Source organism: Oncorhynchus mykiss, chromosome 19, assembly GCF_013265735.2.
Source record: "Oncorhynchus mykiss isolate Arlee chromosome 19, USDA_OmykA_1.1, whole genome shotgun sequence".
Classification (NCBI taxonomy): domain Eukaryota; kingdom Metazoa; phylum Chordata; class Actinopteri; order Salmoniformes; family Salmonidae; genus Oncorhynchus; species Oncorhynchus mykiss.
In genome coordinates this window covers 43,091,218-43,159,397 of record NC_048583.1, presented here as the reverse complement: position 1 = coordinate 43,159,397, position 68,180 = coordinate 43,091,218, and the positions used below count along the sequence as shown (strand labels likewise).

Here is a 68,180-nt window from a genome sequence, read left to right as displayed (position 1 = left end):
GAACCAATTAAGTACAATTATTAACTTATAAAACATGGAATCACACCATGGGAAAATCAAGTACAGTTTGAACAAACATTTCTAAATGCTTGACCTCGGTCCTCCTGATTATCAATTGATCACAAACAGCCCAAATTACACAGGGTTTCGGTCCAGCTGGAACCTGGCCAGGAGACTGAGATGGTCCGAATGGAACAATTAATTGGGTAAACCTTTCATTGACCAGAGATCCTCCTCTAATTGGGGGAAGAGACGACCAAGCAGCTTCAAACCTACGCTCTGCCGTTGACCTCCACCTGAAACAACTTTTTGCAAAGCTATAGCTCAATTCTTCTTTCTCTATATACTAACTAGACTAAAAGGTCAATATCAAAGGCTATTTATGTAATTATTTTGGATATATGCCCCTTACCTTTCTGATCAGCACCAGAATTGCCAAGCCTTGGAGTAGAAGACGTCGTCGACCGTAGCTCCAGCCTCAGAGTGCATGGTGGTCACCTCAGTCTGTTGCAGGGGTGAATTAGCCGTAGGCTGATCGCAGGTTTAGGTAGTGGGAGATTGTCCAGGTCCTTTCTCATGTTCAGACAGACTATGTTATTACATTTAGCATGTATTCAGCACCGTGAGAGAGGCACAAATATAAACTAAGCAAGGGGCAAAAATGTGTCCCTTTGAAAAGAAACAAAAGCTAACCTTGATGCAGAAGGATGTTTGTCCTCAGGATCTATTGGAAATAAGTGAAAGTGTAACATACAGAAGTCGTTATGAAAGTGGAACTGACAGCATTTTAGCAACATCAAATCCTATTAAAATCTGTTCATATACTGTATATCCATCCCCAAGAATAATATGACACCTTTTTTTTTATCTGACAAGTGGAGGACTTAGATATGGCCATTTTCAAGTTTTCATAAATTCATAGAATGTTTGGGAAGGATGCATAGTAAGGCATTTTTTTTCAATTCTTCAGTAATATAGAGTGGGAACGTGGCTGTGCGTTTGGACAATTAATAGACACTGGAGTAAATAAAAGCGTCTGTCTTGTCCAAGACCACCAGAATCTATGCAGATCGGTGCGCTATAGCCAATCAGAGCTACAGTAGGCCTATAATAAGCCAATTGCAGGCCACACCAGCCTGCAATCATTCACTTTGAATTGGACTGTGTTTGCAGGCGACTTTAGAACGCATTCACCAAAAGCTGCATGGATGGATTTCTGCAATTATGTAAATACCACGGGAACTTCACGGCCCTATTGATCACATAACCATGGAAAGATAGGCTCTCTCTCCCTTGTTTGCCATTTCACATCAACTAATTCTAGCCATAACAAGGTGAGCTAAAATCTAATAAGGGAACATTAGATAAACCCTCTCAAACCTTTTCAGCTAGTTTTCAAAATTGCACTGAATAGTAGCCTGGTATTCCTTCTGCAGTTTACCTGACAATGCATGTTTGTCCAAACCCACGTCTTGACAACTGAATGTGAACTTGCCTTCCAGCCTGCCCATTTGATCGATGCCAAATACATAACTGTGGATAACAGTCGTTCAGCATAATTAGCTAGCAAAGCGATTCACATTTCTTGTTAGCAAGCCAAAAGGACACCTGCATCTCTCACTGTAGCTACCGACAAAACAATGAGGTGAAGTCAGTCACTCACCCACTCCCCCAATGACAACCGAGGTAAAGACAGTTTCAAGTTGGATATTCGCGCTTTCAAACCACTTGAGCCACAGACTCCAAATAAGTGTCATGATGTTGGAAAAAAAATGTGCACAACATTGCAAAGATTTTATTTTCACGATTTGGACATTAATTCGCTTTCCAAAGCTAATAAACGTGGAAATGTGAGCAACATTTTGTATTCCTAAATTGAATTAGTTAGGGAACATAAACAAAGTACAAACTTTTTAAAAAACATTTTACATTCAGAATGTCCACTGACTACCCTTCTATATTGCACACCCTTTAGTTTGTCAATTTTCATCTCACATGGTTTTACATGAATTTTTCAAAATGTAGAATTTCAATAGCTCCTTGGTCATGTGACCTACTGACCTCAAACAAGGTTCAGAATGTCCACTGACTATACCTTCATATTGCACACTCTGATGTTTGTCTACTTTCATCTCATGCTATTAGACTTAAATCTGTAAGCTTCATTTTACATGGGTGTTAACTCTTTTTTTTTTTTTTTTTTTTTAAGTCAACAAATAGTTATTGCGAGGATGGAACATCTTTCACATGGACACTGAAAAGATCCGCAAATGGCTGTATGTGGTATGGATCAAGGACAGGAGAGTTCGAACAGAGGTGCTTAAAGGAAGGTGCACAGGTAGGCCTCATGAAAAACACTGTTTCATGTGTTCTTTTTATTCACAGTAATAGGCAGGGATTTGTCAGTCACGGTGAGCTTGATAACGTGAAAGAATCCTTTTCATAGCATCACTTTCATATACTGTACATTAAGACAAATCCTTCTACGTTGAGTATTAGAACGCAGTTTCCATAACCTGATAATGACTTGATATTTGAGTGTATTCACAACAAGCCACCTGCAGACAACTTACAAAATGCAATATTGCATTTGAGGATTAGTTTTTCTGATGAAAATAGTTATTTGATGCATGGCCTACTACTTCTAACTACTTCTAATAAATTCCTATGTCTTTTGTGAGTAAAATCCTTTTTCCAAAATTGATTTAGGTACATTTTTGTGAAGGGGTATGAGGGTTGTGATATGGGTCATTTAATAGTAAAATCATTTAAGGGATCAATACATTTCTATATTGCTTCCATAGTAATTTGCATGAACTAATACATATTAGCATTTTAAATACATTCATAAGTGTAATACTTTTTTATGACATACTGTGATAAACTCTCTTGGCTGCTGGCTCTGTCACTTTCAGACATGCGCAGAACAGACTTGAACCACAAGGGGTTCTCTGTAAAGAGAGAGTAATCCAAAAGACACAGACACACCCTTGACTTTCAATTGGCACCATTGACCTATATGTATTCTCTCCTGATTGGCTCTGTGGTGCACAGTCTGTCAGTCTGACTAAAGTGCCAGAGGTATGAGGAGAGACATCCACCTTTGTATTTATGGGAACAAATATTTCCTAACACTTTGGATCCTATTCTTGGACAGTTAGACACAATGCATCAATGCAAAATGTATTACTAATTACTGTCCCTGAGTAACCTCAACCTTGTGGGTCTATGGGTGTTTGGGCCAATAAAGTGCCAACTCAATTCTACCACTGACTAGTCTCTCATGCCCCTATGAACGGGGACACGGGGCAATAGTTTTTAATTTAAACAAGCCCTTTTTTTACTGGAGTACACTAACCCCTAATTGGAGCTATTTTCTTGACACATAGTAGCAGTTTACCAGATAAGAAGTCAAGAAGATCAAAAAGTAGATTGTTGTGAGTGTGTTATACATCCTGTGCTGGCCCCATTGTCATATCCATTCTGGATTCTAAGTGGTAAAATCATAGCTGAAAAATGCCTCTGTATGTGTATACATTTCTGCCAAGACAGAACTGCCAAAGGGGGTGGAGTTGCAATCTACTGCAGAGACAGCCTGCAGAGTTCTGTCATGCTATTCAGGTTTGTGCCCAAACAGTTTGAGCTTCTACTTTTAAAAATCCACCTTTCCAGAAATAAGTCTCTCACTGTTGCCGCTTGTTACAGACCCCCCTCAGCCCCAGCTGCGCCCTGGGCACCATATGTGAATTAATTGCCCCCCATTTATCTTCAGAGTTTGTACTGTTAGGTGACCTAAACTGGGATATGCTTAACACCCCGGCCGTCCTACAATGTAAGCTAGGTGCCCTCAATCTCCCAAATTATCATGGAACCTACCAGGTACAACCCCAAATCTGTAAACTCAGGCACCCTCATAGATATCATCCTGACCAACCTGTCCTCTAAATACACCTCTGCTGTCTTCAATCAGGATCTCAGCGATCACTCCCTCATTGCCTGCGTCCGTAATGGGTCTGCGGTCAAACGACCACCCCTCATCACAGTCAAACGCTCCGTAAAACACTTCAGCGAGCAGGCCTTTCTAATCGACCTGGCCCGGGTGTCCTGGAAAGATATTGACCTCATTCCGTCAGTAGAGGATGCCTGGTTATTCTTTAAAAGTGCTTTCCTCACCATCTTAAATAAGCATGCCCCATTCAAAAAAATTAGAACCAGGAACAGATATAGCCCTTGGTTCACTCCAGACCTGACTGCCCTTGACCAGCACAAAAACATCCTGTGGCATACTGCATTAGCATAGAATAGCCCCCGCGATATGCAACTTTTCAGGTAAGTTAGGAACCAATATACACAGGCAGTTAGGAAAGCTAAGGCTATATTTTTAAAACAGAAATTTGCATCCTGTAGCATAAACTCCAAAAAGTTCTGGGACACTAAAGTCCATGGAGAATAAGAGCACTTCCTCCCAGCTGCCCACTGCACTGAGGCTAGGAAACACTGTCACCACCGATAAATCTACGATTATCGAGAATTTCAATAAGCATTTTTCTATGGCTGGCCTTGCTTTCCACCTGGCTACCCCTACCCCTGTCAACAGCTCTGCACACCCCACAGCAACGTGCCCAAGCCTCCCCTATTTCTCCTTCACACAAATCCAGATAGCTGATGTTCTGAAAGAGCTGCAAAATCTGGACCCCTACAAATCAGCTGGGCTAGACAATCTGGAACCTCTCTTTCTAAAATTATCCGCCGCAATTGTTGCAACCCCGATTACTAGCCTGTTCAACTTCTCTTTCGTATCGTTTGAGATCCCCAAAGATCGGAAAGCTGCCGCGGTCATCCCCCTCTTCAAAGGGGGAGACACTAGACCCAAACTGTTACAGACCTACATCTATCCTACCCTGCCTTTCTAAGGTCTTCGAAAGCCAAGTTAACAAACAGATCACTGACCATTTAGAATCCCACCGTACCTTCTCCACTATGCAATCTGGTTTCTGAGCTGGTCATGGGTGCACCTCAGCCACACTCAAGGTTCTAAACGATATCATGATCGCCATCGGCAAAAGACAATACTGTGCAGCCGTATCCATCGACCTGGCCAAGGCTTTTGACTCTGTCAATCACCGCATTCTTATCGGCAGACTCAACAGCCTTGGTTTCTCAAATGACTGCCTCGCCTGGTTCACCAACTACTTCTCAGATAGAGTTCAGTGTGTCAAATTGGAGGGCCTGTTGTCCGGACCTCTGGTAGTCTCTATGGGGGTGCCACAGGGTTCAATTCTCGGGCCAACTCTTTTCTCTGTATACATCAATGATGTCGCTCTTGCGGCTGGTGATTCTCTGATCCACCTCTACGCAGACGACACCATTCTGTATACTTCTGGCCCTTTGGACACTGTGTTAACTAACCGCCAGACGAGCTTTAATGCCATACAACTCTCCTTCCTTGGCCTCCAACTGCTCTTAAATGCAAGTAAAACTAAATGCATGCTCTTCAACCGATCGCTGCCCGCATCTGCCCACCCGCCTAGCATCACTACTCTGGACGGTTCTGACTTAGAATATGTGGACTACAAATAGCTAGGTGTCTGGTTAGACTGTAAACTCTCCTTCCAGACTCCATATTAAGCATCTCCAATCCAAAATTAAATCTAGAATCGGCTTCCTATTTCGCAACAAAACATTTTTCACTCATGCTGCCAAACATACCCTCGTAAAACTGACTATCCTACTGATCTTTGACTTCGACGATGTCATTTACAAAATAGCCTCCAACACTCTACTCAGCAAATTGGATGCAGTCTATCACAGTGCCATCCGTTTAGTCACCAAAGCCCCATATACTACCCACCACTGCGACTTGTATGCTCTTGTTGGCTGGCCCTCGCTTCATATTCATCGCCAAACCCACTGGCTCCAGGTCATCTATAAGTTCTTGCTAGGTAAAGCCTCGCCTTATCTCAGCTCACTGGTCACCATAGCAGCACCCACCCGTAGCACGTGCTCCAGCAGGGGTATATTTCACTGGTCACCCCCAAAGCCAATTCCTCCTTTGGCCGCCTTTCCTTCCAGTTCTCTGCTGCCAATGACTGGAAGGAATTTAAAAATTACTGAAGCTGGAGACCCATATCTCCCTCACTATCTTTAAGCATCAGCTATCAGAGCAGCTTACAGATCATTGCACCTGTACATAGCCCATCTGTAAATAGCCCATCAAACTACCTCATCCCCATATTTGTATTTATTTTATTTGTATTTTTCTTTGCTCCTTTGCACCAGAATATCTCTTCTTGCACATTCATCTTCTGCACATCTCACTACAGTGTTTACTTGCGAAATTGTAATTATTTCGCCACTACGGCCTATTTATTGCCTTACCTAACTAATCTTACTTCATTTGCACACACTGTATATAGACTTTTGTATTGTGTTATTGACTGTACGTTTGTTTATTCCATGTGTAACTCTGTGTTGTTGTTTGTGTCACACTGCTTTGCGTTTATCTTAGCCAGGTCGCAGTTATAATTGAGAACTTGTTCTCAACTGGCTTGAATAAAGGTGAAATGGAAAATACTGTATGTGAGTGTCCTACATGTAGTGATGGTACATGGAATATTCCTCAACTGCATATATCATAAATTGCTATTGCAAATAGAAGTATTATGTTCAACAACTGACATTTTCAGATATTATTTTGACAAACACACTTTAACACACTTTGGTGCTTACAATTCATTCTCTATTGTCATAGATTTGGTGGGCACTGTCATCTGTGATCTTTGTGATATGACTTTCTTTAAGCACGTACTGATGAAACTGTCACTTAATATTTTTTCATCAAAGTCTACAAACACTCTACATTTATTCACTCTGTGATAGGGTTGGATCCTATATTCTAGTTTTATTATTGTTCTGTAAATGGTTCAGTGCCTATAATTTAGGCTGTGTGTAGAATGGGTAATAAAGGAAATTACCTCTACTAATAAATTACTACTAGATTATAGTGATAAGGAAAACAGCATACACATTTGGTTTGCGTATTCATTTGCCTATAACTAATCAGAATTCCAATATTTTTATTTTTAAGTGTTCTGTTATGGAAAAGACGACTGGGCGGACATTTCTTATTTTTATTTTATTTATTTCAACTTTATTTAACCAGGTAGGCTAGTTGAGAACAAGTTCTCATTTGCAACTGCCCAGATAAAGCATAGCAGTGTGAACAGACAACATAGTTACATATGGAGTAAACAATTAACAAGTCAATAACACAGTAGAAAGAAGGGAAAAAAAGTCTATATACAATGTGTGCAAAAGGCATGAGGAGGTAGGCGAATAATTACAATTTTGCAGATTAACACTGGAGTGATAAATGATCAGATGGTCATGTACAGGTAGAGATACTGGTGTGCAAAAGAGCAGAAAAGTAAATAAAAATAAACAGTATGGGGATGAGGTAGGTAAAATTGGGTGGGCTATTTACCGATAGACTATGTACAGCTGCAGCAATCGGTTAGCTGCTCAGATAGCAGATGTTTGAAGTTGGTAAGGGAGATAAAATTGCTGAAGTTGTTGACTTTTTGCAATTCGTTCCAGTCACAGGTACCAGAGAACTGTAACGAAAGGCGGCCAAATGAGGTGTTGGCTTTAGGGATGATCAGTGAGATACACCTGCTGGAGCGCGTGCTACGGGTGGGTGTTGCCATCGTGAAATGGAAAGGAGGGGAAATAACTCCCACCATGCAGCAGGGCTCCTTCAGCTATGGGGTCTTTGTAATGCAGGTTTGATAGTTATATTTTCAATAATGAAAGGTTAGCTGTTATGTGACAATTAGGCCAAAAACTCAATTTTTTTTTTTTTTTATGTTTTTGGGTCCATGGCCAGGAAGCTCCCCAGACCTTAATCCCATTGAGAACTTGTGGTAAATCCTCAAGAGGCGGGTGGACAAACAAAAACCCACAAATTCTGACAAACTCCAAGCATTGATTATGCAAGAATGGGCTGCCATCAGTGTGTGGCCCAGAAGTGAATTGACAGCATCCCAGGGTGGATTGCAGAGGTCTTGAAAATATTGACTCTTTGCATCAACTTCATGTAATTGTCAATAAAAGCCTTTGACAATTATGAAATGCTTGTAATTATACTTCAGTATTCCATAGTAACATCTGACAAAAATATCTAAAGACACTGAAGCAGCAAACTTTGTGGAAATTAATATTTGTGTCATTCTCAAAACTTTTGGCCACGACTGTAGATGGCCAAGGAAGTTGCACAGAACTTCCCCAACATCCCCTCCCAAATTGATATGGAACCTTCAAAAACACATGGAGCAACTGCGAAAAGAAATGGCTGAGGATATACTAAAATGTCTGGTATGTAATGACATTTAATTCAAAGTAAATGTAAATTCTTTGTTTATGTAGTTGTGTGGGACAGCCATATGTTCAGTTCATGCCTATGATTTCAGAGTTCAACAAAGCCAACAACTGCTTCATGTGTGCCACTGATAAATAACCTGGATGTGGCCCAAAGACTGACTGGGTTAGTAACTTTATTTAACATGTTTATAATCTTTTGACAACACTGACGGCATGTAAGACAATTTATATAACACAATGGGATAGCTAATTTGTCATACTGCATTGATATTTGATATTAATTATAACGTGTTACACAGAGTAAAAAACACAAACTGGAAGTGCAGTCTGTTGTTGAAAATGTATGCTATACCCCATCCACACTGAAGAGGCTCTGACATGTACATCAACCAGGGATAAAGAGAATGTTAACACTGTGAAATGTTTCATACTTAATTGAAGTTAAGTGTCTGTTCACTTGTTGGAAAAGATTAGTCTACAATTTCTATTTAATTTGGCAATATTCAATTTTTATTAATTGATTTACTGGCCAGCATTACTGTGGTTACATGTTTAGTATATGTATTGACCAGCAAACCCACTGCAGCCCACCTCACTAGCTCACTCTCCATCCCTGTTCAGTATATGTATTGACCAGCAAACCCACTGCAGCCCACCTCACTAGCTCACTCTCCATCCCTGCTTTGGACAATTAATAACATGACTCTCGTACTTTGCCCTTTTCCTTTATGGTTGATATTAACGATGAAAGGGGATATGTCTCTCTCCTATTGTGTACCACTGTTAAATACTGTGGGGGGGGGGGGGGGGGGGAAATAAGTACTTAGAACTACCAATTATTGTAGATAAATATTAAAGAAAAGGGTAAACACAACACTGGACTGAACCCCCTAATTGTCAAACTAATAATAATGTACAACAATATAGAAGATACATGACTAGAGGTTATGCAATATGGGTGTATATCTACTGCATGCTTCTTAGTGTGTAATTGACATGACCAAGGAGCTATTGCAAATTTGAAATAATGAAAAATGTATGTTACACCGCGTGATTTTTACAGTACACAAACAAGAGTGTGCAATATAGAAGGGTAGTCAACAGGACATTAGGTCACATGACCAAGGAGTTATTGAAATTCTAAATGTTGAAAAATTCATGTAAAACCATGTGAGATGAAAATGGACAGACTAAAGGATGTGCAATGTGTAGGTCTACTGAGTGGACATTCTGAACCTTGTTTGAAGTCACTAGGTCACATGACCAAGGAGCTATTGAAATTCTACATTTGGAAAAATTATTTTAAAATCTTGTGATATAAAAATGGACAAACTAAAGGGTGTGCGATGTGTGTCTGTGCCATCGGGTTAGCTACAACCAGTTTTGAAAGTGTTTGGAGTAATGGTTAAAGAGCTATTGAAAAATGTATTTTGTCACTATGTTGACGGTCCCTAACTGCTGTTGGTGGACGTGAGGAAAACAACAGGCGAATATCCAACTCTGAAACGTACTTTACCTCGGTCGCTGTGCGCTGTAAACGGGACACAAGAAAGCAGAGCAACTGAAATTGAATTCAACGACGTGCGCGCATCAGGCTGTAATTTCATAAAGTAGATGACTCATTTATGCTCGCTTGTGACTTGTAGTGCAGCGCATCGCGGTGGTTTGACATTCCCAGCCTTAGTTACCTTGGTCGTCAATTTTTGTTCAAAATATTTATACATTGAAACTGAAATTGTGCATCCTGAATAGGTGGAGGCAGCAAACAACGTACCAGGCCAGCTGTGATTTAAAACCTGATAGCAATATTTTTTGGACTACCAAGAAATGTATTGGTGAATTATATTAATCATGCATTGAACTGCATCCATTTATTTTGCGAACAATGCCCTACTGTAGTTCATGTAACTTTGAGTAAAATATATCCTATTTTTAAACCTCTTATAATGTTGGTTTTCAAGCATAAACTGGGAGATGTGTGTGTGTGTGTGTGTATGTATATATATATATATATATATATATATAAATAAATAAAAGTTGAAGTCGGAAGTTTACATACATCTTAGCCAAATACATTTAAAAACAATTCCTGACATTTAATCCTAGTAAAAATTCCATGTCCTGTCCACTTAAGAATGTGAAATGTCAGAAATAATAGTTGAGAAAATTATTTATTTGAGCTTTTATTTCTTTCATCACATTCCCAGTGGGTCAGAAGTTTACATACACTCAATTAGTATTTGGTAGCATTGCCTTAAACAATTTAAACTTGGGTCAAATGTTTCGGGTAGCCTTCCACAAGCTTCGCACAATAAATTGGGTGAATTTTGGCCCATTCCTCCTGACAGAGCTGGTGTAACTACTCAAACACGCTTTTTCAGTTCTGCCCACAGATTTTCTATAGGATTGAGGTCAGGGCTTTGTGATGGCCACTCCAATACCTTGACTTTGTTGCCCTTAAGCCATTTTTAAACTTCTGACCCACTGGGAATGTGATGAAAGAAATAAAAGCTCAAATAAATAATTTTCTCACTATTATTCTGACATCTATTATTCCAATGTTGTCAACTGTATTCCAGAGTTCCGCTATTGGCTCCTTGATTTGTCGGTATATTACGTTTTTGCCGTTGCCGCGACGACGTCACAGCATCATTTTGCCTTGTTGCGGCACACATGCAGTCAGTCCCCTTTCCTAGCGTTTTGCCTCCTCTCCCGCCGAACATTCCTCCCCTTTTGTGCCTGTGTGTGGATTGTTGCTGTCACTTCTGTTTGCGGCAGAATAGAGTGGAAAAAGTCGCTAAATGATATCAAAATCATATAAACGCCAAAGACAGTCTGAAAAGTAGATGATTTTGTCGCTAGAATCATTTACCAATAAAAAGTCGATACCAATAGCGACAACGTCGCTAAATTATCTGGTCTGCTAGCTATGATTGTCTTTAAATTCCTTCAATAATCATACCTCAATGCAATGTCCTTGCTAAATGGAATCATTGCGACGTCCCAAATTGACATTTTTGAAATGGTTAGGTAAGGGTATGGTTTAGGATAAAAACATCCCAAGGATTCCAGGTAGAACTAACCGTGACTGCTGCAACCACCTCAGTGCCCGATTTGAACATTTTACTGTAGATTTAAAGATGACAGTGACAACAAATAAAATGAGTTCAACAACAAGAAAGCTGCTCATGTAGGAATATTTGTAGAAGATTGTCATGGTCTGGAACTAGGAATGCAGCATTTTGTTTGTGCGTTGTAGGTAAACACTCAATAGGCCTTCTCTTAGCCTTTCCCTGTGAGTGGTGAATTCTTTATGACACACCATGGTCACTTTAGGATTGAATTACAGTTTGGGACAACTCATGTGGGTATTTGATTTCACTGTTGCAACAACAGTTGCTCAGCCCTCACAGATACCAGTGCATAATGTGGGAAGAGCCAAAGTCATAACGGGAAGTAAAATACAAATTCAACAAACATGTTTTAGACCGGGAGTATGTGACTGTTAGGACAGAGAAGATGTCTGTCCTATCTCTCAAGTCCCTCTGCCTAGCAGATAATGACAGTCCATCCTCTGCAGAAGACCTAGACCTGGAGGATAAGTGGGATACAGACCTGGAGGTTGATGGTGAGTAGGCTATTATATTGACATTTTATGGATAATAACACATCAGCTCAGTGTTGTTATTACAATGTATCATTGTTTGTATTGTAAGTTGATTTGTTTGATGCATGTCTCACACTGATGGTTGTCATTGTTAGAGGTGAAAAAGACCAGAAAAGACACATCGACTGCTGAGATATACCTGCAGGCCTGCAAGCTGGTCGGGGTGGTTCCTGTCTCCTACTTCCTCCGGAACCTGGGCACCTCCACCATGAACCTCAACCACCATGGCCTGGGACCTCCAGGGGGCAAGGCACTAGCCATCGCCCTGGTGGTAAGTCTGGTGGACGTCTATTAACACAATATCCACTTCAAGGAACGCTCTATATGTTCAAGGAACGCTCTATATGTTCAAGGAACACTCTTTGTGTTCAAGGAACGCTCTTTGTGTTCAAGGAACGCTCTATATTTTCAAGGAACGCTCTATATGTTCAAGGAGCGCTCTATGTGTTCAAGGAGCGCTCTATGTGTTCAAGGAACGCTCTATATGTTCAAGGAGCGCTCTATGTGTTCAAGGAACGCTCTATGTGTTCAAGGAGCGCTCTATGTGTTCAAGGAACGCTCTATATGTTCAAGGAACGCTCTATATGTTCAAGGAACGCTCTATATGTTCAAGGAACACTCTATGTGTTCAAGGAACGCTCTATATGTTCAAGGAACGCTCTATATGTTCAAGGAACGCTCTATGTGTTCAAGGAACGCTCTATATGTTCAAGGAACGCTCTATATGTTCAAGGAACGCTCTATATGTTCAAGGAACACTCTATATGTTCAAGGAGCGCTCTATGTGTTCAAGGAACGCTCTATATGTTCAAGGAACGCTCTATATGTTCAAGGAACGCTCTATATGTTCAAGGAACGCTCTTTATGTTCCAATGTTTCTTCTCAGACTGACATGCACATCACCAATCTGGAGTTGGCAGACAACTACCTGCTGGCTGAGGGAGCCAGATACCTTCTAGAGATGTTAAAGGCAAATTTCACCATTCAGCATCTGGTAAGTTTGTATGAGATGGTCTTTAGGCAGCTCTTTGTAAGAAGGTAAAGTCATTGTATCTGGTATCTCTATAACATGTTTATTCAGAAGTGGGATATGTATGACATGATATGTCCCACAATCCTTGATTTGATTTGAATCTGCCACAAGAGGGCATAAGAGTCTTGCGGGTCATGCTTTCATGATGGAATTATAGCTCTGTGTTAACATGCCCACTGTTTGTCCCGTAGGATTTGTCCAACAATCACCTACAGTCTGAAGGGGCTGAGTGCATTACAAAAATGTTGCTCGATAACATTTCCATCAAATCCATCAAACTTTCAGGTAGTACACACAGATTTGAAAATGGAAACAAAAATAATGGTCTGTTAGATACTATATTTCTCTACTCTATTTCTGAATCTTTTTATATAAACAATTTCTTCACAGGGAATGGATTCATAGAGGACGATGCTAAAAGTTTTGCAGATGCCCTGGCAGTAAGTGAAAAGAAATTACATTCAAACATGCAGGTATATTGATGATATTACTGTCACTGTCAGTCTATAGCTACAGTGCCTTGCGAAAGTATTCGGCCCCCTTGAACTTTGCGACCTTTTGCCACATTTCAGGCTTCGAACATCAAGATATAAAACTGTATTTTTTTGTGAAGAGTAAACAACAAGTGGGACACAATCATGAAGTGGAACGACATTTATTGGATATTTCAAACTTTTTTAACAAATCAAAAACTGAAAAATTGGGCGTGCAAAATTATTCAGCCCCCTTAATACTTTGTAGCGCCACCTTTTGCTGCGATTACAGCTGTAAGTCGCTTGGGTTGTCTCTATCAGTTGTGCACATCGAGAGACTTTTTCCCATTCCTCCTTGCAAAACAGCTCGAGCTCAGTGAGGTTGGATGGAGAGCATTTGTGAACAGCAGTTTACAGTTCTTTCCACAGATTCTCGATTGGATTCAGGTCTGGACTTTGACTTGGCCATTCTAACACCTAGATATGTTTATTTTTGAACCATTCCATTGTAGATTTTGCTTTATGTTTTGGATCATTGTCTTGTTGGAAGACAAATCTCCGTCCCAGTCTCAGGTCTTTTGCAGACTCCATCAGGGTTTCTTCCAGAATGGTCCTGTATTTGGCTCCATCCAATTTCCCATCAATTTTAACCATCTTCCCTGTCCCTGCTGAAGAAAAGCAGGCCCAAACCATGATGCTGCCACCACCATGTTTGACAGTGGGGATGGTGTGTTCAGCTGTGTTGCTTTTACGCCAAACATAACGTTTTGCATTGTTGCCAAAAAGTTCAATTTTGGTTTCATCTGACCAGAGCACCTTCTTCCACATGTTTGGTGTGTCCCAGGTGGCTTGTGGCAAACTTTAAACAACACTTTTAATGGATATCTTTAAGAAATGGCTTTCTTCTTGCCACTCTTCCATAAAGGCCAGATTTGTGCAATATACGACTGATTGTTGTCCTATGGACAGAGTCTCCCACCTCAGCTGTAGATCTCTGCAGTTCATCCAGAGTGATCATGGGCCTCTTGGCTGCATCTCTGATCAGTCTTCTCCTTGTATGAGCTGAAAGTTTAGAGGGGCGGCCAGGTCTTGGTAGATTTGCAGTGGTCTGATACTCTTTCCATTTCAATATTATCGCTTGCACAGTGCTCCTTGGGATGTTTAAAGCTTGGGAAATCTTTTTGTATCCAAATCCGGCTTTAAACTTCTTCACAACAGTATCTCGGACCTGCCTGGTGTGTTCCTTGTTCTTCATGATGCTCTCTGCGCTTTTAACGGACCTCTGACTATCACAGTGCAGGTGCATTTATACGGAGACTTGATAACACACAGGTGGATTGTATTTATCATCATTAGATCGTTAAGGTCAACATTGGATCATTCAGAGATCCTCACTGAACTTCTGGAGAGAGTTTGCTGCACTGAAAGTAAAGGGGCTGAATAATTTTGCACGCCCAATTTTTCAGTTTTTGATTTGTTCAAAAAGTTTGAAATATCCAATAAATGTCGTTCCACTTCATGATTGTGTCCCACTTGTTGTTGATTCTTCACAAAAAAATACAGTTTTATATCTTGATGTTTGAAGCCTGAAATGTGGCAAAAGGTCACAAAGTTCAAGGGGGCCGAATACTTTCGCAAGGCACTGTAGCTACTTGCAATATCTCTCCCTTTAGAGCAACTACAGAGTGAAGGAGCTGGACTTGAGCCACAATCAGTTCTGTGGGAGAGGTGGGGAGCATCTGGGCCAGATGTTAGGTAGAGACCTTTTCACTTTGTATCTCACATCATTACGTCTGAGCAGTCTCATGGAGTATACAGGCAAATGGAGTCATTAGGGTTAGAATCATGCACAATGTGAGTGTTTTGCATCTGCTGTCACTGACGTAATCCTACAGCAAACAATGAAGCTCTGGAGGTACTAGACTTGAGCTGGAACCATCTGAGAATGAAAGGAGCTGTGGCTTTCTGTGCCGGCCTCAAGGTTTGGATAAACATACTCAACCCAATTCGCACATTTAAGGTGTAAGTTTGTATAAAAAAAAAAATAAGAAGTAAGAGTAAAACAGTATGTGATGAAAATACCTACAATTCACATAGGTGAATGTGACCCTGAAACACCTGGACCTGTCCTGGAATGGCTTTGGGAATGAGGGGGCCTTGGCTTTAGGAGAGGCTCTGAAATTCAACAACACTCTGGTGTACCTGGACCTCAACAACAACCGCATCACCAACGAGGGGGTGGGCATGCTGTGCAAGGGGCTGGAGGCCAACGACACTCTCAGAGCACTGATGGTAGGTGCTTGATGGACAGGGCACACACCCATTGACCTGTGTGGTATGAAACTAGGGTGACTTTCTATGTTTTGTGTCCCCGCAGCTGGCTTATAACTCTCTGACAGTGGAGGGGGCGCTGGCTCTTGTTACTGTGGTCAAGAACACCCCCAAAACTGCTCTAGAGGAGATCAACATATCCGTGAGCGTTGTTGTTCTCTTCTTGATGTACAGAAGTGTTTTGGTCCCTGCATTTGAACTGAATATTTTGTGTTTGTGTGTAGAATGTGTTGGTGAATGAGAACTTTGTGCAGCTGCTGGATCTGACATGCCAGGAGCATCCCTCTCTAGAGGTGCAGTATGCAGGGGTCGGGGGCTTTATTGCTAAGAAACCACCCAAACGCCTTGACCCAATGAAAGTAATCCAGGTACTGTGGTAGGATACTGTTACTCATAAAACAATTTTAGTCATGTAGAAAAGTGGTAATCACAAGTGATATCACTGCATACCAGAGCATTGTATTTTTTTTTGTTTACGGCTAATTCTACAAACTAGGACTTATTTTGTCTGTTTTTAAAGACAGTGCAAGATTTTAAATAGGGAGGAATTTTAAGACGAAAAACCCTGTCGCAACTGCTCTATTCTTTTCTTTGAAGGATTATCTGGATGAACGGAAGCTGCGTCTTTGGGACTTCTTTCGGAAAATCGATAAAGATGGGACAATGCGAGTGCCTGTGGCAGACTTCAGGAAGGCTGTGCAGGTCTCAAACTAATTGCTCATTCCATAGTCCCTGACATTTGCTAGGTCTGTTGCGCTAATGCATTTCCAATGCTCCAAGATGTACTTTATATTGAAGTTAGTGGCCAGCTAGCTCATAGTCTTTATTTGTTTACTCTTATGTCTTATGTAACCATTACAGCAATCCAACATCCCCTTGGATCGATACCAGATTGAGGAGTTGATTCAGAGACTGGATCGTGAAAGGACAGGGATGGTAGACTACAGGTGGGCTTTTATCATAAGAACAAACTGCCAGAGTGGGGAGACTATTATGGGTGTGTAAAGAAAACACCTAACATCAGCAATAACCTGAGAACTGAACAGAAACTAGTCATAAACTGTCTACACCTGTTTACCCTACAAACAAAACATGAGCAGATCTGTATGGTCAGAGTTTTGAAGTAGGGCAGTCTTATCTATGTGTAATTGCTTGTAGTGCCATGCCAATGTTTTCCCCATTCAAAAGCTGAGAAAGTCCAGTTTACATCTGACTTGAAATGAAATGAGTTTAAGTGAATCATCACATTAAATACATTCTTTGGTTTCTCCTCAGGGGCCTGGCCGACACCAGGAAGCAGATGATGCGGGACCACCGGCGGCAGCTGCGTAAGGTGGAGTCCCGTCAGAAGAAAGAGAAGCAGAAGAGCGAGCGCATCCTGAAGACCTTCCAGAGCGCCGTGGAGGCCAACACCCCCCGCAGCTCCATGGTTATGTCCCCAGGGGGCACCAAGGAGGACTCCAGTGGCCCCCAGCACTTCTCTGCCACCCCACTCAGCTCCTGGCACCACATTGTCATGTCCAACAGCAGCCGCTACTCTGTCACAAACCTGAGCAGTGAGCACATCCACCTCCCCATGCTAGGGGGCAGCACCCACCAACGGCCCACCAGTTCCCCCACCATGCGCTCCTACTCCCAGCCCAACCTGATAGATGACTCCCAACGATACCCCCAATCCAAACCCTCCTCGGCCCAGGGGATGCTCTCTGACTCCAACCCTGATGTTGACCACACCAAGCTGAGCCCCAATGCCAACCACCTGACCAGGTCCAGTCCAGCACTGAACTCCAAGCAGCCAGACACTAAAACCAAAACCACCAAAGTGAAGAAAAAAAAGAAACGCGTGGATAAAACTCCACATGAACAGAATCAAACACAATCATCAAAGTGACTGCTGCTGCTGTGTCTTACTATGCAGTAACCGCTCCACTGACCCATCGTTATACAGTGGGGCAAAAAAGTATTTAGTCAGCCACCAATTGTGCAAGTTCTCCCACTTAAAAAGATGAGAGAGGCCTGTAGTTTTCATCATAGGTACACTTCAACTATGACAGACAAAATGAGAAAGAATAATCCAGAAAATCACATTGTAAGATTTTTAATGAATTTATTTGCAAATTATGGTGGAAAATAAGTATTTGGTCACCTACAAACAAGCAAGATTTCTGGCTCTCACAGACATGTAACTACTTCTTTAAGAGGCTCCTCTGTCCTCCACTCGTTACCTGTATTAATGGCACCTGTTTGAACTTGTTATCAGTATAAAAGACACCTGTCCACAACCTCAAACAGTCACACTCCAAACTCCACTATGGCCAAGACCAAAGAGCTGTCAAAGGACACCAGAAACAAAATTGTAGACCTGCACCAGGCTGGGAAGACTGAATCTGCAATAGGTTAGCAGCTTGGTTTGAAGAAATCAACTGTGGGAGCAATTATTAGGAAATGGAAGACATACAAGACCACTGTTCATCTCCCTCGATCTGGGGCTACACGCAAGATCTCACCCCGTGGGGTCAAAATGATCACAAGAACGGTGAGCAAAAATCCCAGAACCACACTGGGGGACCTAGTGAATGACCTGCAGAGAGTTGGGACCAAAGTAACAAAGCCTAACATCAGTAACACACTACGCCGCCAGGGACTCAAATCCTGCAGTGCCAGGCGTGTCCGCCTGCTTAAGCCAGTACATGTCCAGGCCCGTCTGAAGTTTGCTAGAGAGCATTTGGATGATCCAGAAGAAGATTGGGAGAATGTCATATGGTCAGATGAAACCAAAAATAACTTTTTGGTAAAAACTGAACTCGTCGTGTTTGGAGGACAAAGAATGCAGAGTTGCATCCAAAGAATACCATACCTACTGTGAAGCATGGGGGTGGAAACATCATGCTTTGGGGCTGTTTTTCGGCAAAGGGACCAGGACGACTGATCCGTGTAAAGGAGAATGAATGGGGCCATGTATCGTGAGATTTTGAGTGAAAACCTCCTTCCATCATGCAGGGTCTTTCAGCATGACAATGATCCCAAACACACCGCCCGGGCAACGAAGGAGTGGCTTCGTAAGAAGCATTTCAAGGTCCTGGAGTGGCCTAACCAGTCTCCAAATCTCAACCCCATAGAAAATCTTTGGAGGGAGTTGAAAGTCCGTGTTGCCCAGCAACAGCCCCAAAACATCACTGCTCTAGAGGAGATCTGCATGGAGGAATGGGCCAAAATACCAGCAACAGTGTGTGAAAACCTTGTGAAGACTTACAGAAAACATTTGACCTCTGTCATTGTCAATACAGGGTATATAACAAAGTATTGAGATAAGCTTTTGTTATTGACCAAATACTTATTTTCCACCATCATTTGCAAATAAATTCATTAAAAATTCTACAATGTGATTTTCTGGATTTGTTTTTCTAATTTTGTCTGTCATAGTTGAAGTGTACCTATGATGAGAATTACAGGCCTCTCTCATCTTTTTAAGTGGGAGAACTTGCACAATTGGTGGCTGACTAAATACTTTTTTGCCCCACTGTATATTTTTATTGGAAATATTCATAATAGGTGTTAATAATAATAATTACATAGAGACCATGTATTACACAAAATAAATATTATTCCAGTATACATGGCCACGTTTCATGCAAACCTTATTCTTACCCAGCTAAATTCGATGGTATGATTATCTTTAAATGTATCGGGTTAGTTGAATTGATGTGCCTTAGCTCAATACTATGAACTCTTTGGTTTAAGATACCATTTAGTACCAGGACTCTACCCAAGACTGTTCCTAACAACTCATATGGTCATGATACAGCTATGGTCAATGACCATGTCGACTTTTCTCTTGAGATATTTCTCTTTTGTACGATTTAAAACTTTTGGTCTTGTGGTTGCTCATCTGTGTTCTCTGTCAGATCTCCTCCATGCTGGTGGTCCTGACCCAGCTGGAGTGGTACAATGAGAACCTGCTGCTGGTGACCCGTCGTGAGTACATCAAGATACCGCTCAAACTGAAGGAGTGTGATAGGCACCACAACCAGATCTTCATATAATGAGGTGTATTAGTACTTATATAATGATGTGTATCAGCCAAATGAAGGTCAGTTGTGGCTAATAAGCCTGACTATATCTTATATAAAATACTTTAAATGTTTTTTTCCATGCTGACAACAGTCCCTTATGCTGATAGCAAATTCAGTTCCAAACTTAAAGTTAGAGGAAATGTAGTTTTGGGCTGTAGACTTTGTTAATCTTCATGTACTGTAGGTATCAAACTGTGTCCCCAACATTATAGCGGGATATTGTGATACTGTATTAGGGGATAATCTCTCTCAATATGCAGCACGTTGTTAAGAATTAATTAACAATAACCCCCTTCATTCCTGAGTATACTTAGTCTGCTCATTATTGATATCTAACCACATAGAAAATAAAACGTGTTCAATTTAATTTGAAAGTTTACATGTGTAGACTACAGCAAAGTCTTGAAAAAACAAATGTTCCTTGTTCCCTTGTCTAAAAAATACTACGATAGACCCAATCCGCTTTGGCCATCATTTCCTGTAAATTAAAGAATCATTTACAAAAGCCATTTATTATATCAGCAATTTATTATTATTCAAACATGCATAACAGTATTGATCGGACTATGGAACTCTGCTTGAGTGAATTAACTACTAAAATGTGGTTCATGGAAAAACTAGGGAAGAATCAAACACTTAAACCAGTACTATACTTCTTACCAACATACAATCTAAGTCCCATGAGGGGAAATAAAGTAATATTTGTGTGCTGGAACTTGCTAGGCTATATAATTGGAATAGGGAGGAAAAGGTAGGGAGGACATATGCTTATGTCAACATATGATAGATATCCTGCCACATTGCTGATGACTGATAGTAAGGTTACGCGGTTGATAATATCAGGTACCATCTATAACATGACGTCATCATATGTCCATATGGCCTGTTTCTCATGAACTCTATGTCCACATCATCATTGTGATCAATAAAAGGATAAGAGACAGGTTTCAGAAAATTGTATTTGAGTATTTTAACAAACAAGGATGCCTGCATATATTGTGTCAAGAATTGAAGGGAGTCTATTACGCAACAGCAGTAACTTTGGGAAGAAGCAATATGTTTCTGATGACCTGATAGGAGGGTCTTTAAAAATACAGAGCGAACAGACAAGGAGACTCACCAGAACAACACTTGAGACAAGATGGCTCCATTTCTACTGCTCCTGACTTTCCTTTGCCTTGGCTGGTAAGGGACTTTCATTTTCTCCTTCCACTTAAACTTAACAGCTAGAGATACTTCCAAATAGACTGCCAGTTTACTACCATTGTGAAGTACCACTGTGAAGTTTACTCTGATCTTGTATTTTCCTCCAGCCAATAGAGGACTGGGACTCTGGCAATGTGACTGCATCTGTAGGGGAGTCGGGGAAATGCCTCTGTCATGCGTTTCTACCTAACACCACCTTCCCTGCCGACCGTGTGGAACACATGCAGCAAGTCACCAAGGATCTGATGCTGGAAGTGGGAATCCAGATAAATAAGGTACTGTACTGAACACCATGAGGTGTAAGCCCCCTGAACAGGATTACAATCATATTGCATTTACACACCAGGTTTTAAAGTGATGTTAAACGTTGCCTACTCCAGTAAATGGAACGTCTTGTAAACCTCGGAGGAGATGCATGTGTATATTTAACTGAGACCTCATTCACAGTATAGCCTACTAGATATCTTACACCAGGACTACTACCTGTGTCTCTCTTGCAGCTGGACAGTTCCAAGGGAAAGCTGGTGATCTTTTTGGCTGAGCTGAGGAACCTGACTATGAGAGTTGAGATTGTGGAGAGCGGCCCTGACCAGTACATCCGACTGGACTTCGAGCTTCTCAGGATCGAGCTGAGAGAGTTTGAATTGTTGGTGACACAGCTGAAGGATTCCCTCAACTCCTCCTCGCCTGTGTTCGACAGCCTGTACACAGAGGTAAATGTGTGATAGTCATTCCGATATATTTGTCTATCTATTAATGACTGACAGTGGCATAATAAATAAGTGACAGGCAATATGATGCAGGAGCAAGAGGAATGTTGCTGTGTGGAACTAAATACTTATTTGTCCTTAGTACACATGCATCCATAGATTCGCAACATGAGCCTGATTGTGAACCAGTTGGAGAGCTATGACAAGAGTAACCTGGAGGCGATCCATATTGAGTTTGGAAAACTGCAGAAGAAGCTGGAGGAGTGCCAGAAGAACCAAGAGGAGGGCATAAACCCAGATATTGGTAAGGAGCCTCTGTTATGGTAGCATTGTTGACATTGTATCATTACATCAAAGCAGTAGTTTGTGGATTTGTTTCTCATACATATTATTAATAGCCATTTATATTTCCCCCCAGGCTCCTGCAACCACAAAGGCATCGCCAGTGTTGGGAAGCCAGTGGTCAGCCAACTGAATGCAAACCTGAATGCAGGCTACAGATTTGGGGGGTGGGGGAAAGACTCAAAACCCAATCGTGGCTTTGAAACAATGTATTTGTATGGTGCCTATAGCAGTGCCTCAGTGAATACATTTTATCTTTATTCTAACTATCAAAATCTGGTTTTAAGGAATTCATTTAAACAACATACCTTACCAAATGGATGGCAGGGTACTGGCAACAATTACATTGTTCATGGTAACACCCTGTATTACCAGGAAAAACAGCCCATTCAGCATGGCTAAACTGAATTTGACCACATCCAAATATGACTACAGAGTAATTGAAAAGGCCAGTGCAACGTTCTCATACAGTTTCTCAGCCAATCAGAACATGGATTTCTCAGCCGTAAAATGGTCATTGCCAAAGTAAACGAGGATGAATTTGGTATAGAGGATGTATGGAGTACCGGTGTGTACAAATCATTGGTAGGTAATACCTTCATGGTGTGTGGTGTTCTCTATGCTACTAGACCAGTCGATGTTCACACCGAGGAGATATTCTACTCCTATGACACCAAAACAGAGCAGGAGAACTACCTCCGCATTCCATTTGAGAAGTTCCAGGATGCATATTTAAACCTGCACTACAACCCTATTGATCAGAAAATCTACATGTACAACAAGGGCTACTATGTGTCCTATAGTGTGAAGTTTATCAAAGACTAGATTCCCCCTCTGGTCTAATCGTATCTTGATTGATGCGACTGATATGACTTTCTGACAGCATGGGGCTTTGCTGAATAGATAGATATTCATTACTTTGCCTGATGCATTGACATGCATTCTAAAATCATGTCTCTTGAATTCCTTAAATAATATCAAACTGAAGCATTGAAATAACTGTATGTGTTCTATTTTGGTTCATTTGAAATTGGATTGAAAAATAAAATGTGCCTTATTATCATTACTAAAATTACCCAGCCACTGTGTCAGATTCCCTCCCATTACATAGGCAGTCCAATGAGAAAGAGTATTGGGGTGCAGTATCCCACCCCTTAATTTTCAGTCGAATTTGAGTCAATCCGTATAACTAGCACCTCAATATGACTCATCCCCAGTATGATATCAGACCCCTCCCACCCTAGCAAAGGGCTGATGGGCTGGGCCTCTCCTTTCCTCCCCTCCTTTGGCTCAGGCTGGAGCTTCCACCCGGCTGCTCTGTAAGCAAGCCCTCCCCTGGGTCTGTTCTTTGTGCTCCAGTGAGAAGCAGGCTCCCACTGGTACTGAGGACCAAGTCAGAGCTGATTAGACTAACCAGGCAGGGTGAGCCCACATAGCAGCCACCCACTGCATATACAACAATGAACCAGGCACATTATTTTATTCATACGGTTTCAGGTAATTGTTGTACAAATCCATTGACTCATCCACATTTTCATACAAAATTACACTATAGCATACTGTAACATATTGCAAAATCTATCTGAAATTGAAAAAGAGGTTTGGAGACACAGCACGACAAAAATAGCACTGTCTTTTTAAATCTTGCATCTGTCAGGATGAGAGGGGAAGTGAAGGCCTTATGGCTAATGGTACCCTTAGTGACATCATCGCAAGCCAATAGGCAGCCTCGCTGAGCTCTCTCCTCCTTTTCCTGAGGTCCGTGAAGGGAGGGAGGCTGCTGAGGACGCAGGCTGCTACTGGAGCGGTGGGTCCAGGGCATGCTCTGATCACATCAGGTAGGTAGAATATATGTAGTGGTGTTTGTGTGTGTGTAGCAGCACTGATTTCTAGATCTATCTAGCCTGCCTCCCCCTCTAAGGAGGGCCAGATCAGAGATGCTTAAATAGCAGTGTGAGGGAGGATCAAGAGAGACTGCAGATGGCTGTGTTTCATGACAGTGGCTTATTATATGCTATAGCATCCCTGTCTGTCGTGTGGCGACCATGATGTGTGTGATGCAAGCAATTATCCATTCGAGACAAACAAATGTGATTATTCCATTGTGAATCTTGTCTCTATTATCACATGATATGTTTGTCATTGGTATCAAGGATGTCGGTGCATGTATCATGGGAATACTGCAGGAGGCTGACTGCATGTTTTTGCTGTGTGGATTCTCAACGACAGACACACTAGGGTGCTGCAGTGCTACTTGGCTTGACTTCCCCTCCTCAGACTATGAGGGATGATAATGAGTGTATGTGTGTGTGTGTGTATACAACGCTAACCCCATGTCACAATGGTACTGTAGTAAGGCATCAGCACATTTTCATAGTGCACATTTGTGGTATTCTAAGAGCTTCTCTGATTGCAATACATTAGCATTTATACGTCCCCTGACAACAGGGATCTGCCCACAGCTTTCCTATATGTATTTAGTCTGACATGAGTGAGTGGACATCAGGCAGTTAAGCACTCTGAGTCATCGTCCGATCCTCGGCCATCCCGGCAGCACTGACAGTGTCTGTTCATTCATCACCAATAATACAGGAGCAGCACACTCAATCACTTCCTGTGCTCTGCTGAAGTTGAACCAAACTCTCTTGATTACCCAGGTTCGTATCGTCATGCTCGTCAACAAAGACTTTAACCTTCAAGTGGAGGAGGATAACCCCCCAGTGAGCCGACTGACTGCTGCCAGTGATGAGTCCCACTGCTGATAGGACCAGGGAGCAAATGTGAGACAACTTACTCCACAAGTTTATGATCTGACGCTAGCATGGAGAAGGGGAGAGAAACAGTCTGTTATTGATCACATTACTCTCTGTCTCGTGCTTTGCTGTCACGTTTTTCTCAGACAAGTGACTCTTGGTTTTCGGCAGTTACCACCTCTGGAGATTTGATCAATCATTCACTACCAGCATAGGGATTATTCTTAGCAACTTCCTTTAAAGAGAGTAAAGTCTTAGTGGTGGCTAGTCGTTAAATGATCCCTCCTAGAACATACAGATCAGTGTGATTTACATACAGTACACTCCTTTAACCGGGTCTGTTGTGCGGCTGCTAGGCCCATCTGGACCTCCACAGGGTCGAGCCAGGACAGCCATGGCCAAGAGAGACTACCTGGTGGAGGCAGCCAAGCAGATCCGCATGGCTCTGGACAGGGAGGTCAGTGAAGACTATGAGGCTGCCTTCAGCTACTACAAGAACGGGGTTGACCTGCTGCTCAATGGAGTTCAAGGTACAGCGGTAAATCTACTGTACTGTATTCTGTCAACATGCAGGGATCTGGTTAAGGTGATATTGAGTAGATCAGCTAGTCAACACAGTGAGAACAAGTCACATGGTATGAAACAGGAACATGTGGATTTGTCGGTCCATGATTCATCCATTGAAAAGCAGAATTAAACCATTGCTAGGAAAAACAGGAATTCAGAAAGCTTTCCATACTGGTAAAGCTTGCTGAATTTTACTCTGCTCTCTTTCCTCTGCTGTTTTAGAAGGTAGGTCAAACAGAAGCTTTTGAATTATATGAGTCAGGGATTGACATTAAAGTCTGAAAGGCACTTGCCCATACGGCAAGTCAGGAGTATTTTTTGGTTGCCCGCAGATTATGATCACTTGCAGGACTGGAATTCTTTGAATTCGGTAGTTCAGTAAAAAATACAATTAAGAGCAGGCTCAGCTTCTCTGACTGGCATAAATACCATAAATCCACTTAGGATAAACAATGTGGAGGAATGAGAAAGATCAGTTTTAGGCTACTGGAATTCTTTACAGTTTGGTTGTTTTACTTTTTATTTTTTTATCACCTGGCCAATAGGGCAACCTCAGAGCAGGCTCAAGTTGCGCAACTGCTCAGTTCACTTGCCCCGGGCAATAGGGCAACCCTTAATGTCAATCCCTGTGAGTTGATTTCAGTTTAGTGAAGTGAGGTTTCAGTCCCTCTCTGTGTGAGGGGGAGAGAAATCTGAGGTTGGTCTGTCTTCCAGTGGACCCTAACAAGGAGCGTCGGGAGGCAGTGAAGAGGAAGACTACTCAGTATCTAAAGAGGGCCGAGGAAATCTTTATCTCCCACCTGCAGGACAACCTGGGGAAGGGGAACTCTCACTTAGGGGTAAGAAGATTACTTTTTACAGTAAACCCTCCTTCGACACGATTAACATGCCATACTACTGTGCACATCTTATGAATGGTAATCAACCTGTTCTGACCATCTGTGTTACTCAATGATACTGGGCACTCATTTTCCAGCTTTTCAGTCCTGTATTGATTTATATGTCTAGCCTGTTTATTGAAGAGTTGGTTGACATGCTATTTATATGTCCACCTCTCTGAATCATTTCCTTCTGGGAAAGTCTGAGTCACATCATCAGAGCAACCAGTCTGTGCTGCTAACAGTCTCTGGAGGTTGGCTACAGAGCAGCACAACATCCCCTCTGTTACACGATCTGCCAGGGTGGCTCGCACTGGGCCGCTGGGCGCTCTCACTTCCCCTCTCTCTTATGTAACATTCTAATATATGTCCTAAGATTGTAACTAATCCCAGAGTAGAAGCACTTTCAGATGTGAATTCAACACAAACACGTGTCCACATTGCTGACATCTGTGCAGTAATCTATTTTTATCACCAGGGTTACAGTAGTCTGAGATTCCGGCCAATCAGACACCTGAGCTCCCCAGTGGAGGATCTGGAGATGTGTAAAGTGGTGGGGATCATCGATAAGGTAGGTACACTCACTGCTCTCAACCAGTATACATGAACTGTTTGTTCCAGCTGATGATAATCTCTTGAACAGACGTCCTGGCTGTAGTTAACCCTTTATTAACCATGTCTTATAGATCCAGTGAACCATGATGCTTACCTTTCCAAATATGAACTTGTCCCAAAACAGTCATAACCATCTACTAACATCCTACTCAATTTACTCTCAGCTCTATTTAAACTAACATAAAATGTATGTCTTCTCCCCAAGGTCTTGATTGTCCAAAGCCTGATTACCAAGGAGAACTTTGTTGTTAAAGTAAGTACTTATGCCTCAGCACTGCCAATACAGTATGTCAGGAGGGAGGGTGGCAGGGCAGAATGACAGAGTACACATGTAGTGCAGCTATCTAGCAGTGCAGGTAGCCTAGTGGTTGAGAGCATTTTGCCAGTAACTGAAAGGTTGCTGGTTTGAATCCCCAAGCCGACTTGGTGGAAAATCTGTCTTTGTGCCCTTGAGCAAGCACTAACCCCTAATTACTCCTACAAGTTGCTCTGGATAAGAGTGTCTGCTAAATGTAAAATGTCTATCTGTGTAGATGCATATCCAGTGCACAGATGGCTGTTGTACTGTCTGGATCCCTGCCAGCCAGCCAGGGCAGCCCAGTTGATAGGAATATTATCAGCCTTGTCTCCATGAGTATCCTTCTCCATTGATCTGGCTAAAAGCCCTCTACTTTGACCCTCTTAGTGCAAATGCACCTCCCATCTCTGTAACCAGAGAGTTGCTATTGGAACATACTGTTGCAGGGTTGGCTACGGTGTAGGTCTCAGAAAAAATGCTTTCTAGGCACTGGTAGGGCCAACTTTTGTAGAAAGATTCATTTTTCAATCAATTAACAATAGACTTATTAAGACTAGCCTGAAAATAATGTGTAGTACAGTAGTGATAAGTTGTATTTTGACAAAGGTAATAACAGCATAGTAATATGTGTGTTGATCTGTTGAGCTGTGTCGTCACAGAGCCTGCCCAAGTCGAGCTGGGAGAGCCGGGGCCAGCCCACTATCATCCCCCAGGGCGTCCCCTTCATGGTGAAGCTGCTGAGGTACTATGTCAGTGAGGATGCTGTGTACCTGCATCTGGAGCATGTTCAAGGTGAGCTGAACACAGGCTCTGCCTGCCAGCCCTGCAGTATGGGAGATTTAGCTGATGCTCTTATCTAGCCTATAGCCATGCAAAGGCAGTGGACCAACAGTTTTCATTTTTTGCTGATGTCTGCACTTTTCAGCCATTTTGGGTCAAGGATGCCATAGAGAGTAGAAAAGATAGCTGAATTCAAATGAAGAAAAACAACTATTGTCTGATGTGTTGACTTTTCTATGATCTATAGGTGGGAAGCTTTTCTCCAAACTGCACAAGGTCAGGAACGACCGAGCCAAAGAGCACCCAGAATGCTCCAGTCCCAGCCAGCACAGGATCAAACTGAAGAACAGCTACACCTCCCCTACCATCAGCTCAGACTACCAGCAGAATGACAGAGGGGGCACAGAGAAAACCTCTCTCCTGGAGACGGAGAACGAGGAGAGTTCAGACACCGACTCCCCGACATTCTGGCTTGAGGCTCAGCATCGTCTAGAAAGCTGTAGGACCCATTCCTACTGCGAGGAGACAGGCTGCCTGCAGAACAACTCCAGGTCTGCAGTGCCACACACTCCGGCGACACAGCCCTCCTTATCTAGGTCAGACACCAGGCCCCATATCCATCCAGCAGGCCTCAGTCAGTGTTTGCACTCTAAAACTCAGGACAAACCTGCTCTCTGTGGTCATCCGTGTATCGATCAGGCCCCTGATGTCACCTCTGAGCCCTCTAGGAAGGCCACTGGAACAGAAAAAATTGAATCCAGTTTGAATTTCAACATTGTGTGGAAGGCTGATCTGACTCGTAACTGTGAAAGTCCAGCCCCCTATGCAGGGACTCGTACTGACTCAGATATAGCTGCAGGTAAATCTGTACCTCAAACAACTCAGACCTCTTCTGGTGGTACAGGGTCAACAGTGAACTTCAAGAATCCTACTATCAGTTTATATTCACAGAAAAGTTACGTTCCCAATACATTGCAATTACCCCTCCATAATCAAAGTCAGGTTAGTGAGAGAGCAACTTTGACCTCCAATGGCTCTCACCGAGACAGTGTTTCAGGTAGAGAACTTGAGAACACTGTGAGCATGGTGACAGACACACACCAGGGTAGAGGGAAGGAGAAGGTAAACCATCACATTGAGGAGAGCATGGTGAATTCAGTAATCAGGGACACAGAGACTTCCCAGCCTGGCAGAGCTGCGTGTCCCTCTACAGTAGACAAGCTGAAGCTCATGAGGACATCCTCAGGGAACTCTCACCCCCCCTCAGTCCCTCACTGTCACAGTACTGGGACACAGCTGGGGACCCAGCCAGGCACTTCTCTGGCCCTCACAGGAGTGAAGTATCAGGTGGGGCCTCCTGGCAGAGAGCCAGGGGAGGAGGTGGAGGAGGGTTGGGAGCTGCTGAGCCCTGTGAGTAAGGACCTCCCCAGAGAGAAAGGATCACTATGTTACCCCAACACCTCTGACCCCACAGGGGCCTCCCCACAGTGCCGGAAGGGGGACATGGATGCTTTCCTAAAGTCAGAGGAATCGGATGGACAGGATGAGGATCAAATCATTGAGGTGGATGGCTGGTGCCACCTACCCAAGTTCCCAGCCAAGGCCTCCAGAGGGAGAGACAGGGCCAGGCAAAGTAGCTGGGGGCTGCCTGAGGCAGAGGTGCGTCTGTTGGGGGCTCAGATCCTTCTGGCCCTGGAAAGTCTTCACCAGCAAGGTGTGGTGTGCCGAGACCTCAACCCAAAGAATATCCTGCTCACGAGTAATGGTTAGTCACCTAAATCACTTTAACTTGGTAAGGGGTGTCATTGTTGGTCTGTTTTTGGCATGAGTCTTGAAAACTCAACTAACTTTGATTGTGACATAATTTCATGTTTCTCACTAGGAAAGGTCTGCCTGACATTCTTTGGCCAGTGGAGTGAAGTTCAGTCAGAAATCAACTCTAAAGCTATGGACCAGATGTACTGTGCCCCAGGTGAAAACACTGTTTATTCAATAAACTTCAGTCACATGTTACAACCGTTACACATAGGGTTCATACCTTAGATATAAAGTGTGATCTAGTGGTAAGAATCAGACATTTAGCTTGATCTAACAATAAATCTGTAAAGAACAAGTTCTGTTGTTGGCCAACAGAGATTGGAGGTGTGTCCAAAATCACAGAGGCTTGTGACTGGTGGAGTCTGGGGGCATTGCTGATTGAACTTCTTACTGGAATGGTAAACAACACTCTCTTTTCCATGGTCTCTGTTTCTTTCCCTGTGCTGTAGTAAATCCAAACCTGTATATATTGACACTGCTGCCCACTGGGCCTGTTGATAATGTATGTCCCATATGTTGTTGGTACCAGGGGCGCAACTTTCACTGGGGACATGTTCCCCTCCCAATATTCGGAAATTGCTTGTTTGTCCCCCCCGGTTTTTATAATTGGAAAGTTATACAAAGATAGGCAACGGTGTGCTTTAGGACCATGCGGACACCTCCGAGCGGTCGGGTAGGTTGTTTGTAGTGTTTATAATACGGGGGGGGGGGGAGTATAAATGATATACATTGCTCCAAAAAATTAAGGGAACACTTAAACAACACAATGTAACTCCAAGTCAATCACACTTCTGTGAAATCAAACTGTCCACTTAGGAAGCAACACTGATTGACAATAAATTTCACATGCTGTTGTGCAAATGGAATAGACAACAGGTGGAAATTATAGGCAATTAGCAAGACACCCCCAATAAAGGAGTGGTTCTGCAGGTGATAACAACAGACCACTTCTCAGTTCCTATGCTTCCTGGCTGATGTTTTGGTCACTTTTGAATGCTGGCGGTGCTTTCATTCTAGTGGTAGCATGAGACGGAGTCTACAACCAACACAAGTGGCTCAGGTAGTGCAGCTCATCCAGGATGGCACATCAATGCGAGCTGTGGCAAGAAGGTTTGCTGTGTCTGTCAGCGTAGTGTCCAGATCATGGAGGCGCTACCAGGAGACAGTCCAGTACATCAGGAGACGTAGAGGAGGCCGTAGGAGGGCAACAACCCAGCAGCAGGACCGCTACCTCCGCCTTTGTGCAAGGAGGAGCAGGAGGAGCACTGCCAGAGCCCTGCAAAAAGACCTCCAGCAGGCCACAAATGTGCAAGTGTCTGCTCAAACGGTCAGAAACAGACTCCATGAGGGTGGTATGAGGGCCCGACGTCCACAGGTGGGGGTTGTGCTTACAGCCCAACACCGTGCAGGACGTTTGGCATTTGCCAGAGAACACCAAGATTGGCAAATTCGCCACTGGCGCCCTGTGCTCTTCACAGATGAAAGCAGGTTCACACTGAGCACATGTGACAGACGTGACAGTCTGGAGACGCCGTGGAGAACGTTCAGCTGTCTGCAACATCCTCCAGCATGACCGGTTTGGTGGTGGGTCAGTCATGGTGTGGGGTGGCATTTATTTGGGGGGCCGCACAGCCCTCCATGTGCTCGCCAGAGGTAGCCTGACTGCCATTAGGTACCGAGATGAGATCCTCAGACCCCTTGTGAGACCATATGCTGGTGCGGTTGGCCCTGGGTTCCTCCTAATGCAAGACAATACTAGACCTCATGTGGCGGGAGTGTGTCAGCAGTTCGTGCAAGAGGAAGGCATTGATGCTATGGACTGGCCCGCCCGTTCCCCAGACCTGAATCCAATTGAGCACATCTGGGACATCATGTCTTGCTCCATCCACCAACGCCACGTTGCACCACAGACTGTCCAGGAGTTGGCGGATGCTTTAGTCCAGGTCTGGGAGGAGATCCCTCAGGAGACCATCCGCCACCTCATCAGGAGCATGCCCAGGCGTTGTAGGGAGGTCATACAGGCACGTGGAGGCCACACACATTACCAAGCCTCATTTTGACTTGTTTTAAGGACATTACATCAAAGTTGGATCAGCCTGTAGTGTGGTTTTCCACTTTAATTTTTAGTGTGACTCCAAATCCAGACCTCCATGGGTTGATAAATTTGATTTCCATTGATAATTTGTGTCATTTTGTTGTCAGCACATTCAACTATGTAAATAAAAAAGTATTTAATAAGAATATTTCATTAATTCAGATCTAGGATGTGTTATTTTAGTGTTCCCCTTATTTTTTTGAGCAGTGTATATGTGCCCCCCAGTTCTAAAACCAAAGTTTCTCCCATGGTTGGTACCATTATCAAGGCATGGTTGTTTTATGAAACTGTATGCCTGTGCCTCCAGCCCCTGTGGCAGTTCCACCCAGCCGGGGTGCATTCTCACACCCAGCTCCTGATCCCAGACCACCTGAGTACTGCAGCCGCCTCCCTGCTCACTGAGGTTAGAACTGCATCCCCCTTACACACCCATGTGGCCTGTACTTTAGCTACCGTAAACATATCAACTCTAGCATGCTACCACAGAAACACAGAGCCATAAACATTGTACAAACTCATGTATTTCTGAATGAGTGACAATTACATGTTCCACAGCTGCTGCAGTTTGATCCTGGTTATCGTTTGGGCTCTGGAGGCGGTGGTGTGAGTGACATCAAGTGTCACCCCTTCTTCAATGGTGTCTCCTGGAAGGCACTGTCAAGTTAACATGCCAACAGACTACCTGTGTGTCTCTGGCCTAAATGCAGCCTGAACTGTTCTGGGCAGCCACTGCCCCCTTGTGGCTAAAATAGTTGAAGCCCCGGCTCTGGTGCTACTTCCTGAGCATCTTACTTCCCAAAGAAAGATGACAGATTGATTAGAAGTATAATTCAGAGCAGCAGACACACAACCAACCTCCATGTTTGAATGATAGAGGCTAGTGTAAACCTCACCTGTCCTTTTGACATATGGTAGGGCAAGATGTTTTAAAGTTTAAAGTGTACTCTTTATCAGCTGACTTTTGGGGTACAATATTTCTGTTAATATACTGAACAAAAATATAAACGCAACAAAGTGTTGGTCCCATGTTTCATGAGCTGAAATAAGACCCCAGAAATGTTCCATACACACAAATGTATTTCTCTCAACTTTTGTTAATGTTTTTTTTACATTCCTGTTAGTGAGCATTTCTCCTTTGCCAAGATAATCCATCCACCTGACAGGTGTGACATATCAAGAAGCTGATTAAACAGCATGATCATTACACAGGTGCACCTTGTGCTGGGGACAATAAAAGGCTACTCTAAAATGTGTTGCCACAGATGTCACAAGTTTTGAGGGAGCGTGCAATTGCCATGCTGACTGCAGGAATGTCCACGAGAGCTGTTGCTAGAGTATGTAATGTTAATTTCGCCTCCGTCATTTTAGAGAACTTTGCTGTGCAACCAGCCAGCCTCACAACCACGTGTAACCACACCAGTTCAGGACCTACACATTCTTCTTCACCTGCGGGATTGTCTGAGAGTAGCCACATGAGGAAACTGTGGGTTTGCAGAATCGAGAGCTCTGTGTGAAGGAGATGTGTTGTGCTGCATGAGGCAAATGGTGGACACACCAGATGCTGAATTTATTTCCTTATATCAAATCAAATGTTATTTGTCACATGCGCTGAATACAACAGGTGTAGGTAGACCTTACAGTGAAATACTTACTTACAAGCCCTTAACCAACAATGCAGTTCAAGAAGTAAGAAATGTAATAAAAAGTAACAATAACGAGGCTATATACAGGGGGTACCGAGTCAACGTGCGGGGATACAGGTTAGTCGAGGTAATTTGTACATGTAGGTGGTAGGGGTAAAGAATGAACTGTAACTCTGTAAATTCTTGCATGTTGCGTTTATATTTTTGTTCAGTGAATCCATGAATATCCTTACAAACCAAGCATGAAACATTTTTTCATTGTCAAATACTTTGAGGTTAATAAAAAAGAAGCAAAGCCTCGTATTTTTGCTTGGTCATCTGTACATAGCCTTCATAACTAAACATTTACCACAGCTCAGTCTATCCACTGACTTGTGCATGAGAAATTAAAACGGACTTGTGATGTGGCCACTGGCATGCATCTTTCTTAACTTCTCTATTTCTTTTAGCTTCCAAGCCCTGGCGATAGCTATTTTAAACCATACCAGTCACCTGGTTTCTGAATTATTGTCATCGTCAGTCATTTTGAGAGCATTCTGTAAAAAAGGCAAGTATCTTTGTAAACAGTAAACAACAAAGGATAGTTAAGATTTTGTTAAAACATTTTACACAACATAAAGATACTTTTCTTAGGGTGTGTGTGAATCAGATTTTTTTTTTTTTTCATGCTTTAAGGACCCACAGATAAAAACCTGTCCCATGTACCACATCTTAGGCTATAGTGTTTAGCAATTGCAATTGTTATTTTCTCAGAAAAAATAAATGAACAATACATACATTTTTTTTGGTCATTTATATTACAATTATCTGACAAATATTTATTGTAGGTAGAAAATGGCAAATGGTGCTTTGCGTTGTACAACACCCTCTCCATCTCCAGAGACCCGTTTTAGTGAAACCCCTGCCCCAGACATATAGAACATTTAGCATAAACTCATCATTTCAGGCCATGCAATAAGTCCAATGCACCTTTCGCTCTTTTCAAGTATCACTGTCTAGTTATTCAACAATAAACATCGTCAGGAGGAAGGGTATAGCCACTGGGTGTGAAGGGGGGTTTGTTGTGACTGCCGAGAGGCTGGCTCACATGTCCAGAAGCAGCACTCTGGGGTCTTCTACCACTGCCTTGATCTTACGCAGGAAGGTGACTGCCTCTCTGCCATCGATGAGCCGATGGTCATATGTCAGAGCCACGTACATCATGGGGCGGATCTCCACCTGCAGCAGAGGAGGAGCTTCAGAGACAAACAAATACTGCTTCCTGTCCCTATACCACATCTGATTAGGGGGTCTTCTGAGATGTGAGTCTATATTATATGGAGTAATTCAAAGTCTACAGAACAGAGCCAACACCCACCTTGCCCCCGATGGCCACTGGCCTGTCGAAGATGCCATGCATGCCAAGGATGGCAGACTGCGGAGGGTTGATGATAGGCGTGCCAAACATTGATCCAAATACGCCACCGTTGCTGATGGTGAAGGTGCCGCCATCCATGTCTTCCACGGCCAGCTCATTTTTACGGGCCTGCAAACATCATCAACTTAGAAAATGCACAACAGTCAAAAAATATAGTACAGCGAAACAGCACATATCCTTGTCATCCTACTTTCTCCCCCAGCTCGTTTATGGTCTTCTCGATGTCAGCGAAGTTCATTCCCTCCACCCCACGGATCACAGGCACAACCAGGCCCTGGGAGACAGGACGAATGAGATATTCAGAGATTCGGTTCATGAACACAGTTGAAGTCGGAAGTTTAAATGTATTTGGCTAAGGTGTATGTAAACTCAGTTTTTCACAATTCCTGACATTTAATCCTAGTAAAAAGTCCCTGTCTTAGTTCAGTTAGGATCACCACTATTTTAAGAATGTGAAATGTCAGAATAATAGTAGAGAGAATGATTTATTTCAGCTTTTATTTCTTTCATCATATTCCCAGTGGGTCAGAAGTTTACATGTACACAAATGTTCTATAGGATTGAGGTCAGGGCTTTGTGATGGCCACTCCAATACCTTGACTTTGTTGTCCTTAAGCCATTTTGCCACAACTTTGGAAGTATGCTTGGAGTTATTGTTCATTTGGAAGACCCATTTGCGACCAAGCATTAACCTCCTGACTGATGTCTTGAGATGTTTCTTCAATATATCCACGTAATTGTCCTCCTCATGATGCCATCTATTTTGTGAAATGCACCAGTCCCTCCTGCAGCAAAGCACCCCCACAACATGATGCTGCCACCCCCGTGCTTCACGGTTGGGATGGTGTTCCTCTGCTTGCAAGCATCCCCCGTTTTCCTCCAAACATACTGATGGTCATTATGGCCAAACAGTTTTAGTTTCGTTTCATCAGACCAGAGGACATTTCTCCAAAAAGTACAATCTTTGTCCCCATGTGCAGTTGCAAACCGTAGTCTGGCTTTTTATGGCAGTTTTGGAGCAGTGGCTTCTTCCTTGCTGAGCGGCCTTTCAGGTTATGTCGATATAGGACTTGTTTTACTGTGGATATAGATACGTTTGTACTGGTTTCCTCCAGCATCTTCACAAGGTCCTTTGCTGTTGTTCTGGGATTGATTTGTACTTTTTGCACCAAAGTACGTTCATCTCTAGCAGACAGAACGCGTCTCCTTCCTGAGCGGACTATTGTTCAGAAAGATGAACGTGGTACCTTCAGGCGTTTGGAAATTGCACCCATGGATGAACCAGACTTGTGGAGGTCTACAATCATTTTTTCTGAGATCATGGCTGATTTCTTTTGATTTTCCCATGATGTCAAGCAAAGACGCACTGAGTTTGAAGGTAGGCCTTGAAATACATCCACAAGTACACCTCCAATTGACTGAAATTATGTCAATTAGCCTATCAGAATCTTCTAAAGTCACCACAATTTTCTGGAATTTTCCAAGCTGTTTAAAGGCATAGTCAACTTAGTGTATGTAAACTTCTGACCCACTGGAATTGTGATACAGTGAGTTATAAGTGAAATCTGTTTGCAAACAGTTGTTGGAAAAATTACTTGTGTCATGCACAAAGTAGATGTCCTAACCGACTTGCCAAAACTATAGTTCGTTAACAAGAAATTTGTGGAGTGGTTGAAAAACAAGTTTTAATGACTCCAACCTAAGTGTATGTAAACTTCCGACTTCAGCTGCATTAGCCCTGTTGTAAATGTGTTAACAGTGAGTAGCCAACCATAGGCATTACCTTTGGTGTTGCTACAGCCACACTGATGTCCACGTAGTCCCTGTACACAACCTCTTTGGTGGTGTCATCAATTACTAAAAAGAGAAAAGTTATGAAAATAGGTTTTCAAAGTTTAAATACTGTATTAACCTCTTAAATGTAAAGTCCCTTTATAGTCCCTATAAAATGCAGCCCTCCGATGAAATTCAAAATCCCGATGTGGCCCTCAAGCCAAAAGGTTTGCCCACCCCTGGTCTAGAACCTTTTATCCGTAATGCGAACTATTGCTACCAATCTCAGAGACGAGACACACCGAGCACGCTACATTACATTGTAAACAGATTCCATCGCTTTAGCATACAATTTGTTCTCAAGGGGGGGGGGGGGGGAGCTTTGAATAAAAGCTTTGAATAAAATACTGGTCGGACTCAGATCAGGGGAGCGATTTGGACAACGAGTATTTTGACACGGCTGATGAAGATTGCTTTCTAGAAGGATTGGATCCACTTTTAGATCTGTAAGGAAATTATTTTCATGACTTTATAATAGCTAATTTACTATGTGTATTATGTTTTTTACAAGTAGTCTGCTTTTGGTGCACTGGATTTAGTTGACATAGGCCTATGTAACAAGTAAATTCATCTTATTAGAATTCCAAAGTAGTTATTGTCTATGTTTCATATTAGTTCACTGTATGCTGTTCTAAGTTTCATCCTTGTAACTTTGGAGGCCACTAAACTCTCATGGCTATTGTTGCTTTGTGGTTCTCACCTCTGCCTTTGTCTCCAAAATGTTACTGTGTGCTTCACACCTATGTGAGTCACTGTACAGAAAGTTTAGGCTTTGTTTTTACTTTACAGTAATGTTGTTTTGTACATTTTGTCAACTGCAATTATTTGTGCCTTACAACAATATATATCTTTATTTTATTTGGATGATGACATTTGGGAGCCACCTTTCCCCAGCAAGCGCCACTGCCAGTCAAGGTCTTCACCCCGCACTGGTATGTCAATCACCCCGTCTGATGGTTCTACATCCACTTTTCATAGACCACTTGTAAAAGAAAATAGGACGAATGTTGCCACAAGCCCCTAACAGAATCAGTTTCCCCAAGACCAAGGTAAACGACATGACAAAGACAGTGGAGAGGGGGACCATACGTTGGAACAAGCTGCTTTTTGTGAAATGGAAGGACACTAGGGAAGTAACCATGCTCACCACACAGCATAAGGCATTCAATAACAGCCATGTCTCAAGGAGGGTGAAAAAGGAAGAATGTCCCTATTCCTGTTTCTGTGAAGGACTACAATGCCAGCACGGGGGGTGTCGACCTATCTGATGCTCTGATAAGCTTGGTAGTAGCCTACTACCCCGCCCTCCACAAGACCAAAAAGTGGTATAATACTATTTTTTTGACCATTTTGTGGACATTGCTACAGTAAATGCTTTCTTTCTCCACAAGCAGATGGCCAAAGCAAAAGGTCAAGCTCCTCTCTACCAGTTGGCCTTCTGAGAGCAGCTGGTGATGGAAATGGCTGAATTGGAGGCCCAAAGCAACCTCGCAACCATCACAAGACCCCCCCACTCAAGGTGAGCGCCACTATCCAACACACATGCCAAAAGAAAAAAGGAAGAACTGCAAGCAAAACACAGGGGGGAGTGAAATGCCAGTTCATTTTTTGTTTCCTGGCAGAGAGGGACTGCTTCAAAGACTATCACGACATGCACAAGCTGTGCTGAAAGTGAAATCTAATCATCTACACCTGGGATATAAAACAAACACCATTTGTAAATAGTTCAGCTTATTTCTATTATTTATTTTTTTAAAACCTTTTTTAGTGAAGGATGCGTGTGTAAGACATTTTTATATTTTTTGTATGTGTATCTGTTGCTTTTATAAACAGTTAATTTGTATGTGGGACCAATACATTGGATATGCCTAGGCTAAACATTCAGGCACTTTGGAGGTAGAAAAAAAAAAAAAAAAACACTTGGATACCTCCTGTATGATGTCCCCCGACACCACCACAATGTTTGAGAGAGGTTGATGTTGTAGAAATGTCGTTTCTATAGTGAACAGGCACTAGGCACATCCAGGGTGCAAAAACAGTGCAATTACCATATTCAGACACTTTGGAGAGGTTGAAAGGACACTGGAATGTACCCTGGATACCCCGTAATACCACAACAATGTTTGAGTGAGGTTGATATGGTAGAAATTGTGTTTTATACTGAACAAATAACATTTAGGGATTGCAAATATATGTTATAGCACTGGATTTATCTAATTTACAGGCATATGCCACTTTGGAGAGGTTTGGTATTTGGAATTTTATTGGGATCTCCTATCGCAAAAGCTCTACTCTTTCTTCCACACAAAATACAGAAAGAACATTAATAGACAAGAACAGAACTACGTAAAGGTTTTAAAAAGGCACACTTAGCCTACATATCAATGCATACACACAAACTATCTAGATCAAATAGGGGAGAGGTGTTGTGAGGTGTTGCTTTATCTGTTTTTTGAAACCAGGTTTGCTGTTTATTTGAGCAATATGAGATGGAACGGAGTGCCACGCAACAATGGCTCTATATAATACCAAATGTTTTCTTGAATTTGTTCTGGATTTGGGGACTGTGAAAAGATCCCTGGTGGCAAGTCTGGTGGGGTAAAGGACACTCGGAAACGTCCCATGACCACACCTGACACCACTTACTAAAACATCTGCCCATTTCTAGTTGTTAGGTCTATCAATCCCATTTTCCCCCTGATAGTGAGCACATGTTGTGGAAGCCATCTGATGTGTTTCCAGCTCTGGGGATCAATAACGCACGTATAGTCAGTCGGTCAATGAAATATGACTTTCAACATTAAAAAAAAAAAGATTGTGTGTGCTTGATCTTGTCAATTCTGAACTATGTAACTCCTATCTTCTGATCATTTCCTCACAATCTCCCAGATGTCTTCTTTCCAAATGTTTGCATGTCAGAATCATGTAATTACACATGAATAGCAGTTACTTTTGGGTATGTCTATTTAGGCGAAAATCTAACATTTTGCCATTACATTTAAGAGGTTAACCAATGACCTTTAAAAATTGATTTAGCTTCTATGATTCACTTCCTTGAAGCATATAGTGTTCTTTCTGTCTGTGGGTGGGGAAACCCACAGACAATTTTAGATACTAATGGGTTAGCAGTGAAGATCAAACCTACTTGGCTATGGTTAGTTTAAATAGGCCAGAGAGGCCTTGGTGGAGTATATAGATACACTGTGGTTCTGAAGGTTGTCTATGAAAGAGGCAAAACTTATGTTTTTTTTGCCTTATTAAGATGGATGTGACTTTGGGTAAAGGAGAGCATACCTCCGTTGACGGAAGGTTGGTCCATCAGAGCATATGCTGAAGCCTTGACAAATGCAGACATGAAACCCAGCTTGATGTTGTGTTTCTTCAGGAAAGTGTCTTTGTAGGCTTTCCTCATCTCACTGATGTTGCTATGGACAGAAACTTGACCAAGTCAGAATGCTGCTGTCCTAACCAACACCCAGTATATGTACTTATTTTCAGGAAAATGTTACGTAATTGACCATACTAAAATACATTTTTCATAGACATCTCTGATATTGATTGACAGCACAAACATGCACTACTCTCTCAATCTTTTCAACCAATCTTAAAAACCAATACATATGTTTCTGTCAAAGTTCTGCTTCTCCAGGTCATGGTGATTGAGTGCCATTGACACTGGGCTGCTAATGTTACACCATTGCTCATTTCTCTTCTGTATGATGAAAAAGGACTCTTATATCTCACTTTTTAATTGTTTGTTTTCCTGTCTCTAACCCGGTTTAAACTCTAGGGTTTCTCCGCTAACGGCATTAGCCCCTCCCAAGACACGCACTCTCCGAGAAAGGAGAGAAGAAGCGATAAAAATCTTCACTTTCCAAACCCTCTAAATCTTATTGGCCTGTCATAAAAGCCCATATCGGTTGAGGCAGCTCGTCCACTCAGAGCGCAGGTCTCTGTGGGCCCCAGTAGATGCTCTGGCCTCCTGCTCTGGCTGCTCCTTCGGCTCCAGATGAGCCCAGGCCTGGAAGTCTTCCTCCAGATCATCAATGCCAACTCAATTAAGATGCACAGAAACCCCTGAATAGCTGAAAGCTGACACCCCACATTTACACAGAAAAGAAATCCTCAAAGTTTCATCTTCAGCACAGGGGGGCAAACATGAGCACTAACATTTCCTTGTAAATTAATAAAGCCCCCGTTTTAACAAATCTTATCTTTGTTTTCACCAACATTAGGACCAAATATTTACATTCCATCGTTTAAGAGGGGATCAGGTTGCAAAAAGGTTTTCCTGTTGAGCAGATCCAATCTATAACCATTGTCTGTATGGCCTCAGCTTGAATAACATAGAGAAGTATAGCATTTCTTTACTTTTGACCTTACTTTATCCAGACATTTATTTTAGATACAGGATTTAAATTTCCAGATATCATATAATCCCTAATATAAAATGTATACATTAATATAAGTGAATCTGTTTCACGGAAAGTGTATTGCTAATGTTAAAAATGTGGTGGTTGAGTAATCATCTCCCTTAAGAAGGACTTCCTATCTAATAATGTTAATAGGGATATAGGGCAACCTATTCTGTTATTTCCTACCTCATGTCGACCTCATTAAATGTTGTCAACATAGCGCAGGTGTTCTGAGCTTCCTTCAGTCTCTGGGCGATTCTCAGACGCATACGGTTCATCTTCACCTGAGATAGAAAGAAAACAAAAAAAGAAACTATTTTAAGAATTTCTCTAAATATTTTCTCTGAAGAAAAAATGTAAAACAATGCCACAACAGCTATGCAGACTAGCAGATAGTTGATTATTATTTTTTGCTTACTCTACCAACTCCACCTCCAGTCTGAGCTATTGTGAATAACATGGGTGCTTTACTGCAGTATTTTGTGATTATGATCCCTCACCCTGTGCTCTGTCCTGGCTGGTATCCCCCTTCCATCTGCAACAGCGGCTGGGGCAGCAGTGGGTTTGATGGCTGAAACTGTGTCAGACAGACAGGGGAACAGGAGCTGTTAGTGCCACGCCACCTCCATTTAGCCATTAGCAATTGTCACTGTCAACAGGCAAGGGCTAAGTGATTTATTCAATTTCCATAATCAACAGTGCACACAGGTCAGGCTAAATACCTCTCATGACATTGAGTCCACTGAGTGGCCGGTTCACAGACTAAGCCCCAAAATTGCCTACCCTGTAGGCCTGTGTTTCAGACATAAGGAAATGGATGGTGGGAATTGTTTTACTTTTAAAAACCTTGCCAATACAGAGATGCTCGTTCTAGGTCCCAGGAAACAAAGAGGTCTGCTGTTTGATCTAAACAATGAATATTGATGGTTGTACAGCCATCTCAAATAAAACAGTGAAGGACCACAAAGTTACTCTGGACCCTGATCTAATCATTTGACGAACATTTCAATCATTTTTCAAGGGCTGCTTTTTTCCTATCTTCGCAACATTGCAAAAATCGGAAACTTTTTGTGCAAATAAAAGCTATTCCATGCTTTTTTGTCACTTCTAGGTTAGACTACTGCAATGCTCTACTCTCAGGCTTCCCAGATAAAGCACTAAATATATTTCAGTTAGTGCTAAATACAGCTGCTAGAATCTTGACTAGAACCGAAAAATGGGATCATATTACTCCAGTGCTAGCCTCTCTACACTTGCTTCCTGTTAAGGCAAGGGCTGATTTCAAGGTTTCACTGCAAACCTAAAAAGCATTACATGGACTTGCTCCTACCAATCTCTCTGATTTGGTCCTGCCGTACATAACTACAAGGTATGCTACGGCGATCACAAGACACAGGCCTCCTTATTGTCCCTGGAATATCCAAGCAAGCAGCTGGAGGCAGGGTTTTCTCCTATAGAGCTCCATTTTTATGAAATTATCTGCCTATCTGAGAGACACAGACTCAGTCTCAACCTTTAAGTCTGTACTGAAGAATCAGCTCTTCAGTAGGTCCTATGACCTGATTTTCCTATCATGTTTTGGGCCCCTTGGGCTCGTGCTGTAGGGAAGATTTTTGTGGCCTATACTCAGCCTTGTCTCAGGGTAGTAATTTGGTGGTCTGCTGATATCCCAATAGTGATGTGGGGGCTGTGCTTTGGCAAAGTGGGTGAGGTTATATCCTGCCTGGTTGGCCCTGTCCGGGGGTATCGTCAGACGGGGCCACAATGTCTACCGACCCCAGCTGTCTCAGTCTCCTGCATCTACGCTGCAATAGTCTGTGCGGGGGGGCTAGGGTCTGTGCTATCTGGTGTAATTATCCTGTCTTATCTGGTGTCCTGTGTGAATGCAAGTATGCTCCCTCTAATTCTCCTCTTGTTCTCTTTTCTCTCCTCTTAACAATGTTTGAACATCTTGAAGAATGATCTGGCCTTAACGGACATGTACTCTTACAATATCCACCCGGCACAGCCAGAAGAGGACTGGCCACCCCTCAGAGCCTGGTTCCTCTCTAGGTTTCTGCCTTTCTAGGGAGTTTTTCCTAGCAAACGTGCTTCTACATCTGGATTGCTTACTCTTTGTGGTTTTAGGCTGGGTTTCTGTATAAGCACTTTGTAACATCTGCTGATGTAAAAATGGCTTTATACATGAATGTGATTGATTGATTAACCTGGTGTGGCAGATATGGCAGCTCCTGGCACGGGTGGCACGGGTGGCATTGTGGTGGGGATGGGGCCCACTGAAGAGGCAGCAAAGGATGGAGGTGTGGCAGCAGCAGGGGGTGGAGGAGCTGCTACTGCTGCTGGGGCCTCTGCAGCTTGGGCAGCAACAGCTGAAGAGAGAAAGTTATAAGAATGTGCATCAGGCAAGATTAACACTAGACAATGTGTTTGCAGTGTAGATAAATATGATCTAATACCTCTGTAAACAACATCTACCATGTGTCTTGAATTGATGGAATTTAGACACTTTTTTTATTGGGCCCTCCAACATTAACATGCTACAATCAGGTCAGAACAGTGGAGGATGTGCCGATGATACACCTGGTAAACTCAATGGTACTGACCTCCTTTCCGGAGTTTGAAGAGAGCCTGTCCTCCCTCGACCTTCTCCCCATCAGGGACCAGCAGCTCCTCAATCACCCCAGCAGCAGGAGACGGCACCTGCACTGATGTCTGTGGAGCAAGACAAACCATTGCAGACCATGCATGACACAACAAACTATCCATGTATCTGTTATTAACAAAACACAGTCAACCGTATTAGTCTATTAATATATAAGGAGGTTGTAAAAATGGCATTTCAAAGGAACAATAGACTCCCAGAGCGGTACCTTGTCCGTCTCAATCTCACAAACCACCTCATCCTCTTTGACAGAGTCACCAACCGCTGCAAGGAGAAGGTTATATTTAGCGTGGCTAACAGAGAAATATCTACCCGGCTGCAACCGACAACTAAATGAGCACAAAGAACAGACACAAATAAAATAAGCCTAAGTTACTTTACCTTTCTCCCACCTCACATCCCCCTCTGTGACTGACTCCGCAAACGCAGGTGTCTTTACTGTGATAACTTCATTCCCTAGAAGACCACACAATATTGACTCCATACAACTCCTGTAGTATTATACACATTACTGCTTAGATCACAAGGGTCAAAAAGAAGGGAGAAGTCGAAGCCGATACATACTGCAAGCTGAAGACGTCTTGAAGTATCTGATTTGGAAGACGCTGGACCTGGCTCCGCATTTCCTACAGATAAAAAGGTGTCAATATAGAAAGTGCAACTGCACATAACGAGGCTAAAACACAGGTGAAGCCATGCTCTCATGAGAAGACGGAGGTCAATGGTGCATTGATAATACTTACGCTGGGTTGTTGACTGTGACACTATGGCTAGCGGACAGTCCTGGAGCAGATGACAACAGTAAATCACTCCCTTCTCGTGCAGAATCTAAAACGACTTCATACAGGCAAGAGCTGGGTTGAACTACTGTGATTTACAGTGCCTTCGGAAAGCATTTAGACCCCTTGACTTTTTCCTCATTTTGTTATGTTACAGCCTTGTTCTAAAATGGGTTAAATATGTTTTTTTCTCAGCAATCTACACACATCTACACCCCATAATGACAACACGAAAAAAGGTTTGTAGATTATTTTGCAAACGTATTAAAAATAAAAAACATATACCTTATTTACACAAGTATTCAGACCCTTTGCTATGAGACTCGAAATTGAGCTCAGGTGCATCCTGTTTCCATTGATCATCCTTGATGTTTCTACAACTTGATTGGAGTCCACCTGTGGTAAATTCAATTGATTGGACATGATTTTGAAAGGCACACACCTGACTATATAAAAAGGTCCCACAGAGCAAAAATCAAGCCATGAGCTCGAAGGAATTATCAGTAGACAGGATTGTGTCGAGGCAGAGATCTGGGGAAGGCTACCAAAAATGTCTAGAGCATTGAAGGTCCCCAAGAACACAGTGGCCTCCATCATTCTTAAAATGGAAGAAATTTGGAACCACCAAGACTCTTCCTAGAGCTGGCTGCCCAGCCAAACTGAGCAATCAGGGGAGAAGGGCCTTGGTCAGGGAGGTGACCAAGAACCCAATGGTCACTCTGACAGAGCTCTAGAAGGACAACCATCTCTACAGCACTCCACCAATCAGGCCTATATTGTAGAGTGGTCAGACAGAAGCCACTCCTCAGTAAAAGGCACATGACAGCCTGCTTTGAAGTTTGCCAAAAGGCACCCAGACCAAGGACTCTCAGACCATGAGAAACAAGATTCTCTTGTCTGATGAAACCAAGATTGAACCCTTTGGCCTGAATGCCAAGCATCATGTCTGGAGGAAACCTGGTACCATCCCTACGGGGAAGTAGGTGAACAGAGCAAAGCACAGCGAGATCCTTGATGAAAACCTGCTCCAGAGCACTCAGGACCTCAGATTGGGGCGAAGGTTCACCTTCCAACAGGACAACGACCCTAAACACACAGCCAAGACAACGCAGGAGTGGCTTCGGGACAAGTCTCAATGTCCTTGAGTGGCCTAGCCAGAGCCAGGACTTGAACCCGATCGAACATCTCTGGAGAGACCTGAAAATAGCTGTGCAACAATGCTCCCCATCCAACCTGACAGCTTGAGAGGATCTGCAGAGAAGAATGGGAGAAACTCCCCAAATACAGGTCTGCCAAGCTTGTAGCATCATACCCAATAAGACTCGAGGCTGTAATCGCTGCCAAAGGTGTTTTAACAAAGTACTGAGTAAAGGGTCTGAATAGTTATGTAAATGTCATATTTCATCTTTTTAATTTATATAAATTTGCAAACGTTTAAAAAAAATCAATTTTTGCTTTGTCATTATGGGGTATTGTGGGTAGATTGAGGGAGGAAAACAATTTCATACATTTTTGAATAAGGCTGTAATGTAACAAAATTTGGAAAAAGTCAAGAGGTCTGAAAACTTCTAAATGCGGTTTCAAAACACACTCACCTGACACAGCCTGCCGTGCCAATACATTGTTTCCCTGTCATAGAAAACAGCAACCTGTTAGCTATCAATATAAAGTGTTTATTAAACAATTCTAAATAATATCCTGATGTGATGTTGTTCAGGTGGTTTACAGTACAATTCACATAGTTTTAAAAAGTTGGAAGTACCCAGATTGCTCATATCATATGCCACTTACTGTATTCCCCTCTTCCAAAACAAGGGACTGAATATGCATAAAATCAACAGGTATTTGTTACCAAGGACCATGTTTTTAAAACGTCCACATGCAGGGTTGCAACTTTCATTGGGGACATGCCGCCCCCCCAGTTTTATAATTGGGAATGTGACACAAAATGAGTCAACAGTTTGCTTTAGGACCATGCGGACGCCTCCAAGCAGACGGGTAGGCTGTTTGGAGTGTTAATCCGACTGGATAAAAAAAATATAATTTATGTCTCTCCCCAATTTCTAACGTTAAAGTTGCACCCCTGTCCACATGAACAGTCTGACAGTCAAATGTAGACATAGGGTCAACTACATTATCATACTACTATAATTTAATATATGACCAAGTGAAAATAGACTGAATAGAGGGCTATCTGTGTGTGAAAATTCAACTTCAAACCGGTCTGTTTATCTTATACTAAGATTGGACAGTCAATTGAGGGGTGATGGAACTTTGAAGAGGGAATTCGAACATCATGTGCAATGTAAAGTTAATCTCAATAAAAGATGACATAGTTCAAGATAAATATAACTAACTTGCTAGGCCACGTACAATAGTCTTTATCATTAACGTTACACAAATAGTTACAGGTATGTGTGCTACCCAAAACTCTCAAATGACCTCAGATTGTTTCCAAGACACACGCTAGCTAAATAAACCACTGGTTGACTAACGAACAAATTAGCGCGTAAAACCAAAATGTCAGCTAACAAATCAGATTAACGTTTGCTACATGGGGGAGACTACTTTAGAATTCAAAATAGGTTTGAACCAAACAGGGTGTCAGGCTGTCCTTGGTTTGACAATGCGAAGAAGGCCTACCACGGCCTACTGATCGCACCGGCGGCGCCACTCTCTAGCTAGCGAGCTAACGTTAGCATTGGCAGCAGCATGGATGAATCTACGCATGCGATCACAGAAAACACTCAAGCTTGCCAATGGTGTAATACTTACCTGACTAATGACAGCGATAAAACGGCTAACATTCCGGGTGACACACCGGGAGTGGGATAACATGGCGGCTGAAGTGACAGAAACCTGTCCGCGGAAGGGAATCTCCTTCAGCAGGCCAAGTTGGGTCGTCACTAGTTACCACAGTCACAAAGTCATGAACCCCGCCTATTTTAAAAATGTTTCTTGTGATTTCTTCAGAAACACCAGGATACATACAATAAGCATACAAACAGACAATGATAACATACAACAAATTACAGGTTATACAAATACCGTAAAAGATACGCACGTACTGATTGTTTTTATCAGCTTTCTTATTGAAATAATGTATAATGGTCTTAAAGTACTGCTCGAATTCCTTATAGAAAACATGGGAAATTATTTTTTTATTTGTGAATTTATAAAACTATAAATATCTTGCCATAATTTCTTTAGATGTAGACAATGCCAAAATAAATGCAAAACTGTTTCTGGATGCTCAACACAAAAAGCACAGTTAATGTGCATGTGTTTTTTTAGTTTCTTTAGGTAATGTTTCGCAGGGTAATTATCTTATGATTTTATTAAACCTAACGCTAACCTTAACCAGACCGGTTAAGGTAACTAGTGGAAACCCAAAATTGCTAGATCCAGCGGAAGCAGTGTGGGACTGGGAGGAACCAGCTAAAGTGGGGAGTGATCAAAGGCTACCCCAAAGAGGATTCACTGTGGAAAAGCTAGTGGCATGAGTGGGAATGAATGATCTACAATAAAATAGCTTAATGTATGTTTTATATTTACTCATCTAGGACTGGCTAAATATAATTGCATAATACTATTATTATACATGTGTATTTTTATGACAGTTTATTAATGTGTAATATAACTTTTTTTAAATAGTAACATGACATATGCTATTTAGCAGACGCTTTTATCCAAAGCGATTTACAGTAATGCGTATATACATTTTACGTATGGTAGGCCAATCGAATCGTTGACAATGTGATTTATTCTAGTCTACACTCAATAAAGTTAGTGCCTAAAACAAACTATGAGTTCACCACAAATTGTAGCCTATATTGTTTTCAAATTCCATAATCAGTTTTCTTGCAAATTGTACTAACTCATCGCTCTGAAATATTGGCCTATTATGCCAATCCATAGATTTGTTGTAATTTTTTTTATATATATATATATTTTTAAATCTAAATGCAACTAATATGAGCTCCTCATTTGTATTGAGGAGTTATTTTGAATGACAATCCTTTATATGTTTGTCTCTTCACTTTCCCAGTTGTTTGAGTCAACTCCGAGGCCACGCCTCTGTTTTTGTTTGATACAATGACAGTCGCTCCCGCACTCTTCTCATCTCTTCACTCGGCGTATAACCCGACCCGACTCTACTCAACGTAACAGGTAAGGTTCACATGCTCTGTGTTATTTTACTTTGGCACATGCTCATGATGACAACCAAGTCTAAATAACTCAGATGCATCCGCATTTTCAAAACTAATGGCTATGATTGATTGTTGGTTGACCTTAGTTGATGTCAATAATGGACAGCATTGTCCACGTCCAAATAACTTGGCTGCTAATGATTTCAATGTTGAAATCTGTACGTTTTTTTTGTTTCTATCAATAATTCAGTGAATAAAGACACGTTTATTTGGTATTTTAAGGTGATGTTAGACTAACTTATCAAACATTTGATGGACAAGAACTCTCAACTTAGCTCATCATCAATAAGTACATATACTTTTCATGACAGATACAAGCTGCACTGTAACAGTTTGTAATGCTTGTCTTGTGAAAATATATTCATATTGATTATATTGATTACAGTTTTTTTGGATTGTTTCGTCATTTCTATGCAGATTGATGTATAGGCTGTTTGGTATTATGGTAGAATATCTTGCCTCGTTAAGGATTGATCAAAAGAAAAGTACTTCATAATGTACCTTTCATCATGAGTTGCCTAAAGAATACGATATATTAGATAAACCTTACTATATATTAATTAGGCTCGCTTTACTAAAAGTTGCAAGGAGGGTTTCCATCAAATAAATTAGATGAAATAATGATGAAATAATCCTTATTTAAACTGTAAATCAAGTGTAGAGACTATCTGCTCTTCAGTCATATACCAGGTATACAAAATGGAATGTGCTGTAAATTATGACACCTGAGATAGGTGCTGTATGTGGAATATGAATGACTTCACTGTATTTATTGAGGATGCCTCTTTTTACAACTTTTGTTGTTGTTTTGTCTTCTGATAAATTGTTATTGTAAAAAATGGTTCATGTTCTTCGCTCGAGGCTTATGGTTATTTTGGACTTATATAAAAGTAGAGGTTTATGGTGTGAGGAATAGGTGAAATAGAAATGTATAAAATGTGGATCTCTCACAAATTAGTTGTTTTGTTTTTATAGACTGAAATTCTGTCATTTGTAATTTGTAGTCAAAGGTGAATTCGATCCATGCATGTTTTCACCAGGACACATTTTTTTACGAGCCAACTTAACCTATTGTTTTTATAGAGATTTTAAAACAGTGCATACATGGTCCACACATCGGAATAAAATCCACTTACTAAGAAACTACAATTTAACGCAACTGAGAGATTAAAATATTAATCCCTTTATTTTTCTCTTAATAATATACAGATAACTGCCAAAATAAAGGAAACACCAACATAAAGTGACTTAATAGGGTGTTGGGACACCATGAGCCAGAACAGCTTCAATGCACCGTGGCATAGATTCTACAAGTGTCTGGAACTATATTGGGGGGATGCAAGACCATTCTTCCATGAGAATTCCATCATTTGGTGTTTTGTTGATGGTGGTGGAAAACGCTGTCTCAGGCGCCACTCCAGAATCTCCCATAAGTGTTCAATTGGGTTGAGATCTGATGACTGACAAGGCCATAGCATATGGTTTACATCATCTTCATGCTCATTAAACCTTTCAGTGACCACTCATGCCCTGTGGATGGAAACATTGTCATCATATGGGGGCATAGCCATGGTAGCCAAAATAATGGCCAAAATAAGGGCCTGGACAGTATTTTTATACATGAACCTAAGGGATGTTAATTTCTTAATTAACTCAGGAACCACACCTGTGTGGAAGAACCTGCTTTTAATGTACTTTGTATCCCTCATTTACTCAAGTGTTTCCATTATTTTGGCAGTTACCTGTACATTGAACCTTTGTGTGGTTTTTCGGAATCTTTTCTTGCCTTTCATATACTGATTAAAGAATACCTTTCATGAGTATAAAACTGCTATTCTTTTTATCATTCATATTGACTATCTCCAACCCAAGATGAAAGGGAGACACTAGTGTGCACTCCCCTGTGCCTTGAGATCTTAGAGATTTCACTTATAAATCTGAGGGTCTTCATATAATGAGTGACGGGTCGTTTGATATTCCATGCTATAAATATGTAATAACAACTTTGTTAGCTGAGGTAGTCATTATAAGATCCCGGATTAAATGTCATGTTCTAAAAATGTGAGGCTATTGCATTATATTTTATATTATTTAAATAAATAAAACTGTGTTGGTGGACATCACTACTTTAAGCTCCTAACTCAGGTGTCATAAGCATGATGGTGGGAGGAGATTAATGTTTCCCACCATGATTACATAAATTATATTCAACAGAGTTGATTGAATCTAAGTGGTATGTAGTAGAGAAATGAGGGAGAGCTGTCTACTAACATTTAGTAGTCGAAGTGTTCTGGTGCAAGTCCTCTGGTCTATGTTTTGTATGTTTAACTTTCTACTTTCCCCAAAACACAACCATATGAATCAAAAATATTGTTAAGTGTGCTATACTGTTCACATATATACTGTACTATAGATAGTGTACAGAATGAGAGATTCACAGTATATTCATTTTTTCCCCTGACTTTTTCTAGAGCAGTCTGAGGTCCAGTCATCTCATACTGACTCACTCCAAGGTGTCCTGACACAGCTAGTAAAAAGGTTGCACAGTGAGCATGAACCTGAGCCTCCCTGACCAGAACATGCACAACCCCAGTGACAGTGGTCTGGAGGATAACAAGGCTGGGCTCATGATCCCCTGCTTCCGTAGAAACATGTACGATGAGCCTCTAATTTCATACTCCAATGGATCCATCATCTCTCACCTCCTGCGCAAAACCATACACAACAAGAAGGCTCTGGACGAAAGCCATTTCTACCTACCCACATCGACTGTGTCCAGCTCCACAATGGCTGACTCCAGTCAGGAGGACCAGAGCAGTGTCTCATCCAAGGACAGCGCGGCAGAGTCTGCATCCCCAGGCAGGCACCTCTTGACCAGGGTCAGCCCTGAGGAGGACAGGCCCCTGAGTGATCACCTCCAGGCCAAGCGTGCCCGTGTGGAGAACATCATCCGCAGCATGGCGGGGTCTCCCAACAGCAGGCTCCATGGGGACAGTGAAAGGGCTGAGTCAGACACCAGGGAGGCTAGAGAGGCCTACAGGGAGAACAAACGTAAGCAGATGCTCCTCCAGCATCAGGAGCACAGTCTCTATGCGGCAGCTCCAGCTAACAGAGGCAGCAGTAGCAGCAGCAGCAGTAAGGATGAAGAGTGCCACAAACTGAAGGTGCAGCTCCAGAGCATGCAGAGAATCCTGAGACAGCTCCAGGATAAGTTCTTACAGGTTTATAACCAGGACGACGCTGTGCACGAAGACAGAGATGACACAGGCACAGCCAGCCCTCCTGAAAATGATGACACCACACCAAGCAAAGAGTCTGGGTTCATGTTCCGTATAAACATGGATGAGGAGTTAGAGAGGAAGCATGACAGTGGTAAAGGGGGCTGTAAGGACAGAGTGAAGACAGACAGAAGTTATCTGACACATCAAAGGGGAGGCAAGAACCTACAGGAGACTCTGAAGCATGAGCTCTCCAAAGCGATGAGTGAGAGTGTAGATAGGGTGTTCAAGAAACTCTCCTCCACAGGGCTCAACCAGTCATCTCATCAGCGCATGTGTCACACCCCGGAGCACGTCATTATGGGAGCTGAGAGGAAGAGCCAGGCACCCTGTAACCAGGAGCAATCACACACTGAGGAGCCAGTCAAACCCCAGGCTCTAGAGCACTATGAGAGAAGTGAGGCTTGCAGTCCTAAGGATCAGACCGAAGCTCTGTCTCTAGTGGTCCGTAAGCCGCCCCTGAGCCAGCTTAGCTCAGTTACCCCGACGGTGAAGAGGCCCTATCCCTTACACCAGTCTCCATTCCAGTTCAACTACAGCACACCTCTCCATGACAGTCAAATGCTGGAACACCTCCTCAAATACGGGCCCCACACTAACTTTGGAGGTCTCCCATGCATGCCCCCATCCATGGACAGAACGTCACCAAACTCGGTGGACCTACCCTGGTCCATGAGGTCCAAAGTGACATCCAGCCACCTGGCCCACCACCATCACCCATCAGGCCTGGGTCCAGTGACCGTGGACAGTCTGTGTCTCCCTCATGTCAAGATGGAGTGTGGGGACCTGCAGAGCATAGCAGAGAGAAACTCCTACATGTCTCTCAATATATCCTTTTACTGGCCTGAAAAATCTCTTACTCTCATAGTGTCCCAGTTAACGTCTATAATTGCGTAGGATTTGATGTAATTAATGGCTGTATGAATAAAATGGTATTATATTTTTCCCCACTAAGATAACCTATAGAGGATTACATACACACTGAAACCTAAATGTTTAGTAATATTTTGTTATCTGATATATACCTTAGTATCCAGTACCTCAGTATTCAAACTCCCTGTGTTTTGCCTTCCCAGTTGAACAAAGACTTGTGGAGGTTCATTGCAGCACGAGCAATTCCAGTAAAACAGACTTCAAGGAAATGTTTCTTTTCTTTGATCTTGCTAACCACACAGAAAATTATAGCATCTTCTTTAATCTGAGCAGAGTAATGACTTTAAGTCTAGAAAAAGACAAATAAAAAGGAATACAAGGCTTTGATAAGAATTGTCAGGAACAAAAGCCAATTTTCAAAGGCAGAGAAAGCATCAGTTTCTGTCCAGGAAACAGTGTTTTTTCAGACTTGAAAAGGTACAGAATATATTTCTCTATCATCAGTGTGATAGGGGTGTATCTGAAAGGTCAGAGCTGAGTGCCTGTGGAAAGCAGAAGTGCCTCCATAGCAGAACACTTGTCTTCTTGAGCATACATACACAGCCATTAAACAAATATATAGATTTATAAAGTACATGAATGAGTACATTTTATAAATAATGTTTTTGCAAAATAAGAGACAAGCAATCCAAGAAATATAATCCAGTGAGAATATTTTCAACCACATCACTCTGCATTTTATTTCAATGAATGATTATGATAACTATAATGATAATTATTAATATAATAACATTATCATAAGCAGCGTAATAATAATTATGTCCATAATCACTATTACATAAAACAAATTTGGGTCATTTTTCAATTTTTTGGGGATCATTTTTCAAAAATCAAATATGTTATAGAGACATCACAGGTAAACTGTTGTAAGGCAGCTCCTGTGTGATATGTATGTAAGCTACTGAACAACTCAAAGTTATGTGAAGATCCATAACAAGCTCCGAAGTGGTCATTGTCCTTGGTTGTAAGTATCTGGAGAAGAATATTATCAGCTCTCTCTCAGGATATGTTTTATCTTTACTGTGTAAAGAGCTATGGTTCTCTTTGAACAATTTCTCATCAATCTTTCATTCCAACTTCCTTATTTCAAGGTAGGATTCCCTAATAAATGTATGGTGTGCTGTGACCTGCTGAAAAGGATTACCTACGGTGTGGCTGTGGGCTACAGAGAGAAAGACCTCTAAAGATCGCGTTGAAATATGAGACATTTTATTTGTTACATGATGTATTTCATTTAATAAGACTAAGTTGTTCCTCCCAAACTACTCATCTTTTAATGTTCAGAGGGATGATATAAAATATAATTTATGAAAATACCAATGCAGTGACAAAAATGTGTTTTTAAATGTTAAACATTTGATTAGTTTAATACAATGAAATAGCTGCAACAGAGCCCCAGTCACTAATTAAAATCCCTAATCGAATGAATATTGTTGTAGGGTCATTGTTGACTTCCTGGTTACCGCAGAGCTGTTATTTAGTGTCATCCATTTTAACTGGAGACAGAAGCAACCTAGTATTCTAGTCCATTAACACTTTGAACATTGAATTTGAACTGTATTGTGATTGACTGAAAGTACTTAACACATTGACACATCCAGCAAGGCCTAACCCCCAACCATCTGAAGAAAGCTAAGCTGATGTTCTTCTACACCCGTTACCCCAGCTCCAATGTGCTGAAAACCTTCTTTCCAGATGTCAAGGTAAGCAATCACATTATCATTTAAAATGATATTATTTCCTGTTAGAATGAATAGTTTGTTCTACGTTCACCATATTTGCCTATAGAATACTTGTGGGTGTATTTTTGGGGCAGAATGAGAAGTGAGTTGGAGGAAGGAAACAAAAGAACACACGGTTTAGAAAAACAAAGCTGTTAAGCCAGTAGCATGTCCTGGGGCATAGGCCAGGGAGATAGAGAGGCATTATTTATTTTAAAAGCCACTCCAGTCAGCAAATGGAGTGACAAAAGCCTCTGTAATAAAGCCACTGTCATTTGGCGTCAACACAGGGCAGGTTTTTAAAATGCAGGCAGGTAGGCAGGCTGTGAGGTGAGCTCTGGGCCTAACCACGGTATTCCGTATGTCTGTGTGCCCTGTGTGTCTCCTCTCATGTTTCCTCTCCTTCCACCATGGCCGGGACATGTCCTACTGGAGGCTGTCCGTGTCTGGCCCAGGCCTCCTCACTACTCTGTCTGACCCCTAAGGTCATGGGGGAGACCTGCAGCCAGCAGCCCACTGCGTCTCCTCCTTGTCCACGACCCTGTGGTGGGAAGTGGCACTGAACAAAAGACAGTTCTAATCCGGGTGTCTGTATCAATCCTATCAGGCAGAGTCATTGAGAGGGAAGCTTCCTTCTGTCCTTACGCTGCTCTGCGGCTTTCTCACCGTCCGAAAACACCAGAGAAAAGAAAGGTCTTTCATGCCTGCCCAGCCCTTGGGTGTTGTTCTTTCTTTTTTTCTGGATGAACAGATAGAATAAGAAGGCTAATGTCAAGACTGAGATTAGAAATACATGGCTTTGACAGATGTTTTTTTCATTCAGTAAATTGGTGGGAAAAGATCAGAGTAATTAACGTAGAATAAAATGACAGACCAAGGCTAAACATACAATCCATACATACATTTATTGTCTTGTGGAAGGTTTTACAAGTCAATAATGAAAAAGAAATATGATCGTTTTTTCCCCCCAAACATCTTGATATCAAGTTGATCATGACTTGGTTGATAATGACAAAATCAGGCCATCTTCTCAAACTTGTTGTTGACCTTGTGTCCCCAGTTCAATCGCTGCATCACCTCTCAGCTCATCAAGTGGTTCAGTAACTTCCGGGAGTTTTACTACATCCAGATGGAGAAGTTTGCCCGCCAGGCCATAGTGGACGGGGTCAGGGATGTGAAAGACATGTCCATCAGCAGAGACTCTGAGCTGTTCAGAGCCCTCAACATGCACTACAACAAAGCCAATGACTTCCAGGTAAGTCAAAATATTTGTATCTTACCATATGGTCAGCTCCTCCCCTGGTATCCAATGTAACTATATACTGTATATAAGCTTGTCAATGTTTTTCCATTACCTTTAAATCATTAGATATTACATTAACACCCTCCCTTTCCAAAGTAAATTGAGTGAATTATGTTTATGTATGGGAACAGTGTGTTCATTCTGCTTTCATCAACACTCCTCAGTTTATACAGCCAATTCTGTGTTTTTTGTCCTGAGAGAAACAATTGGAAACTACAATTTGTATTAAAGTGAGCTAAAAAATACAGTTGTTTTGGCATGAATGTGATATATTGTGTGTGTGATGTAATATAAATGTAATACACCGTCATTAGCATATCTGAGAACACATAGGTGTTAAATGTTCCTGGTCTGGTCAGCTACCTCCTACCTCTGTGGTTCTGGTCTGGTCAGCTACCTCCTACCTCTGTGGTTCTGGTCTGGTCAGCTACCTCCTACCTCTGTGGTTCTGGTCTGGTCAGCTACCTCCTACCTCTGTGGTTCTGGTCTGGTCAGCTACCTCCTACCTCTGTGGTTCTGGTCTGGTCAGCTACCTCCTACCTCTGTGGTTCTGGTCTGGTCAGCTACCTCCTACCTCTGTGGTTCTGGTCTGGTCAGCTACCTCCTACCTCTGTGGTTCTTGTCTGGTCAGCTATCTCCTACCTCTGTGGTTCTTGTCTGGTCAGCTATCTCCTACCTCTGTGGTTCTGGTCTGGTCAGCTATCTCCTACCTCTGTGGTTCTTGTCTGGTCAGCTATCTCCTACCTCTGTGATTCTGGTCTGGTCAGCTAACTATTACCTCTGTGGCTGCGGCCACGTATGCCCGTGTCCTTGCCCTGACCCATGTGTCACTCTGCACCTGTGGCTTCACAGCCATTATCTAGACTCTAGAGCGATGCGTTATCAAACTGTGGGAAGAGGAAGCCGCATGAATCCCACTAAAACAACCCGGGATTAGAGGACCAGTATGCCTGATCGAGGCTCAGATTGCTACTGACGCGGAATGCTGAGAAAGACGCTGTAAATTCAGAGGGAGAAAGCTGTTTGGTGGGAAAGAGCAGAGACCATTTTCTTTACCTTGGGACCAAGACATTCCTTACCCAGGGATGCTTTGTGTTGGGAGATGAGGGCAAAAAAAAACAAGTTATGCCAAGAACTTGACTGTTAGCTGGTCTATGGGAAATAATTGCACCGGATAGATCCTTGTCCCAACATCCAAGCCTCGATCTGATGATCTTTGTTGAGAGCAGAGTAAAATTCCTGGGAAGGCTTGGTGCTTTCTCTCTTTCCGAACAGTTAAGTTTAAGGCTACAAAGTCAAAGCAGAATCCCACCACAGACGACTAATGATTCGGAACGGACAGAGAGGACAAAGAACAAGGAGCTGTCCATTTTTGAAAAACATGCTCGTAGGTCTGGGTTCCACAGTGTTGGTTCAGAGACAATGGGAGACAGAGTGCTGGTTTTAAGCGCAGGGCGCAGCAGGTGTTTATTAGCAAAGGACCACAGGAAGAGGCAGGTAGCTTTGTCCAGGGACAGGCAGAAGGTCACACACAGGGATGCCAAAACAGTAACAGTACAGGCAGGGAAAGGCTAATAACATAGTCAGGGAGATCAGGCAAGAGGTTGACGACAGGAAATCTGATAGGCAAAAGTACAGGCAGGAAATAGGCAAAAAGGCGTCGTTAGTGAGGATGGCCAAAAAACTACGATACACAGGAGAACTAATACGGAAATAAACAGAGCTCCGAATAGAATGTGTATCAAAACAAACAATACCTCACAATGATGGGGTGCAAAGAACTGAACTAAATAGTGTGTGTAAATGACATACAGGTGTGTGAACAGGTGATCAGAATTAAGGTGATTGGGATCTGGAGAGTGAGCTGCGTTCAGGGGATCTACTTGTTTGAGAGTGTGAGTTGGAAGCAGACGTTACACAGAGCACCAGTAATGTAAATCAATGAGACAACACACTTACCATCTACTGAAGTGGTTTGCCACTCACAACATCTAAGCTGTTGGCTTAGATGTTTGTTGCTACCAGTGCAGGTGATTATGATGATACTTGACTTTAAGCACAACATTGTGTTTGATCCCTCTACCAACAGGTTCCTGAGAGATTCCTTGAGGTTTCTGAAATTACTCTTCAGGAGTTTTTCAACGCCATTTCAACTGCTAAAGATTCTGACCCCTCTTGGAAGAAGGCAATCTACAAGGTCATCTGTAAGCTGGACAGTGATGTCCCAGATGAGTTCAAATCATCCACCTGCCTATAGACAGAGCAAGCAAAAGCCATGCTCAAGGAAGGAAGGACATTTTGAATTAATTGGATTTTAGTGAGGAAATTCTGGAAAAAAACATGATGTTGTGAATGACGTATTATACACTGCAGGAACCTACTTATGGCACACATTTTTTACCGTCTCAGTAAACACATTATAATACTGCTTCAGCTCTCTCCTATGAGTTTTTGGTAACACACACTTGACACCAAGGTCATAACCATGTCATAATATCTCACAACAGCTGATTATGACACCTACATAAGAGGGTCACAACCCACATGTATTCAAAATCTTTTTTTTTCCCTGCCAAGAAGTTTCCTTTTTTTCGAAAGTTTGTTTCTTCAATATTCTGTTGTTGTTATGAATTCTTTAGTCATGTTTATTTCTCCATCATATTTTAAATAACTTGTGGAAAATACACTTTATGACACTGTCATGAAGCATTATGACCATCATAATCATATAAGCCAAAAAGGCCTATCACGTACATGCCCAGTCATCATCAACAGAGCATTGGGGTAGGTGCATGTCTGACATCAATGTTTGCGCAATTACAATGCTAATTCAATATGTTCAATTAAAAAATATATATATATATATATATAACATAAACATACTGTTGACACGTAGGCTATGGTGTTATGGAATGTTTTGCCTTGTGTGGTAGGTTTTTGCCTTGTGTGGTAGGTTTTTGCCTTGTGTGGTAGGTTTTTGCCTTGTGTGGTAGGTTTTTGCCTTGTGTGGTAGGTTTTTGCCTTGTGTGGTAGGTTTTTGCCTTGTGTGGTAGGTTTTTGCCTCGTGTGGTAGGTTTTTGCCTTGTGTGGTAGGTTTTTGCCTTGTGTGGTAGGTTTGACACTATTATGTAGGTGTCATAACCAGCCATAAAATAACGCAATACGTGTCACAACAGGTTGAAATATATGTGTCATGACAGTGTTATGACCATGTTATAACAGGTTATGACAAGTTATGTCAGCTGTTATGACATATTATGACATGGTTATGACCGGGGGTGTCAAGTAAAGTGTTACTGAATTTTTTTAAAGACTTAGCTGAGTGCACATGTTATTACTGTGTCGTTGTGTTTCCATGTGGATTCAATTAATACAATATGTAGTTGCATGTTTGTAGATTTACTGATATTTAAAGGCAGTGTTTCAGTACTATAGTGTACTTGCTAGGTCTGGTAGACTTACAAGTGTTAAGAAATTTGTACTTTTTATACATATTTTACTTATGCTTCCTCAATGGACATGGGATTTAATCGTCTCTATAGGTGAGACAACGATTAATTCGTATCAAGTGTCTTATGTAAATGTAAATACGCTACAATTACATTTGGATACTCTAAAGTGTTTAAGACCAAATAAATAACCTAATAACATGTAAATATTGCAAATTACCAGAAACGTACATGTACAAATAAAGCTGTTTAGATGTTTGTGTGCCTATTGCTGTAGTCTATGGCCTACTGTCATCTTACTTCCATAGACACCATATTTTGAGTGGTTATTTGATAGTCCAGTTGATAGATTAAAGCTGCACTTAACTTCATCTTGTGACGTCTTGTTTCGTTATAACTGATTGTAAGTTGCTCTGGGTGAGAGTGTCTACTAAAATTACTTAAATGTAAACAAGCACAATTTTATTTTCTTGAATTATTTCACAATTAGTTTCAGGCATTACCAAACATTTAGTAAATATATTTGACATTTTAAGTACTAATGTTTGTAACAACCCATATAAAATATTCCGCCTCAATTCTGAGCCACTAAGGTACCTCTAATCCATGTCATTAAAGACAGCTGTTTGAAGTCCTACAAACTATGTTGCTCACATTGTTCACTGAAGCCAATACAAGTCAACTTTCTAAGGCCTGCATTCATTCTGCGGGCAGCGCGGATGCGAACAACTGCCTTGTCTTAAAAACAGACACAATGCATTCCCTCCTAATGAGTAATGCCCAATGTGACCTCATATCAGAGTTGTGCCACCAAAGCAAAATTCCACAAACCCGTTGACTTTTTCTTCCAGGCACCGGCCCGCTCAAAGCGTGTTAGTCACTTTACAAACACACACGCTCACACACACTGTGACACCACAACTATGAATGGTGTGGTTCCTCTCCCTGTTATCTGATAGAGAGCCGCCTGCTGTTAGCTCAATCCAAGCCTTTCAACTTCAAACCTGCCATGACATTCAGCCATGATGATTGATTATAAATCTATCAAAAGACTATCATTACAATACCCTTAAATGTACAAATAAACATGGTGTAGCCACAGCTTTGACTTCTTATAAACATAAATAAATAGGAATTTTAAAAATCCAAAAGGAGTTAGCATAGATTGAGAATTGAAGCTTTTTATTAAAGTCAACTGCTTCATGTTAATGTTAATGTGACAATTCACAAAACAAACATTTCATTGAAAAACCTGCTAGACACCCAAGCACCAATTGCATCTGAAATGACAACATTAAAGAAATTAAAACATTTGTTTTATTAGCTTCATAAGGAGGATTGGGGAATACAAACAGAGGTAATCATTTAACAGATCATCTTCCTCCATAAATTTACTTAAAATGTAAACTAAATTTAAAAGCCACCGGTTGAACCAAAGTGCTTTGTTCAAGTCAATTTGTCTTCAAATTTTCAGTACAAGACTTGGTAATGTCTGATATGATCAAATAAAACAAAGAGAATTGTCTCAAATGTCCAACTGCCCCCAGGGTTTACAATGCTACAGCTCCCATTGTGACAACATAGAAATAGGAAGGTAAATAGGTCAATCGAACTCGACCAAAACAATGGAATTGCCATGGAAACGCGTGGGGGCTGTGGGAAAAGGCTGTGGGGAAAAGATCCTGAATCATCTCATTGCCCCCCAGCAAAATTAGACTACAGTGGCTTGTGAAAGTATTCACCCCCGTTGCATTTTTCCTATTTTGTTGTCTTACAACCTGGAATTAAAATAGATTTTTGGGGGATTTGTATAATTTGATTTACACAACATGCTTACCACTTTGATGATGCTAAATATTATTGTGAAACAAACAAGAAACAAAAAAACAAAAACTTGAGCATGCATAGCTATTCCCCCCCCAAAGTCAATACTTTGTAGAGCCACCTTTTGCAGCAATTACAGCTGCAAGTCTCTTGGGGTATGTCTCTATAAGCTTGGCACATCTAGCCACTGGGATTTTTGCCCATTGTTCAAGGCAAAACATCTCCAGATCCTTCAAATTGGATGGGTACAGCAATCTTTAAGTCATACCACAGATTCTCAATTGAATTGAGGTCTGGGCTTTGACTAGGCCATTCCAATACATTTAAATGTTTCCCCTTAAACCACTCAAGTGGTGCTTTAGCAATATGCTTCGGGTCATTGTCCTGCTGGAAGGTGAACCTCCGTCCCAGTCTGAAATCTCTTGAAGACTGAAGCAGGTTTCCCTCAAGAATTTCCCTGTATTTAGCTCCATCCATCATTCCTTCAATTCTGACCAGTTTCCCAGTACCCTGCCGATGAAAAACACACCCACCGCACCCCACTACACTTCTCCATATGTTTGGGGAGTCTCCCACATGCATTTTGGCGAACACCAAACGTGCTTGCTTATTTTTTTCATTAAGCAATGGCTTTTTCTGGCCACTCTTCCATAAAGCCCAGCTCTGTGGAGTGTACGGGTTAAAGTGGTCCTATGGACAGATACTCCAATCTCTGCTGTGGAGCTTTGCAGCTCCTTCAGGGTTATCTTTGGTCTCTTTGTTGCCTCTCTGATTAATTCCCTCCTTGCCTGGTCCATAAGTTTTGGTGGGTGGCCCTCTCCTGGCAGGTTTGTTGTGGTGACATGTTCTTTCCATTTTTTAAATAATGGATTTAATGGTGCTCCGTTAGATGTTCGAAGTTTCGTATGTTTTTTACATCCCAACCCTGATCTGTACTTCTCCACAACTTTGTCCCTGACATGTTTGGAGAGCACCTTGGTCTTCATGGTGCCACTTGCTTGGTGGTGCCCCTTGCTGAGTGGTGTTGCAGACTCTGGGGCCTTTCGGAACAGGTGTATATATACTGAGATCATGTGACAGATCATGTGACACTTAGATTGCACACAGGTAGACTTTATTTAACTAATTATGTGACTTCTGAAAGTAATTGGTTGCACCAGAATCCAAGATGGTGTAGCAGTCAGACGTCTGTTTTTGTCTTGTCCCTTCCTGTCCCGTGTATATATAGTTTTACTTGTATATATTTCACATATATTTTCAATCTCAATTTCCATCTACGGACTGAACATACTCTCCTGCAACCCACCTCACCCAATGTGGTATGGATCTGATATTTTTATACATTAAAACTGGAACCCCCACCAGAAGCTAGCCAGCTAACTAGCTCCTAGCTAGTAGTCAGTTATCCACTGCTAGCGGTCATCACCGTTAACTCGGACATCAGCCAGCCTCAGCCCGGTCAATTCCTGCCAGTCTGCACAGCTCGATATCAACCCAGAGCATATCGTACTGCTTTTTCTCTACCACATCTACGGATTCCTACTGGAAGCTCTGAACCTTTACACCAGATCATCACAGCTAGCTAGCTGCTATCCGAGTGGCTACTCCTGGCTAATGTCTCTGTCCTGAAGCAAGCACCAGATAGCCTGGAGCTAGCCTCGAGCTAGGCCCATCTCCCAGCTAGCCGAAGAGGTCCATCAGCCAATTATTGGGCTTAATGTGAGTCTGGAAGGAGAGTTTACAGTCTAACCAGACACCTAGGTGTTTTCAGTTGTACACATATTCTAAGTCAGAACTAACCAGAGTAGTGATGCTAGTCGGGCGGGCGGGAGCGGGCAGCAATCAGTTGAAGAGCATGCATTTAGTTTTACTAGCATTTAAAAGCAGTTGGATGCCACGGAAGGAGTGTTGTATTGTATTGAAGATGATTTGGAGGTTTATCAGCACAGTGGCCAAAGAAGGGTGGATCAGAGAATCACCAGCAGCAAGATCAACCTCATTGATATATACAGAGAAAAGAGTCAGCCCGAGAATTGAACCCTGTGGCACCCCCATAGAGACTGCCAGAGGTCCAGACAACAGGCCCTCCGATTTGACACACTGAACTCTATCTGAGAAGTAGTTGGTGAACCAGGCGAGGCAGTCCTTTGAGAAGCTAAGGATGTTGAGTCTGCCGATAAGATTGTGATGATTGAGTCGAAAGCCTTGGCCAGGTCAATGAAGACGGCTGTAGAAGTACCGTCTTTTATTAATAGCAGTTATGATATCGTTTAGGACCTTGAACGTGGCTGAGGTGCACCCATGACCAGCTCGGAAACCAGATTGCATAGTGGAGAAGGTACGGTGGGATTCGAAATGGTCGGTGATCTGTTTGTTAACTTGGCTTTCGAAGGGCTGGATGGATATAGGTCTGTAACAGTTTGGGTCTAGAGTGTCTCCCCCTTTGAAGAGGGGGATACCCTCGTAAAACTGACTATCCTACCAATCCTTGACTCCGGCGATGTCATTTACAAAATAGCCTCCAACACTCTACTCCACAAACTGGATGTAGTATATCACAGTGCCGTCCGTTTTGTCACCAATGCCCCATATACTACCTACCACTGCGACCTGTATGATCTCGTTGGCTGGCCCTCACTACATATTCGTCGCCAGACCCACTGGCTCCAGGTCATCTATAAGTCTTTGCTAGGTAAAGCCCCGCCTTATCTCAGCTCACTGGTCCCCATAGCAACACCCACCCGTAGCACGCGCTCCAGCAGGTATATTTCACTGGTCATCCCCAAATCCAATACTTCCTTTGGCCGCTTTTTTTTGACTGGAACTAATTGCAAAAATCACTGAAGCTGGAGTCTTATATCTCCCTTTCTAAATTTAAGCATCATCTGTCAGAGCAGCTTACAGATCACTGTATCTCCACACAGCCAATCTGTAAATAGCACACCCAACTACCTCCTCCTTATATTGTTATTTATCCTCTTGTTCTTTTGCACTCCAGTATCTCTACCTGCACGTCTATCACTCCAGTGTTAATCCTAAATTGAAATTATTTCGCCTATATGACGTATTTATTGCCTTACCTCCCTCCTCTTCTACATTTACACACACTGTTCATCGATTTTTCTATTGTGATTTTGACTGTAAAAACAACAACACTGAATAACAAACAATCTCTGACAAAGACATGAAGGGAAACAGAGGGTTAAATACACAACAGTTAATGAATGGGATTGAAACCAGGTGTGTAGGAAGACAAGACAAAACCAATGGAAAATGAAAAATGGATAAATGATGGCTAGAAGACCGGTGACGTCGACTGCCGAGCATCGCCCGAACAAGGAGAGGCTTCGACTTCGGGCAGAAGTCGTGACATGAATAGATATGCACGCACCACTTTTCTGTTTTTACCTTTTTTGAATTTTTCAAAACAAGTAATTTTTTGCATTTCACTTCACCAATTTGGACTATTTTGTGTATGTCCGTTACATGAAATCAATTTAAATTACAGGTTATTAATTATGGGAAAAATGCCAACTGGATTGGATTGAATACTTTTGCAAGGCACTGTACATTTAGGCTGTTTTTTCTATGTGCATTTCACACTATGTTCAGATAAAAATCAGAGGATAATGCTTGTTGGATGTCAACCCCAACACATGTTCATGTCATCATCACCAATCAACTGTATTACTGTTAAAAAACGACTTTGACTACTGTAGTAACTTGACAAGGAATGCCCACACGCAATTCAACATTACTTTCCTCTGAACCTAATAAATAAAAGGTGTTCAAATCAAATCAAAAAATCAAATCAAATCAAATGTATTTATATAGCCCTTCGTACATCAGCTGATATCTCAAAGTGCTGTACAGAAACCCCAAAATCTTGGAATAATAAAAAATGTCAAAAAGAATACTGTGCAATGTGCTCAAATACAGCAAAGCGATACAGCCCCAAAACAACAATAACTACTAAGACATGACATATGGGGGTGTAGTAGGATACACAATGGGCTGGGTGTTTCTCTTCTCATCACTAATCTTAAAAAAACACATACTAAAAACTTGGAAATCAATCAATCCACCCTCATTGACACAATGGAAAAATCTAATTGTAATGGGTCCTAGGTGTAGCTGGTGTAGAGAGTCAGGCGTAGGACAGCAGATATGAGTAATCAATCGTACTTTACTCAAAAATGTAAAATATACAAGGTAACAAATACACGTACACCATGACAGACCGAAAATACAAAATAAACAATCACTCACAAAAATCATGGGGGAACCAAGGGTTAAATAATGAACAAGTGATTGTGGGATTGAAAATAGGTGTGTGAAACAAAGACAAAACTAATGGAAAATGAAAAGTGGATCGGCAGTAGCTAGAAAGCCGGTGACGTCAACCGCCGAATGCCGCCCAAACAAGGAGAAGGACCGACTTCGGCGGAAGTCGTGACACTAAATGATTTATTCCATTCGCTTTTTCTTGGTCACCCATGCTATTTCAATATTAAATCATTTGATTTTTCCATTGTGTCAATGATGGCGGATTGATCGACTTCCAATTTTTTGTGTGTTTTTTTTCCGGTGTTAAGTTACACCAGCTTCAGACAGCTGAAAATACAATATATTTGGTTGTGGAAAATATATTTCACAGGGGTTTAGATGGTACAATAATTCTCTACACTATACCTGCTTGTTTTGTCACATAAAGTGATATTAGGCAAACTATTAGAATTTTAGCAACCAGGAAATGGCGGAGCAATTTCTGCATAGGGCATCTTTAACTATATGTTCAAGTAAAAGCCTTGGGTAGGGAGTTGATACAATTCCAAGTCTGGAAAGTTAAAACCACCCCCAGACTTATTTTTTATTCTATGAATTTTAGTTGCCCATATAAAGTCTGTTATCACCTATTATACTTATTTAAATAATGTCTTCGGTGGGGTAATTGCATTTACTGAAATAAATACAACATTCTAAAGAGGTTTATTCCATCTGTAAGATTTATGGGAAGATTATTCCATTTAATTAGATCTGCTTTCATATTGTGGAGTAATGGAATAAAGTTATTTATATATTTGTATTTTGTTGTCACTTATTAAGCATCCTAAGTATTGAATGTTTTTTGTGGTCCACTTAAAGGATTGCTGTACATCGTGAGTTATTATTTTCTTTTTCCTATTGCCATTATTTTCAGATTTTTCAAAATAAATACAACGTTCTACTTTAATTTTATAACCTGAGATCATTTTAGTATTCTGAAAATATTTTAGCAAAGGGGACATTGAGTTTTCAATGTTGGTCAGGTATGTCAGGCGATCACCTGCAAATAAGTTTAGTTTATATTCATGTTTACCTGTTACGTTTGTGTCCTGTCTAATTCTTTCTGCAAGCGGCTCAATTGCCAGTACAAACAGGAGGGGGGAGTGGGGATATCCCTGTATTGTGCCCCTTTTCTAAAAGCAAATTCATCAGATAATGTATTATTTTTGTATATTAGCTTTCCAACATTTATACACTATTTTTTAGAAAATGTATTATTGCAGCTGGAAAGTTGAAAGCTTTCAAAGTTTTGAATAGAAAGGGCCATTCAAGAATGTCAAAAGCCTTTTCTGCATCAAAAGACATTTTTTGATAAATCTATATCTTGTTTATTTGGGGTATTGTATTAAACTCAAACATTGTTCTTGTATTTGTTTGTGTCTATTTTTATAAACCCTGCTGGAGTTAATCAAGTCTGGTAAGACCTTTGCCATTCTATTACTTATAAGCTTTGTTATTATTTTACCGTCACAATTTATTAAACTTATGGGTCTTTAATCAGCAGGGGACTCTCCAGATATTCCTGGTTTTAATATAACTGAAACATCTGTTTGATATATGGAACAAGGAGTACTGAATTGAGTGACATGTCTTGTCATTTGTGTAAATAGGGGGGCTACTTTGTCCCAAAATATTACATAGAATTCTATGGGAAAGCCGTCCGTTCCTGGTGCTTTTCTCCTGCTAATGTTTTAACAGTATCTAATATTTATTATTTGTGTCACGTACGTGAGGAGAGACGGACCAAGGCGCAGCGGATGTTGAGTTTCACATATTTATTATAAAGTAAAACTTAGCAAGAACAAAACAAATAAATCAATGCACAAAACACCAAAATAATATCCCACAAACACAGGTGGGAAAAGTGCTACCTAAATATGATCCCCAATTAGAGACAACGATTACCAGCTGCCTCTAATTGGGAATCATACAAATCACCAACGTAGAAAAATAAACTAGAACACCACATAGAAATAATAACCTAGAATACCCCCAGTCACGCCCTGACCTACTACACCATAGAGAAACAAGGGCTCTCTATGGTCAGGGCGTGACACTTGGGTGATCTCTGTTTTTAGTGATTATTTTTTGTCTGCTGATAGTTGCTTCAGAGTTGTTGAGCCTAAGAAGGCTATAGGATCCATTCAACCATTGTTTATTCCAATTTATATACATTTTCATAGAAGCTTTTAAAATTATCATTAATTGCATTGTTGTTTCCAATTACTGCTTTTGTATCTTTATCTTAAACATATATAACTGGTTTAACCTGTATTTGTTTTGTGAGAGCTGTGAGATATTTATCAGGTTTATTTGTACTTTATTTGAGTTTAACCTGTAGTCATTGGCTCTCTTCAGAAGTAAAAGT

The 68,180-nt window shown here is 41.7% G+C and overlaps 4 protein-coding genes and 1 pseudogene across 7 annotated transcripts; 4 read left to right on the top strand and 1 right to left on the bottom strand.

Annotated features, from left to right (window-relative positions):
• Positions 1-10,933: 10,933 nt before the first annotated feature.
• Positions 10,934-17,876, top strand: LOC110497927 (leucine-rich repeat-containing protein 74A). The gene is made up of 13 exons (XM_021574403.2): positions 10,934-12,007; positions 12,142-12,317; positions 12,933-13,040; positions 13,271-13,364; positions 13,470-13,519; positions 15,226-15,307; positions 15,448-15,533; positions 15,650-15,844; positions 15,930-16,025; positions 16,108-16,251; positions 16,481-16,585; positions 16,745-16,830; positions 17,159-17,876. The coding sequence occupies exons 1-13, from the start codon at positions 11,899-11,901 to the stop codon at positions 17,772-17,774; spliced, it is 1,947 nt and encodes a 648-aa protein (XP_021430078.2). The 5' UTR covers positions 10,934-11,898; the 3' UTR covers positions 17,775-17,876.
• Positions 17,877-19,967: 2,091 nt separating this feature from the next.
• LOC110498359 lies at positions 19,968-23,198 on the top strand (annotated as a pseudogene).
• Positions 23,199-23,905: 707 nt separating this feature from the next.
• On the top strand, positions 23,906-33,964 carry LOC110497926 (ribosomal protein S6 kinase delta-1). Of its 3 annotated transcripts, XM_021574402.2 has the most exons (12): positions 23,906-24,052; positions 24,872-24,994; positions 25,324-25,424; positions 26,249-26,373; positions 26,891-26,983; positions 27,233-27,280; positions 27,985-28,117; positions 28,353-29,870; positions 29,988-30,077; positions 30,239-30,321; positions 32,326-32,421; positions 32,574-33,964. In XM_021574402.2, exons 2-12 carry the CDS (start codon positions 24,960-24,962, stop codon positions 32,682-32,684), a joined length of 2,433 nt encoding a protein of 810 aa, XP_021430077.2. In that variant the 5' UTR covers positions 23,906-24,052; positions 24,872-24,959; the 3' UTR covers positions 32,685-33,964. The 3 variants fall into 3 exon arrangements, with proteins under 3 accessions (XP_021430077.2, XP_021430076.2, XP_036810774.1); XM_021574401.2 differs by lacking the exon at positions 23,906-24,052 and having other exon boundaries at positions 25,324-25,497; XM_036954879.1 differs by lacking the exons at positions 23,906-24,052; positions 24,872-24,994; positions 25,324-25,424; positions 26,249-26,373 and having other exon boundaries at positions 26,904-26,983; positions 27,971-28,117.
• LOC110497925 (dihydrolipoyllysine-residue succinyltransferase component of 2-oxoglutarate dehydrogenase complex, mitochondrial) lies at positions 33,842-47,696 on the bottom strand. 2 transcript variants are annotated; one of them, XM_021574400.2, is made up of 15 exons: positions 47,543-47,678; positions 46,363-46,396; positions 44,732-44,771; positions 44,553-44,614; positions 44,370-44,444; positions 44,197-44,252; positions 43,930-44,038; positions 43,534-43,695; positions 41,827-41,903; positions 41,513-41,610; positions 40,206-40,336; positions 36,862-36,935; positions 35,269-35,352; positions 35,019-35,186; positions 33,842-34,879 (listed from the first exon to the last, which is right to left on the bottom strand). In XM_021574400.2, the coding sequence occupies exons 1-15, from the start codon at positions 47,603-47,605 to the stop codon at positions 34,745-34,747; spliced, it is 1,368 nt and encodes a 455-aa protein (XP_021430075.1). In that variant the 5' UTR covers positions 47,606-47,678; the 3' UTR covers positions 33,842-34,744. The 2 variants fall into 2 exon arrangements, with proteins under 2 accessions (XP_021430075.1, XP_021430074.1); XM_021574399.2 differs by having other exon boundaries at positions 33,848-34,879; positions 44,732-44,825; positions 47,543-47,696.
• A 1,203-nt stretch (positions 47,697-48,899) lies between these two features.
• On the top strand, positions 48,900-59,173 carry LOC110498358 (prospero homeobox protein 1-like). The gene is made up of 5 exons (XM_036953847.1): positions 48,900-48,937; positions 51,450-53,082; positions 54,783-54,892; positions 55,971-56,165; positions 58,303-59,173. Exons 2-5 carry the CDS (start codon positions 51,531-51,533, stop codon positions 58,468-58,470), a joined length of 2,025 nt encoding a protein of 674 aa, XP_036809742.1. The 5' UTR covers positions 48,900-48,937; positions 51,450-51,530; the 3' UTR covers positions 58,471-59,173.
• The last annotated feature ends 9,007 nt before the right edge of the window (positions 59,174-68,180 follow it).

Coding starts and splice junctions, on each gene's coding strand:
- LOC110497927 (XM_021574403.2), top strand. CDS start 11,899: ATGTCTGTCCTATCTCTCAAGTCCCTCTGCCTAGCAGATAATGACAGT. Junction 13,041..13,270: donor ATTTCACCATTCAGCATCTG/GTAAGTTTGTAT, acceptor TTTGTCCCGTAG/GATTTGTCCAACAATCACCT. Junction 15,534..15,649: donor CTTTCTGTGCCGGCCTCAAG/GTTTGGATAAAC, acceptor CAATTCACATAG/GTGAATGTGACCCTGAAACA.
- LOC110497926 (XM_021574402.2), top strand. CDS start 24,960: ATGAGTCCCACTGCTGATAGGACCAGGGAGCAAAT. Junction 26,984..27,232: donor TGGTGGGGATCATCGATAAG/GTAGGTACACTC, acceptor CTTCTCCCCAAG/GTCTTGATTGTCCAAAGCCT. Junction 32,422..32,573: donor CCGCCTCCCTGCTCACTGAG/GTTAGAACTGCA, acceptor CATGTTCCACAG/CTGCTGCAGTTTGATCCTGG.
- LOC110497925 (XM_021574399.2), bottom strand. CDS start 47,605: ATGTTATCCCACTCCCGGTGTGTCACCCGGAATGTTAGCCGTTTTATC. Junction 41,904..43,533: donor TGCCATATCTGCCACACCAG/GTTAATCAATCA, acceptor TGTCTGACACAG/TTTCAGCCATCAAACCCACT. Junction 36,936..40,205: donor CCAACCTTCCGTCAACGGAG/GTATGCTCTCCT, acceptor TTCTCTTTTTAG/TAATTGATGACACCACCAAA.
- LOC110498358 (XM_036953847.1), top strand. CDS start 51,531: ATGAACCTGAGCCTCCCTGACCAGAACATGCACAACCCCAGTGACAGT. Junction 53,083..54,782: donor AAACTCCTACATGTCTCTCA/ATATATCCTTTT, acceptor TAACACATTGAC/ACATCCAGCAAGGCCTAACC. Junction 56,166..58,302: donor ACAAAGCCAATGACTTCCAG/GTAAGTCAAAAT, acceptor CTCTACCAACAG/GTTCCTGAGAGATTCCTTGA.